The following is a 72,089-nucleotide window of genomic DNA, read 5'->3' on the forward strand; positions in this document are numbered from 1 at the left end:
AACTCTTGGTCTTGAACTATGAGCTCGCAAACTCTAGTCAGTGACACTTGGACTCCTGATGACATTAAGCCTTTGTTGTTGCCATCATTATGGTCAGGTCTCACCAACTTGCAGCCAAACTCAATTCTTAACTAACATAGGGACAATTATATCTTAAGGACTTGTGAGACTTGAAATGAACATGAGCAGAATTTCTGGAATTTCTTTGTGCTAATTATGTTATTTATCCATTCCATCAAAATTTATTAAATGCCTCCTCTGGACCAGGCGCCATTCTTAGTGTTGGAGAATATGACCCTACCCTTATGGGGATTACATTCTACTGAAGCATTACTTCTGTTTGCCCAGAGGTTTCCTGTTTTTATCTCTCTATATTTTTTTGGGTAAATTTTTGGCTTATGAAAAATCTGGATTTAACTACTTTCCATGGCACTTTTTTAGCATTAGATCCATTGACCAAATCAGATTTACATGTATGTGTGTCTGTTGCTATGTAGGTATTGAATATATCTAAACCACACTCTTTATTCTCAAGAATTAATATTTCTACTGGGAGACATAAGACATGAAGGGACAAAAAACAAAGCCAGAAGGGCCAACAGACAATAAGGTTAGTTGCTAACATCCACCAACCTAACTTATGTGCTAGATATTTTTCAAGCATGTCACATGAAGTATCTCATTTATTCCTCACATCAATCTCTAGAGAGAGTGATTAATATTATCTTCATTTGTAAGTACCTCCAAATCACAGAACTTCTAAGTGGTAGTGCCAGGATTCAAACACACTTAGTTCAATACTGGAGCCCATGCATTCCACTGCTACTCTAAACAGTCTCAAGTAACCAGAGATGCCAAAAAGAGGTAATGACAGCCATCAATGGAAAGTTTATTCAAACACTATTCGTGGAGCTCCTTCTGAATGCCAAACATTGCTTGGGATACAAACAAGTCCATCAGAAAACAAACAAAAATAGAAAAGCAGGAAGGAAAACTGTCCATCACCGGGGTTGTCCCTTACACTATCACGATATCAGTAATCACTGTGAGGAAAGCAAAGATTTTAAGTGGGGAACAAGGGAGATGCTTTCAGTATTGTTTTTAGTATTTTAAATACCTGTAGACAAAAAATTAGACCATGTTTCTCAGTAGTCCACCCAGTTACTGAGAAATCTCACCTCTAGTGACTCTCTCCCCCTGCTCTTCCCAGATCACTTGTGGAAAAGTTAATCTTCTGTTCTCTTTCTTTCCCTCCCTGGAGACCTAAGTGATGACTGATTTTTTAAATCTCCTAACATTTCCTTTCCTCTTCCTCCTTAAAAAAATAGGTGTCAAAATGAGAGTCTGTGAGGGCCTGCCCAAATTTGGTGAGATGTGAGAGGCAGTGACCAGCATGACAAACCAGAATGGTGTTTCGAGGACGGCTCTACTAGGAGGGAATCATTTGCAAAGTGTGTGGTCTCTAGTGAAAGAAGGGCCCACAAACTCATCCATAATAGAAACCCTTAGCCACAGGCTGTGATCATGCTTTTAATCCTGAGGTCTCTTCACTTTCACAAACCCCAGTGAGCCATGTTGAACGACTGTTCGTTTCTCTTTAAGAGTAAAGAATATTCTCAGCTTCACAACTTCACTCTTTAGGAAAGAAAAAAAAAATGAAGCTCTCCATGTTTTTTTGGAAGTAAGAGAGTCTCTTGGGTAAATATGTTGTATCCTTTACAAATAATAGCCACCATTTATGAGGCATTGACTTCTGGCATGTACCTGCCATTGTGCTAGTGTTCTCTGAGCATTTTCTCATTCAGTCTCTCAACGACCTTGTGAGGTGGAGTCTTTTGTACACCCCATTTTACAGATGAGAACAATGAGGCTTATAAACTATGAAATACAATTTAGTGGTTCCTGAGAACATTAAACATAGAGTCACCATATGACCTAGCAATTCCACTCCTGGGTGTATATATACCCAAACGGCTTGAAAACGGGTATTCAAACAAATATGCCTACACAAATGTTTATAGCAGCATTATTCACAATAGCCAAAAGGTGGAACAACCCAAATGTGTGTCAATGGATGAATGAATAAGCAAAGTGGGATGCAGCCATATAACAGAATGTTATTCAGTCACAAAAAGGAACAAAGGACTGATACACATGAATACAATATGAATGAACCTCAAAAACCTGCAGCCTGCAAAAAGGAGACCCCAAACACAGTAAGATAAGCAAAATGAGAAGACAGAAAAACACACAGCAGATGAAGGAGCAAGATAAAAGCCCACCACACCTAACAAATGAAGAGGAAATAGGCAGTCTACCTGAAAAACAAATCAGAATAATAGTAAAGATCATCCAAAATCTTGGAAATAGACAAAATACAAGAAACATTTAAGAAGGACCTAGAAGAACTAAAGATGAAACAAACAACGATAAACTACACAATAAATGAAATTAAAAATACTCTAGGACTTCCGGGAAGATGGCGGAAGAGTAAGACGCGGAGATCACCCTCCTCCACACAGATACACCAGAAGTACATCTACACGTGGAACAACTCCTACAGAACACCCACTGAACACTGGCAGAAGACCTCAGACCTCCCTAAAGGCAAGAAACTCCCCACGTACCTGGGTAGGGAAAAAGAAAAAGAATAAACAGAGACAAAAGGATAGGGACGGGACCTGCAGCAGTGGGAGGGAGCTGTGAAAGAGGAAACGTTTCCACACACTAGAAGCCCCTTCACGGGCGGAGACTGCGGGTGATGGAGGGGGAAGCTTCAGAGCCACGGAGGAGAGCACAGCCACAGGGGTGCGGAGGGCAAAGCGGCGACAGACTCCCGCACAGAGGATCAGGGCCGACCGGCACTTACCAGCCCGAGAGGCTTGTCTGCTCACCCGCCGGGCCGGGTGGGGCTGGGAGTTGAGACTCGGGCTTCGGTCGGAGCGCCGGGAGAGGACTGGGGTTGGCGGCGTGAACACAGCCTGCAGGGGGTTACTGCACCATGGCTGGCTGGGAGGGAGTCCGGGGAAAAGTCTGGAGCTGCCGAAGAGGCAAGAGACTTTTTCTTACCTCTTTGTTCCTGGTGCGCGAGGAGAGGGGATTAAGAGCGCTGCTTAAAGGAGCCCCAGAGACAGGCGCGAGCTGCGGCTAAAAGCGCGGACCACAGACACAGGCATGAGACGCTAAGGCTGCTGCTGCCGCCACCAAGAACCCTGTGTGTGAGCACAGGTCACTATCCACACCCCTCTTCTGGGGAACCTGTGCAGCCCGCCACTGCCAGGGTCCCAGGATCCAGGGACAACTTACCCAGAAGAACGTACGGCACACCTCAGGCTGGTGCAATGTCACGCCGGCCTCTGCCGCCGCAGGCCCGCCCCGCACTTCGTGCCCCTCCCTCCCCTCCGGCCTGAGTGCGTCAGAGCCTCCGAAATCAGCGGCTCCTTTAACCCCATCCTGTTTGAGCGAAGAACAGACGCCCTCCAGCGACCTACACACAGAGGCGGGGCCAAATCCAAAGCTGAGCCTTTGGGAGCTGTGAGAACAAAGAGAAAGGGAAATCTCTCCCAGCAGCCTCAGAGGCAGCGGATTAAAGCTCCACAATCAACTTGATGAACCTGCATCTGTGGAATACATGAATAGACAACGAATCATCCCAAACTAAGGAGGTGGACTTTGAGAGCAAGATTTGATTTTTTTCCCCTTTTCCTCTTTTTGTGAATGTGTATGTGTATGCTTCTGTGTGAGATTTTGTCTGTATAGCTTTGCTTCCACCATTTGTCCCAGGGTTCTATCCATCCGTTTTTTTTTTGTTTGTTTTTTTCTCTTAATAATTATTTTTTTATTTTAATAACTTTATTATATTTTATCTTACTTTATTTTATTTTTTTTCCTTCCTTCCAGCCTTCTTTCCTTCCTCCCTCCCTCCCTCCCTTCTTCCTTTCTTCCTTTCTTTCTTTCTTTCTTTCTTCTTCTACTAATTCTTTCTTTCTACTTTTTCTCCCATTTCTTCTGAGCCGTGTGGATGAAAGGCTCTTGGTGCTGCAGCCAGGAGTTAGTGCTGTGCCTCTGAGGTGGGAGAGTCAACTTCAGGACACTGGTCTGCAAGAAACCACCCAGCTCCACATAATATCAAATGGCGAAAATCTCCCAGAGATCTCCATCTCAACACCAGCACCCAGCTTCACTCAACGACCAGCAAGCTACAGTGCTGGACATCCTATGCCAAACAACTAGCAAGACAGGAACACAACCCCACCCATTAGCAGAGAGGCTGCCCAAAATCATAGTAAGTCCACAGACACCCCAAAACACACCACCAGACGTGGACCTGCCCACCAGAAAGACAAGATCCAGCCTCATCCACCAGAACACAGGCACTACTCCCCTCCACCAGGAAGCCCCCACTGAACCAACCTTAGCCACTAGGGACAGACACCAAAAACAACGGGAACTACGAACCTGCAGCCTGCAAAAAGGAGACCCCAAACACAGTAGGATAAGCAAAATGAGAAGACAGCAAAACACACAGCAGATGAAGGAGCAAGATAAAAACCCACCAGACCTAACAAATGAAGAGGAAATAGGCAGTCTAACTGAAAAAGAATTCAGAATAATGATACTAAAGATGATCCAAAATCTTGGAAATAGAATAGATAAAATGCAAGAAACATTTAACAAGGACCTAGAAGAACTAGAGATGAAACAAACAATGATGAACAACACAATAAATGAAATGAAAAATACTCTAGATGGGATCAATAGGAGAATAACTGAGGCAGAAGAATGGATAAATGACCTGGAAGATAAAATAGTGGAAATAACTACTGCAGAGCAGAATAAAGAAAAAAGAATGAAAAGAACAGAAGACAGTCTCAGAGACCTCTGGGACAACATTAAACGCACCAACATTCGAATTATAGGGGTTCCAGAAGAAGAAGAGAAAAAGAAAGGGACTAAGAAAATATTTGAAGAGATTATAGTTGAAAACTTCCCTAATATGGGAAAGGAAATAGTTAATCAAGTCCAGGAAGCACAGAGAGTCCCATACAGGATAAATCCAAGGATAAATACGCCAAGACACATATTAATCAAACTTTCAAAAATTAAATACAAAGAAAGCATATTAAAAGCAGCAAGGGAAAAATAACACAAAAGGGAATCCCCATAAGGTTAACAGCTGATCTTTCAGCAGAAACTCTGCAAGCCAGAAGGGACTGGCAGGACATATTTAAAGTGATGAAGGAGAAAAGCCTGCAACCAAGATTCCTCTACCCAGCAAGGATCACATTCAGATTAGATGGAGAAATTAAAACCTTTACAGACAAGCAAAAGCTGAGAGAGTTCGGCACCACCAAACCAGCTCTACAACAACTGCTAAAGGAACTTCTCTAGGCAAGAAACACAAGAGAAGGAAAAGACCTACAATAACGAACCCAAAACAATTAAGAAAATGGGAATAGGAACATACATATACATAATTACCTTAAATGTAAATGGAATAAATGCTCCCACCAAAAGACACAGATTGGCTGAATGGATAAAAACACAAGACCCATATATTTGCTGTCTACAAGAGACCCACTTCAGACCTAGAGACACATACAGACTGAAAGTAAGGGATGGAAAAAGATATTCCATGCAAATGGAAACCAAAAGAAAGCTGGAGTAGCAAGTCTCATATCAGACAAAATAGATTTTAAAACAAAGACTATTAGAAGAGACAAAGAAGGACACTACATAATGATCAAGGGATCGATCCAAGAAGAAGATATAACAATTGTAAATATTTATGCACCAACATAGGAGCACCTCAATACATAAGGCAAATACTAACAGCCATAAAAGGGGAAATCGAGAGTAACACATTCATAGTAGAGGACTTAAACACTCCACTTTCACCCATGGACAGATCATCCAAAATGAAAATAAATAAGGAAACACAAGCTGTAAATGATACATTAAATAAGATGGACTTAATTGATATTTATAGAACATTCCATCCAAAAACAACAGACTACACATTTTTCTCAAGTGTTCATGGAACATTCTCCAGGATAGATCATATCTTGGGTCACAAATAAAGCCTTGGTAAACTTAAGAAAATTGAAATTGTATCAAGTATCTTTTCTGACCACAATGCTATGAGACTAGATATCAATTACAAGAAAATATCTGTAAAAAATACAAACACATGGAGGCTAAACAATACACTAGTTAATAACAAAGTAACCACTGAAGAAATCAAAGAGGAAATAAAAAAATACCTAGAAACAAATGACAATGGAGACGCAATGACTCAAAACCCATGGGATGCAGCAAAAGCAGTTCCAAGAGGGAAGTTTAGAGCAATACAATCCTACCTTAAGAAACAGGAAACATCTCAAATAAACAACCTAACCTTGCACCTAAAGCAATTAGAGAAAGAAGAATAAAAAAAACCCCAAAGTTAGCAGAAGGAAAGAAATCATAAAAATCAGATCAGAAATAAATGAAAAAGAAATGAAGGAAATGATAGCAAAGATCAATAAAACTAAAAGCTGTTTCTTTGAGAAATAAAGAAAATTGATAAACCATTAGCCAGACTCATCAAGAAAAAAAGCGAGAAGACTCAAATCAATAGAATTAGAAATGAAAAAGGAGAAGTGACAACTGACACTGCAGAAATACAAAAGATCATGAGAGATTACGACAAGCAACGATATGCCAATAAAATGGACGACCTGGAAGAAATGGACAAAATCTTAGAAAGGCACAACCTGCCAAGACTGAATCAGGAAGAAATAGAAAATATGAACAGACCAATCACAAGCACTGAAACTGAAACTGTGATTAAAAATATTCCAACAAACAAAAGCCAGGACCAGATGGCTTCACAGGCGAATTCTATCAAACATTTAGAGAAGAGCTAACAACTATCCTTCTCAAACTCTTCCAAAATATAGCAGAGGGAGGAACACTCCCAAACTCATTCTACGAGGCCACCATCACCCTGATACCAAAACCACAGAAGGATGTCACAAAGAAAGAAAACTACAGGCCAATATCACTGATGAACATGAATCCTAAAGATGCTACCAGAAAACTACTAGAGCTAATCAATGAATTTGGTAAAGTAGCAGGATACAAAATTTATGCACAGAAATCTCTGGCATTCCTATACACTAATGATGAAAAATCTGAAAGTGAAATTAAGAAAACACTCCCATTTACCACTGAAACAAAAAGAATAAAATATCTAGGAATAAACCTACCTAAGGAGACAAAAGACCTGTATGCAGAAAATTATAAGACACTGAAGAAAGAAATTAAAGATGATACAAATAGGTGGAGAGATATACCATGTTCTTGGATTGGAAGAATCAACATTGTGAAAATGACTCTACTACTCAAAGCAATCTACAGATTCAATGCAATCCCTATCAAACTACCACTGGCATTTTTCACAGAACTAGAACAAAAAATTTCACAATTTGTATGGAAACACAAAATACCCTGAATAGCCAAAGCAATCCTGAGAACGAAAAATGGAGCTGGAGGAATCAGGCTCCCTGACTTCAGACTATACTACAAATCTACAATAATCAAGACAGTATGGTACTGGCACAAAAACAGAAAGATAGATCAATGGAACAGGATAGAAAGCCCAGAGATAAACCCACACACATATGGTCACCTTATCTTTGATAAAGAAGGCAGGAATGTACAGTGGAGAAAGGACAGCCTCTTCAATAAGTGGTGCTGTGAAAACTGGACAGGTACATGTAAAAGTATGAGATTAGATCACTCCCTAACACCAAACACAAAAATAAGCTCAAAATGGATTAAAGACCTAAATGTAAGGCCAGAAACTATGAAACTCTTAGAGGAAAACATAGGCAGAACACTCTTTGACATAAATCACAGCAAGATCCTTTTTGACCCACCTCCTAGATAAATGGAAATAAAAATAAACAAATGGGACCTAATGAAACTGCAAAGCTTTTGCACAGCAAAGGAAACCATAAACAAGACCAAAAGACAACCTTAAGAATGGGAGAAAATATTTGCAAATGAAGCAACTGACAAAGGATTAATCTCCAAAATTTACGAGCAGCTCATGCAGCTCAATAACAAAAAACAAACAACCCCATCCAAAAATGGGCAGAAGACCTAAATAGACATTTCTCCAAAGAAGATATACAGAATGCCAACAAATACATGAAAGAATGCTCAACATCATTAATCATTAGAGAAATGCAAATCAAAACTACAATGAGATATCATCTCACACCAGTCAGAATGGCCATCATCAAAAAATCTAGAAACAATAAATGCTGGAGAGGGTGTGGAGAAAAGGGAACACTCTTGCACTGCTGGTGGGAATGTGAATCGGTACAGCCACTATGGAGAACAGTATGGAGGTTCCTTAAAAAACTACAAATAGAACTACCATATGACCCAGCAATCCCAGTCCTGGGCATGTACCCTTAGAAAACCATAATTCAAAAAGAGTCATGTACGAAAATGTTCATTGTAGCTCTCTTTACAATAGCCAGAACATGGAAGCAACCTAAGTGTCCATCATCGGATGAATGGATAAAGAAGATGTGGCACATATATACAATGGAATATTACTCAGCCATAAAAAGAAACGAAATTGAGCTATTTGTAATGAGGTGGATGGACCTAGAGTCTGTCATACAGAGTGAAGTAAGTCAGAAAGGGAAAGACAAATACCGTATGCAACACATATATATGGAATTTAAGAAAAAAAAATGTCATGAAGAACCTAGGGGTAAGAGAGGAATAAAGACACAGACCTAGTAGAGAATGGACTTGAGGATATGGGGAGGGGAAAGGGCAAGCTGTGACAAAGTGAGAGAGTGGCATGGACATATATACACTACCAAACGTAAAACAGATAGCTAGTGGGAAGCAGCCGCATAGCACAGGGAGATCAGCTCGGTGCTTTGTGACCACCTAGAGAGGTGGGATAGGGAGGGTGGGAGGTAGGGAGACGCAAGAGGGAAGGGATATGGGAACATATGTATATGTATAACTGATTCACTTTGTTATAAAGCAGAAACTAATACACCATTGTAAAACAATCCTACTCCAATAAAGATGTAAAAAAATAACCAAAAAACATTGTGCTAAGTGAAAGAAACCAGGTACAAACATCACATATTTTATTATAACATTTATATGAAATGTCTATCATAAGTAAATCCATAACAATAGAAAGTACATCAGTGGTTGCCAGGGTGTGGGGGAGGGGGAAATGGGGAATAACTGCTTAATAGGTACAAGGTTTCCTTTGTGGGTGATAATAGTGTTTTGGAACTAGGTAGTGTTGATGGTTGTATGCAAGTTGTGCACGTAATAAATGCCTCTGAAGTATATAATTTTAAATGGTTAATTTCATGTTATGTGAATTTCACCTCCATTTTAAAAATAATAAAAGTTTTTAAATGAGACAGAGTCTGTGGTGGCCGCGGAGGTACTCCACTCAGCTCTTGCTCTAAGAGGACTTGCTGCAAGGGAGGTGGTTGGCTGACAGCCTCCAGTTACCACAGTATTTATGCCCCAACTCCATGCTCTCTGTGGGTTGTTCCCAGTCAATGATGAGACACAGCAGGGGTACTGGAGCTGCACCAGTCCTGCCCAATTCAGGACCCCCCTCACAGGCGAACTTTGCTTACAACTGAGCTGCAAGCTGAGGTTCCTTCCACTCACTTCTACTTCCCTCTCTTCGTTTTATTTATTTTTTGGGGGGGGGGTACGCGGGCCTCTCACTGTTGTGGCCTCTCCCGTTGCAGAGAACAGGCTCCGGACGCACAGGCTTAGCGGCCATGGTTCACGGGCCCAGCCACTCCACGGCATGTGGGATCTTCCCGGGCCGGGGCACGAACCCGTGTCCCCTACATCGGCAGGCGGACTCTCAACCACTGCGCCACCAGGGAAGCCCTTCTCTCTGTTCTTTAACACATCAGATGTGTCCTTCGCTCCTCCACCTACTCCTGCTCCTCATCGCTTATCCATCACAGACACTTCCCCCCAATAAATCTTTGGCACATCTAATCCCATTTGCTATTTGCTTCTTAGAGAGCCCAAACTGACACAGCCAATAAATTGCCCATAGTTACACAGGTAGATGGTGGCAAAACCAAGACACTGTATCTACACAACGAATCTTCATCAACTGAACAAAAATAGAAAATAAGATGTATTGGATGATCAGAGCTACCTCAGAAGCATTTTCATGTATTTCTGGTGGAATGGTTCTGATTCTCTCATTAAACAGCTGTGATTTTGAGCAAACCACTTACCTTTCTGTATCTCTGTGTTTTAAAACGGAAAATGAAAGGTCACCCGCTTACAACTTGTAAACCACTTCTCTCTCAGGTGTCCATGGTTGAGCTCATTAATCCATCTCAGCCCTTTCTCACACTGAGGCTCCAGGCAGCTATTCTAATTAATTAGAGTTGGGCATGTATATATATGATGAAACACTTGCCTCAGATGGGTTGGGTGTACTATAGCTAGTACAGCCCAATGTGACTAAATCATCACATGTTTTTGACCTTGGCACTACCCAGAGCAGTGAGTTCTCCAAGCAAGACCTCCACTCCTTCCTGCCCAGCATCCTCACTGCCCAAATCGGCCTAAACCAGGACATCTGGATGAACTGATCTTACCCTGCATCCATATTTATGTCAGTCCACACCAGATGCCCCATCTCCCAGATCATCTTTCACCACCCTATAATTCTGCATATCTTCTATGTGACTCTATCTACCACTCCTCCCCATGAGCCTTCTAGAATTCATGGCCCATTGTCAGCAAACCCTTCCTTTTATCTGCATTCCCTTCCTCTTCTCTTACTTACGCTAACTGAAATCTTGCTTTTTGCTGAGGACCCCGGCTCCCTCATAGCACTCTTTTTTTTTTTTTTTTGTGGTACGCAGGCCTCTCACTGTTGTGGCCTCTCCCTTTGCAGAGCACAGGCTCCGGACGCGCAGGCTCAGCAGCCATGGCTCAAGGGCCCAGCCGCTCCGCAGCGTGTGGGATCTTCCTGGACCGCAGCATGAACCCGCGTCCCCTGCATTGGCAGGCGGACTCTCAACCACTGCGCCACCAGGGAAGCCTCCTCATAGCACTCTTCAGTACTTGTTCCTTTCTCTCCCATACTCCTTATACCATTGAACCTAGGGGCAGGCTGCTGTTTTTGCACCTCCTAGCCATTTCTAGATCATTGTCTCTTCCTCTCACTGAAATTCCCAGGCTTGAACTTAGCTCAGTTGGACAATGCTACCACTGCCAACCTCCTTCTCAATCACTAGCCCTTAGTCACTCCTCATTTCTTAACAATTTCAGTACCTGACTCATGATTAGTCTCCAGTATTCTTCCTGTCATGACTCTTGGTGACTTTCCATATCCATTTAGACAGTTCTTTTATTACTCTAGCCTCTTGGTTAGATGCTTTTTGACCTCCCCTCTCCATGCTATTGTGTACTCAACTTCAGCCATCCAACCTTCAGGCTATTTCCTGAACTTAGTCATCACCATAGTTTCCATTTCAAGTATCCTCTTCTCATACCACACATTCTCTCTGTGCAGCTTACTCACTCTTATGTCATGACTCAAATAATTAACAAACCCCACAGGAACCAGTAGACCGTCCATCCCAGCACTCATTCTTCTTTTGTCCTCATTTCCCCACTGTCCCCCAACTTAAATTCCATGGTTCTTTGCAAACAAGCTCAAGTCCCTTTCCCTATTTTCCTCCATCATGATTCCAGGGCCAAGCCCCAATCTTGAATAAATGTAATCCCCCACTTTCTCTGTGCCTACACCAGGGTAATTGAACTTAGCTGGAGAAAAACATACACAAATGCTCACTCATGTCACTTACAATCATCACCATGGCTCTCAAGAGGGTCCTTAAATCTGCCTGACAGGTCCCAATTCGGTTTTCTCTCCCATGATTCTAGGTGACAATTTTATACCTTCTCTTTAAAGTTTCAACGCCTCCTTCCTCATCTTTACTCCCCACGATGATGTCACTTCCAAGTGCACTGAGAAAATAGAAGCAATCAGAAGGGAACTTCTTATGCTCCTACTATCACATTTACTCTCTCTTCACTCCTTTGCTCTTACTCCCATGTTGTCCCACCAAGGACCTGATTATTACAGAATGATTATTTATGTCATCATTTCTTTATTGCTTTGTCATCCACTTTCTCCTGTAGAATCTAATTCCCAAGATAGTAGAGATTTGTCTTTGTTCACTGCTATATCCTGAGCACCAGAGTAATGCCTGGTATATAGTAGTATTCAATAAATATTTTCTAATTGTGCAGCCATTATGTTGAACTGAATTTATGTATTCAATCACCAAACAACCTTGCTTTGTCTCCCATTGCCCTTTTAAACCCACTCTCATGGTTCTAGCCCTGCCAGGAACCTCTGCAGGATTCATGACTTTTTTTTTTTTTTGGTCATCCTTCAGTTTATAATTAGTTTTTTTTCACCTTAAGTAACAAAACACTCTCTCAGTTCAGTAATTAAAATGTGTAGTTCCATGTATATCTTCAATTAAACAGTATATCTTCAATTAAAATTAAACCTTCTCCCTCACCTCTGCCTCAGACTTTTCCCTTTCGCAGTATTTTTCCCTCTTCCCCAATTTGCCATACAGGGTTTTTGATGGCTTCCCCCCAAATCCAACATTTAGGGACGTAAGAGAAGAAAGTAAAGGGAGAAGGACATTTCTTATTAGCTGACACTATCAACTTGACTTGTCATTGACTCTTTCTTTCTGAAGTTGTCAGCTGTTGACAACTGACTCTCTTATGAAGCTTTCAGGAGTCATTTGGTGTCCTTCCATCACTGAGGATCTCACCTGCAGTTCCATAGATGTGGTGAATGCGCTTCTATTTTGGCTGACTCTTACTCCTTTTCTCAGATCCTAGGAATTCTGTAGCATCTCCAGCTTCTCTCTGCTTAGATCTGCTCACTGCTTTTGGACGAGACTTAAGACAGTTCCTTGCAGATGTCTCTTGTGTGTAGCCACATGGATTCATATAAAATATTAATTCTTCCTTTACCCTCACAAACTTAAGTGCCTGAGGCTCAATGCAGCAAACTTGCCTTTGTTTTACCAAACTGATCATTCAGCCAGCCAATCCATTCTTGCTGGAACTTGACAGCAAACTGGAGTCTCCAAACAACCATGTCATAATAGCTTAATTTGGTACTTAATATATGCCAGCTGCATTTGAAGTGCTTTAAATACATTAATTTATTTAATCCTCTAACAGCCATTAAAGGTATTATTATAATCATTTCTATCTTACAAATGAGGAACTGAGTCATCCCCTTTGTGGCAAGTCCTGCATGGTGGATTCTAGCCCCACTCTTTGGGGCATGATTTCTAGTACCTCTAGCCTTAGCCAAAACAACTCAACTGGTTAACTAATAATTCTAGAGTAGATAATTTCTCAGGTTATTTCCAGTACTTATAATTTAAAAATTTTAGTGATATCATTTTCCCATCTATCCATGGTGAAGAATAGGAATGGGTTTAATTCATGGTGGTGATGATGGTGCTGACAGTAGAAGATTGGAAAAGGATTTTCCTGGCCTAAATCCCTGGAAGTCCCCCCATGTGATTCTGACTATGACTTTGTAGTTCAGCAGAAGACTAGCATAACATAGAAAGTATTACTCATGGAACCATGGAGTTATAACTCTTCCCTGGTCCTATTAACAGATGTTTAATTGACTATTCAAACTTGCACCAAACTGCATGAAGCAAATGAAAGCATAGTGCCAGAGAGACTAGATACGAAGGCCTGCTTTTTAAAACGTATATACATAAAACCAAGCTCCCAACTGTTTATGCATCTCTGCCCCCATACAATTGCAACATTCCTCTATTGCAAAGATTTCAGGAGAGTGGGAACAAAAATTAACTCCATGATAACTAGTTGGAGATTTTCTGATATAGGAAAAAGAGGCAATAAACATGACTTTTATGACAATATTTTGGTACTTGCTGCTGGGGCATCTCCTGCCTGAAAGGGAAGAAACAAGGGAACTTAATTATGCATTCAGAAAGATATTTAATTTGGGTTCCTGAACTTTGGTCTGTGATGATCACAGACTTTATAACTGTGTAGCTGAAGAGCGTCACCATGATGTAGAACTAAGGAAAGCAAAGAAATATTAAAAGTTAGAAAGCTCCTATGCCTCATGTCTTGGATTTTGAAGGCTCTTCAGTGCACCTGGAGAGCAGAGTCCCCTGTCTACCACTATGCAGCTGTAACTGGTGAGGTATCTGGAACTCATAAAAAAAAAAACAAAAGAGAATCCATGAAAATAAGTATGTAATAATAAGGTGGCTGTAGAAAGAAAATGATACCTGGTTCTTTCCTCTCTATCCCCGCTACCATTGTCTTGACATTGCAGTTATTGCCTAACTCTTTTCTCTACTTTCAGCCTTCCCTACTCTTATCCAAACTCAACTTCACAGCCACAGTCATATTTCTAAAATGCAAATCTGATCATGTCACTTCTCCGCTCAGAAACTGTTGCTCCCCACTGCCTACAGGCTAGAGTCCAAACTCATTAAACTGGAAGTCAATGTCTTGAAAAGCTGACATCCCTTTCTGGCCTCATTTCTTTCTTTTTTTTTTTTTTTTTTTTTTGCGGTACGCGGTTGTGGCCTCTCCCGTTGCGGAGCACAGGCTCCGGATGCGCAGGCTCAGCGGCCATGGCTCACGGGCCTGGCCGCTCCGCGGCACGTGGGATCTTCCCAGACCGGGGCACGAACCCGTGTCCCCTGCATCAGCAGGCGGACTCTCAACCACTGCGCCACCAGGGAAGCCCTGGCCTCATTTCTTAATGTAACATTTCCAAACCTATCATGCCCTCTTCTCTGTGAGCCTTTGCACATGTAGCCCTCCTATCTAGAATTCCCGGCAGTTAGGATAAATCATTTGCAAGTAACAGAAAACTCAGCTCAAACAGGCTTCAATAATGAAGCGTATATATCGGCTCACAGAATGGAAAGTCAAGAGGTGGACAGGATTCAAAGTTGGTTTAACCAACGACTCATCGGCATTATCAAGGGTTCACATCTTGCCATCCCTTTTCTCTGCCTTCTACAGCATCTGTTTCAGTATCTGGGAGGTTCATCTTGGGGTTACAGGATGAATATAAGCAGCAACAAGGTCTACATGGGATGGAGCATACATACCTTGAGGAAAGAGTGGTTCCCCAGAGAAAACTCTGGATGTTGAAACGAGAAACAGAGAAATAAACTAAGCGCATCTTTCAAGTCCCAGCGCCTCAGCTGTGGGGAATCCCCCTATCCCCCAGGCGAAGCTAATAGTTTCTGCCTTAATGCTCATCTGATGCATTATACATAGCTCTTTCCTATTTATTAGTACTCCCACAACTCATAAAAGTTTTCATGTTGGCCTATTATGTGCTGACTATTTGATATATGTTAACATATTTAACACTAATAGTAAAACTTTGAAATAGGTATTGGTATCCGTGTTTTATTTATGAGGAAATTGTTCTGAGGCATTAAATAACTCTCCCCAAACTCTAACTTCTGAGTTCATATTCTTTGCTCTATACTATGTAAATGAAAGCACATTACAAAATATTCACTACATAGCAGTCATCAGAAAGGTATGTTGAATGAATCATATCTTATCTTCAATTCAATCATATCTTGAATGAATCACAGCTTACCATATTGTCATATATTTATGTATCTCTCTTCCACACCAACCATAAAATCCTCATAAAAAGGGATTATATTTTATTCCAGTTGAGAGCTCCGAAGTGTCATGATTGAAATTGTGGGCTTTAAATACAAACTTTCTGGGTTAATACCTGAGTTCCTTCACTTCCTATGAGATTTGGGGCAGATTTCTTTTTCTTTTCTTTTTTTTTTTTTTTTGGCCTCATGGCCTGTGGGAACTTAGTTCCCCCAACCAGGGATTGAACCCGCGCCCCCTGCAGTTGAAGCACAGAATGTTTTTGTTTTTTTTTTTCTTTTGCAGTATGCGGGCCTCTCACTGTTGTGGCCTCTCCCGTTGCAGAGCACAGGCTCAGCGGCCATGGTTCACGGGCCCAGCCGCTCCGCGGCATGTGGGATCTTCCCGGACCGGGGCACGAACCCGTGTCCCCTGCATCGGCAGGCGGACTGTCAACCACTGCGCCACCAGGGAAGCCCCTGAAGTGCAGAATCTTAACCACTGGACTGCCTGGGAGGTCCCCCAGGCAAATTTCTTAACCTTCCTATGCCTCATTTGCCTCATGTGTAAAATGGAGATAATAGTAGTACCTATATCATGGAGTCGTTATAAGAACTGAATAAGGTATAGAAAATCCAAACAACTATGCTTGAAACATTGAACAACTTCAGTAAGTATTACCTATAAAGTATTGCTATTTATCTGTTGTCCCCTTAGGATAATGACTGATACAAGGCAAAATAGTCAATGAAGTATGATCAGTCATGGGTAAGATCCTCACCCTGCAGAAAATGTTTAACCTTTCCTCACATTTTTCTTCCGTCTTCTAGTTTCAAGGACACAGAACTATTTTGTTAATCTGTAAAGCAACCAGGACTTGTTCAGCACTGAACAATGACCTTTTGGTGTTCTGGACAACACAACATAGGGGACAAAAAAAATCATGTTATGGTGAGATGGAAATTAAACATTGTCTAAGAATCAGGAGATTTCAGTTCTTAGAGTTGCTTTTTTTATTGGAGTATAATTGCTTTACAATGTTGTGTTAGTTCCTGCTGTACAGTGAAGTGAATCAGCTATATGTATACATATATCCCCTCCCTTTTGGATCTTTCTCCCACATCCACCACTAATCCTACCCATCTAGGTCATCACAGAGCACTGAGCTGAGCTCCTCGTGCTTTACAGCAGGTTCCCACTAGGTATCTATTTTACACACGGTACTGTATATATGTCCATCCTAATCTTCCAGTTCGTCCCACCTTCCCTTTCCCCCCCTGTGTCCCCATGTCCGTTCTCTACATCTGCATCTCTATTCCTGCCCCGGAAGTAGGTTCATCTGTACCATTTTTCTAGATTCCACATATATGCGTTAATATACGATGTTTGTTTTTCTCTTTCTGACTTATTTCACTCTGTATGAGAGACTCTAGGTCCATCCACATCTCTAATTGCTCTTTTTAAAAAACTCTGTGGGACACAGGTGAAATCAATAGAACCAGATGAATGTCTGAATGTTGGGATTGAGAAAGAAAAAGAAAGAATCATTCTCAGTTATTCTGATCTAGTTTGTTTCTATATCTATGAGTGTGTTACTATTATATTCATTCTTTTATTTTTTAGATTCCACATATAAGTAATAATATACAGTATTTGTCTTTCTCTATCCAACTTATTTCACTAAGCAAAATAACCTCTGGGTCTATCCATGTTGTTGCACATGGCAAAATTTCATTCTTTTTTACTGCTGAGTAATATTCCATTGTGTATGTGTGTGTGTGTGTGTGTGTGTATCACATCTTTCTTATCCATTCATCTGTTGTTGGACACTTAGGTTGCTTCCATATCTTGGCTATTGTAAATAATGCTTCTATGAACATTGGGGCTCATGTATCTTTTCCAATTAGTGTTTTTGTTTAACCAAAATCTTATTTAAAATGGAGGCAGGAGGCCATAAAAGAGAGTTGTCACGCCCTACCACTCCACCTCAATTGCAGGAAGAGATATATCTTGCATCTCCAACAAAAATAAGGTTACTACTTAGCAGGAGGAAGGAAGAATTTCTTCTTCCCTAGCAACACCCCAGCCAGTGAGAGACTGTCACAACTTTAGATGAAAAGAACAAGTAGCAATAAAACATGTTATAACTCCATTTGTTTACATTTCAAAACTGAGCAAAACTATAATAGAGCCAATCCTTGGTATCCACTGAGGATTGGTTCCAAGACGTGCCTTGGATATCTAAATCCAGGAATGCTTAAGTCCCACAGTCTGTCCTCCTCTCTCTGTATCTGTTGATTCTGCATCTGAGGGTTCAACCAACCTGGAAGGGATTGTAAGCATAGCACTACACAATTTGTGGTTGATTGAATCTACGAATGTAGAACAGCTAATAGGGAGGGCCAACCTTATAACACAGTTGACCTTTGAACACCATGGATTTAAACTGTGTGAGTCCACGTACACGAGGACAGATTTTGGTAACCATAGCAGGTCCTGGAACCAATACCCTGCCAACACAGAGGGATGACTGTATAATATATTGTAAAGATACATATATATGTGGCAGAACTATAAAGAAAAAAAGGGGATCATTAACAAAATGCAGGATAGAGGTTTACTCGGGAGGCAGGGGCACATGCAATCAACATCTTCAAAGATGTTGGTGATTCCTAAACCTTAAACTGGTTGATGGATACAGGGACGTCGTTTTATTATTATCTTTTAAACAATACATTTAAGTCCTCTAAATTCTTCTATTATATAAAATAGAATGTGTGTATGCTATATTTCACAATAAAAATGAAGAATTAAAAAAGAGTCTATTGTCTTGGTCCAGGTGATGGTGGCTTAGTCCAAGCTGGTGGAGACTAAAATATGGGGTCAGATTGGTAATATATCTTAGAGGCAAAAGAGACAGGACTTTGTGATGGTTTGCATGTTAGTGTTGGGGGTGGGAGTGTCAAAGATGACTCCTGAGGATTTGGAATGAAGACTGGGTATACATGGCATTAGGCATTATTTCTTAAAATGAGAGGACTTGAAGTGAAGCAGAGTTTGGTCCTGAGTAAATTGGGGATGCCTGTGAGATACCTGGGTGGAGATGGCTTTAGGCAACTGAGTATGTAGGTCTTGTTCAGAAGAGAGACTGAGACAGGAGGACTCAGTAGGGAGTCGTCAGCAAGAGGATGACATGTCGTGCTGTGGCAGTGGATGGGATCAGCGGGTACTAAGCACAGAGGAAGGCTGTTTGTTCAGTGGTGAGTGCCTAGGTCTCAGAGTCAAATCCATCCTCTGCCAGAATGACTTGGGAGAGTTACTAAATACTCTCTGGCTTAGTTTCTTCATTACATGAAGACAAAGGCAACTGAGGCACATTGCTGGTGCTTGATTAAAGGTAGCCCTTAACTAATATTATTACTCATTAAGGTCACAGAAAATGTTGACCCAATGAATGAGTAGGGAGACTTGAGAAAGTGTCCCTATTCAATTCTGCCCTTTTCATTCTTGCTGGGGAGAAACATCCACCCTTTTACCAAAACTGTACCTTTTATTCCCAGCCTAAGGCAAGTGGAAAGCTGTGGGGAGAAACCAAGGAAGGAGGAAGGAGGGAGGAAACACTGGCTCACCAGATTATACTGCATTTTAACACAACATAAATCTCACCGAACTTGTTTCCTGCCTATTAGCATTGCATCCTGCTCTCTGAGTAGGCTGCCCAAGTCTGTAAATGTATCTGAACCATGCATAAACTTCATTTTCCCTTCCTCTTTTCTTTACTTTTCATTGAGCTCATCCACCCACATCATTTTCTCTCGATGAAAACCACCATTCTCATCTAGAAAAAACATTAAGCTCTCAGTATTGTCTGTCACTGGGAAACATTTTCAGAAATTTGGTACGAAGATTGCTGAAGAAAAACAAATTCTCTCCAACCTGGCGGAATGACTGTTGCTATACCAAATTTAGTGAAAGATTGCCATCAGGTGTTTAAATGCTTAAGCGACCCAAAGGTCAGAGGATGCCTTTATCTGCTGTTGCAAATTACAGACTCCTAGAATCAAGGGAGGGAGAGTAAACAACAAATACAATTATGAAACTCCTTCTCCTTTGTCTTGTCCATATGTTCATGCAAATTTTCAAAAATATTAATATAAAATATTTTCTATGAAAAATGTGAAATTAAGAGCTCACCTTTTCCATTACTGCAATGTGTTGTTACATCTTCTGAAACTTAAATATTTTCTAAAATTATTATTATTAGGAATGAGCTCTTTAATTGTAAAAGTATTAACCGAAAACATCATTCCTTTTGAGTGAAAGTGAAATGATATAAAATATTAAAGTGGTTTTAACTCTCAGGAAATTACAATGCTATAATTCAGTTTGAAACATAGTAATCCATTCATTTATTCAACCACTATTTAATGAGAACCTACTAGGTGCTAGAGACTGTTCTTGACTCCAGGAAGAAGCAATAGAACTAAATAGATAGGGTCTCTACACACTTAGAGTTTGCATTATAAATGGGGGGCAGGGAGTTGAAGTGGGAGAGGCTGACAATAACTATAAACAAATATACAAACAAAGATTTTGATTTCAGAGCATGAGAAGTGCTTTGAGGAAAAAATAAACAGGGTAGGGACTCAAAGGACCCCGGGAGCAGAGAGTTCAGGAAAGGAAGCAAACCCTCTAGGAGATGGTTTTAATACCAGAAGGATGGGAATAAGCCATTCATGTGATGATGGGAGTGAGGGAAGAGTCTTCCAGGCAGTGAGATTTGGAAATGCAAAGGCTCTGGCTGGGAGAGCACTTGGAATGTTTACAGATCACAAAGTAAGCCAGTGGATGGGGTATTTATGTAAAGAAAGTGACTGTAAAAGTGCATCTGCAAAGCCTCATGGCCAATGAGAGGGTTATATTCAAAATCAATCCATTACCTTTGGACCCAGGATTCTTACTATTGACCTAAAACAATAAAACAGCCAGGTATTTTAACCAGCAAAATGGTTTTATTCAGCAACAGCAAAGAATTGCAATTCGGGACATGCAATCTATGGCGAACCACAGGCAAGTCTGGAGAACAAAGGAGAGAAACATTCTTTACGGAGGAGAAAGGGGAGTTGGGAAGGGTTATTATAAGTCCATTGGAGGAAACTGAGAGTTTGAAGTGTAGTGGCTTTCCAATGGCTGAGATGTGACAGTCTCTCATTGGCTGGGTTTTGCCAGACAAGGAAAATTCTTCCTTCCTCCTGCTGAGTAGTAAAGTAGTAACCTTCTTTCTGTTGGAGATGCAAGATACATCTCTACCTGTTGGGTCTGCAAATGAGGTGGAGTGGTAGGGCATGACAGCTCCCCCTTCTGGCCTCCTGCCTACATTTTAAGTAAGGTTTTAGTGAAACAAAGAGACTAATTGGAAAAGACACATACACTACAATGTTCATAGCAGCATTATTTATAATAGCCAAGATATGGAAGCAACCAAAGTGTCCATCAACAGATGAATGGGTAAAGACGATGTGCTATGTACATACAATGGAATAGTACTCAGCCATAAAAAAGAATGAAATTTTGCCACTTGCAATAACATGGATGGAGAGTATTATTCTTAGTAAAGTAAGTCAGACAGAGAAAGACAAATACTGTATGTTATCACTTATATGTGGAATCTAAAAAAATAAAAGAATGAGTATAACAAAATTGAAACTGACTCATAGATATAGAGGACCAACTAGTGGTTACCAGTGAGGAGAGAGAAAAGGGGAAGTAGCTGATTGAGAGGTACAAAATACGATGCATAAAATAAATAAGCTACAAGGATATATTGTACAACTTAGGGAATATAACCAATTTTATAATAACTTTAAAAGGAGAATAATCCATAAAAATATTGAATCACTATGTTGCACACCTGAAACTAATATAATATTGTAAATTATAATATGTATAATATATTGTAAAATGTACTTCAGTTTTTAAAATTGAATCCACAAAAATAAATAAATAAGGTTTCTGTTTCTTAATTTTCACATTACCCACTTGTGATCAATCTGAGGAGAAAACTACTACGAATCTAGCAGCTGTTTTGATTTCTCCTTTTTTGTCAGCTCTGTCTTATGGCTGATCAGGTTTACTTATGCAATGTTTTACAAATCCCACCCAAAGCTCCTGGCCTAATTTAGGTCTTCAACATTTTTCACCTGGACCATTGAAGAAGCCCTGGGCTCTGGCGTCCTGCTGTCACACTCTCCTCCTTCAGCCTAAAGTTTTTCCACTCTGCTGCAAAGTTAGCTTGTTAAGGTACCTCTAACCAGGCTACTCAGCCTCAGACAACCTCAGAAGCTCCCGGCTGCTCAGACTGCTGGGCACACAAATGAAGGGCTCTCACAGTCTAGCCCCAATTTACATTTCCTGCTTCACCTCCTGTATTAGTTTCCTAAGGCGGCCCTAACTACCACAGATGGGGTGGCTTTAACAACAAATTTTATTGTCTCATAGTTCTGGAGGCTAGAAGTCCAAAACCAATGTGTTGACAGAGTTGGTTCCTTTTGAGGGCTGTGGGAGAAGGATCTGTTCCAGACCTCTTTCCTTGACTTATAGATGCCTGTCTTCTCCGTTTCTCTTTACATCACTTTCTCTCTATGTGTATCTGTGTCCTAATCTCCTCTTCTTAGAAGCATACCAGTCATATTGGATTAGGGCCCACCCTAATGACTTTGTTTTAACTTGATTACCTATATAGGGTTCTATCTCCAAGTAAGGTTACTTTCTGAAGAACTGGGGCTTATGACTTCTGCATATAAATTGGGGGGGAAGACACAATTCAACCCATAACACCTCCCATCTCCCATCCAATATTTTCTTATCCTATGCTCTGATCCCATTTAATATTCAGGTCCCCAAATCATCCTATACTCTTTAACACCACCAGGGGTTTCCTCATTCTTTTCTCTCTGCATATAGAATTTCCTTCATGTCTTATTCAATTTGGTGAAATCTTACTCACCAAAAAAGCCAATCTCAAAAGCCATGACCTCTATAAAGTCCCTTATCTCCCCCAGTACACACATATCTACAATTGGAAGAAATGGCCTCACCCACTTGTGTTTTTGTGGCCATTTGTTTATAAGTTGACATGACTTGTAATGCATTATATCAATTAATTTGAGGCACAACCATATCCCCAGATAGAGAGTGGTGAGCTGCTCCATGCTCTGCATGTAGTAAATCCTCAATAAATGCTTGATGGACCACACTGCATGGCACTGATTTTACTCTTACGTTTTTGGTTTTCTTTTTAGAAATATTTTTTTTTGGAGACTTTGACAGTGACAAATGGCATTATCAAAATGATGATGGAGACAATGTGATGGATCATGTTGTCAGACTCTACAGTTTCTTTTATATATGAGGTATTGACCAGCTGTGTGATTGAAGGAAAATAAAAGTATTATCCATTGGATGAGTGGTTGGACTTGACAACCTTTAAGCTCTCTTCCATCCCTACCATGTTATGATAGAACTTTCAGTTGGATTTGAATATGTAGCTGTTTAATTATTAACCAATCCCATAACCCCCATAAACAATACTTTATTACCCAGCTTTTAAACATGCATGGCAGTGAATAATAATCCAAACCATTAGCCAATGAATAAAGGTGTTCCATGGTCAAATGAGTTTCACTAAAGCTAAATTCCAAATCTCCCTCTTGAAGATGAGAATGATGTCAACATATTAAAGACTGTGAAAAATCCAGCAGCAAAGAAGACTTTTTAAATGTATTCCAACATTTCTGCCATGTATTTGATTACATAAAATTTTATATATATATACAAATATAAATAATGCATAAATGTATAAAATGTTTATAAACATTTGTATATAAATTTGTATTTGTATGTAAATACATTGTACAAATACATTTGTATTTGTATGTAAATACATATACATGTATTTACCTATATTATAAAATTCATGTTTTGTATGTAAATGCAGATATAAATGCAGATAGATATATAAATAACAGTATTGCAAACAGACATTTCATCTTAAGAAACTAGTGTTCTGGATTGGTTCAAGATGGTGGAATAGAAGGATGTGCACTCACTCCCTCTTGCAAGAGCATCAGAATCACAACTAACTGCTGAACAATCATTGACAGGAAGACACTGGAATTTACTAAAACAGGTACCCCACATCCAAACACAAAGGAGAAGCCACAGTGAGATGGTAGGACGGGCGCAATCACAATAAAATCAAATCCCATAACCACTGGGTGGGTGACTCACAAACTGGAGAACAATTATACCACAGAAGTCCACCCATTGGAATGAAAGTTCTGAGCTCCACATCAGGCTTCCCAACTTGAGAGGTCCAGCAATGGGAGGAGGAATTCCCAGAGAATCAGACTTTGCAGGCTAGTGGGATTTGATTGCAGGACTTCAACAGGACTGAGGGAAATGGAGACTCCGCTCTTGGATGGCACACAGGACCCAGGGAAAGGAGCAGTGACCCCATAGGAGACTGAACCAGACCCACCTGCTACTGTTGGAGGGTCTCCTGCAGAGGCAGGATGGCTGTGGCTCACCATGGGGACAAGGACACTGGCAAAAGAAGTTCTGGGAAGTACTACTTGGCATGAGCCCTCCTGGAGTCCACCATTAGCCCTACCAAAGAGCCTGTAGCCTCAAGTGCTGGGTGGCCTCGGGCCAAACAATAAACAGGGAGGGAACTCAGTCCCACCCATCAGCAGAAAAGAGGATTAAAGTTTTACTGAAGTCTGCCCAGCAGAGCAACACCCAGCTCTACCCCCCACAAGACCCTCCCATCACGAAGATTGCACAAAACTCTTAGATAGCCTCATCTACCAGATGGCAGACAGCAGAAGTAAGAAGAAGCACAATCCTGCAGCCTGTGGAACGGAAGACCATATTCACAGAAAGACAGACAATATGAAAAGGCAGGACTATGTATCAGGTGAAGGAACAAGATAAAATCCAGAAAGACAATTAAATGCAGTGGAGATAGGTAACCATCCAGAAAAAGAATTCAGAATAATGATAGTGAAGATGATCCAGGACCTCGGAAAAAGAATGGAGGCAGAGATCGAGAAGATGCAAGAAATGTTTAACATAGACCTGGAAGAATTAAAGAACAAACATCTAGAAGAATTAAAGAACAAACAAACAGAGATGAACAATACAATAACTGAAATGAAAAATACACTAGAAGGAATCAATAGCAGAATAACTGAGGCAGAAGAACGGATAAGTGACCTGGAAGACAGAATGGTGGAATTCACTGCCATGGAACAGAATAAAGCAAAAAGAATGAAAAGAAATGAAGAGAGCCTAAGAGACTTCTGGGACAACACTGAATGCACCAACATTCGTATTATAGGGGTCCCAGAAGGAGACGAGAGAGGGAAAGGACTGGGGAACATATTTTAAGAGATTATAGTCGAAAAAATCCCTAACATGGGAAAGGAAATAGCCACCCAAGTCCAGGAAATGCAGAGAGTCCCAGGCAGGATAAGCCCAAGAAGAAACACACTGAGACGAATAGCAATCAAATTGACAAAAATTAAAGACAAAGAAAAATTATTAAAAGCAACAAGGGAAAAATGACAAATAACATATAAGGGAACTCCCAAAAGGTTAACAGAGGATTTCTCAGCAGAAACTCTACAAGCCAGAAGGGAGTGGCATGATATATTTAAAGTGATGAAAGGGAAGAACCTACAACCAAGATTACTCTACCCAGCAAGGATCTCATTCAGATTCGACAGAGAAATCAAAAGCCTTACGGACAAAAAAAAGCTGTGAGAATTCAGCACCACAAAACCAGCTCTACAACAAATGCTAAAGGAACTTCTCTAGGCAAGAAACACAAGAGAAGAAAAAGACCTACAAAAACAAACCCAAAACAATTAAGAAAATAGGAACATACATATTGATAATTACCTGAAATGTGAATGGATTTAATTCTCCAACCAAAAGACACAGGCTCAATGAATGGATACAAAAACAAGACCCACACATATGCTGTCTACAAAAGACCCACTTCAGACCAAGTGACACATACAGACTGAAAATGAGGGGATGTAAAAATATATTCCATGCAAATGGAAATCAAAAGAAAGATGGAGTAGCAACACTCATATCAGATAAAATAGACTTTAAAATAAAGAATGTTACAAGAGACAAGGAAGGACACTACATAATGATCAAGGGATCAATCCAAGAAGAAGATATAACAATTCTAAAAATACATGGACCCAACATAGGAGCACATCAATACATAAGGCAAATGCTAATGGCTATAAAAGAGGAAATGAACAGTAACACAGTAATAGTGGGGGATTTTAACACCTCAGTTATACCAATGGACAGATCATCCAGATAGAAAAACTAATAAGGAAATACAAGCTTTAAATGACACAATAGACCAGATAGATTTAATTGACATTTATAGGACATTCCATCTGAAAACACCAAACTACACTTTCTTCTCAAGTGCAAACGGAACTGTCTCCAAGATAGATCAAATCTTGGGTCACAAATCAAGCCTTGGTAAATTTGAGAAAATTGAAATCATATCAAGCATCTTTTCTAACCACAATGCTATGAGATTAGAAATCAATTACAGAGAAATAAATGTAGAAAACACAAGTACATGGAGGTTAAACAATATTTTACTAAATAACTAAGCGATCAATGAAGAAATCAAAGAGGAAATCAAAAAATACCTAGAGACAAATGACAACAAAAACATGACGATCCAAAACCTATGGGATGCAGCAAAAGCAGTTCTGAGAGAGAAGTTTATAACAGTACAATCCTACTTCAAGAAACAAGAGAAATCTCAAATAAACAATCTAACCTTACACCTAAAGGAACTAGAGAAAAAAGAAAAAAAAAAAACCAAAGTTAGTAGAAGGAAAGAAATCATAAAGATCAGAGCAGAAGTAAATGAAATAGAAACAAAGAAAAAAATAGCAAAGATCAATAAAAGTAAAAACTGGTTCTTCGAGAAAATAAACAAAATTGTAAACCTTTAGCCAGACTCATCAAGAAAAAGATGGAGAGGATTCAAATAAATAAAATTAGAAATGAAAAAGAAGTTACAACAGACACCACAGAAATACAAAGCATCAGAAAAGACTAATACAAGCAACTCTATGCCAATAAAATGGACAACCTGGAAGAAACAGACAGATTCTTAGGAAGGTTTAACCTTCCAAGACTGAACCAAGAAGAAATATAAAATATGAACAGACCAATAACAAGTAATGAAGTTGAAACTGTGATTAAAAATATTCCAACAAAAACAGTCCAGGACCAGATGGCTTCACAGGTGAATTCTATCAAACATTTAGACAAGAGCTAACACCCATCCTTCTCAAACTCTTCCAAAAAATTGCAGAGGAAGGAACACTCCCAAACTCATTCTACAAGGCCACCATCACCCTGGTACCAAAACCAGACACAGATACTACAAAAAAAGAAAATTACAGACCAATATTACTGATGAATATGATGCAAAAATCCTCAACAAAATACTAGCAAACAGAATCCAACTACACAATAAAAGGATCATACACCATCATCAAGTGAGATTTATCCCAGGAATGGAAGGATTCTTCAATATACACAAATCAATCAATGTGACACACCACATTAACAGATTGAAAAATAAAAACCATATGATCAGAGACCTTCAAGAGGACAGAGGAGTAAGACGTGGAGATCACCTTCCTCCCCACAAATACATCAGAAATATATATACATGTGGAACAAATCCTATAGAACACCTACTGGATGCTGGCAGAAGACCTCAGACCTCCCAAAAGGCAAGAAACTCCCCACGTACCTGGGTAGGGCAAAAGAAAAGAGAAAAAACAGAGACAAAAGAATAGGGACAGGACTTACACCTCTAGGAGGGAGCTGTGAAGGAGGAAAAGCTTCCACACACTAGGAAGCCCCTTCACTGGCAGAGATGGGATGTGGCGGGGGGGAAGCTTCAGAGCCATGGAGGAGAGTGCAGCAACACGGGTGCAGAGGGCAAAGCGGAGAGATTCCCACACAGAGGACCGGTGCCGACCAGCATTCACCAGCCCAAGAAGCTTGTCTGCTCACCCGCCAGTGGGGGGGTGGTGGGGGCTGGGAGCTGAGGCTCCGGCTTCGCGGGTCAGATCCCAGGGAGAGGATTGGGGTTGGCTGCGTGAACACAGCCTGAAGGGGGCAGGTGTGCCACAGCTAGCTGGGAGGGAGTCCGGGAAAAAGTCTGGACCTGCCTAAGAGGCAAGAGACCATTGTTTCAGGGTGCACAAGGAGAGTGGATTCAGAGCGCCACCTAAACGTGCCCCAGAGACGGGCATGAACTGCGGCTATCAGCATGGACAAAAGAGACAGTCCTGAAATGCTAAGCTGCAGCTGCAGCCACCAAGAAGCCTGTGTGCAAGCACAGGTCACTATCCACACCTCCCCTCCTGAGAGCCTGTGCAGCCCACCACTGCCAGGGTCCTGTGATCCAGGGACAACTTCCCTGGGAGAACACACAGAATGCCTCAGGCTGTTACAACATCACGCCAGCCTCTGTCACTGCAGGCTCACCCATCATTCGTACCCCTTCCTGCCCTCTGGCCCGAGTGAGCTAGAGCCCCCTAATCAGCTGCTACTTTAACCTTGTCCTGTCTGAGCAAAGAACAGACGCCCTCAGGTGACCTACATGCAGAGGCGGGACCAAATCCAAAGCTGAACCCCGGGAGCTGTGTGAACAAAGAAGAGAAAGGGAAATCTCTCCCAGCAGCCTCAAAAGCAGTGGATTAAATCTCCACAACCAACTTGATGTACCCTGCATCTCTGGAATACATGAATAGAAGATGAATTATCCCAAAATTGAGGCCGTTGACTTTGGGAGCAACTGTAGACTTGTGGTTTGCTTTCTGCGTCTAATTTGTTTCTGGTTTTATGTTTATCTTAGTTTAGTATTTAGAGTTTATTATCATTGGTAGATTTGTTTATTGATTTGGTTGCTCTCTTCCCTTTTTTTTTATATAGATAAAATATATTTTTCCTTTATCTCTTTTTGTGAGTGTGTATGTGTATGCTTCTTTGTGTGATTTTGCCTATATAGATTTGCTTTTACCATTTGTCCTAAGGTTCTGTCTGTCCTTTTTCTTTTTTCTTAGTATATTTTTTACTGCTTGTTATTAGTGGATTTGTTCTTTGGTTTGGTAGCTCCCTTCCTTCTTTCTTTTTCTTTTGTATCAATTTTTATTTAAATTTTTTTATTTTAATAACTTTATTTTATTTATATATTTTTTTATTTTGTTCTTTTTTTCTCCCTTTTCTTCTCAGCCCTGTGGCTGACAGAGTCTTGGTGCTCTGGCCAGGTGTCAGACCTGTGCTGCTGAGGAGGGATAGCCAAGTTCAGCATATTGGTCCACCAGAGACCTCCCAGCTCCACATAATACCAAACGGCGAAAGCTCTCCCAGATATCACCGTCTCAAACTAACAACCAGCTATACTGAACGACCAGCAAGCTACAGTGCTGGACACCTTATTCCAAACAATTAGCAAGACAGGAAGACAAACCCACCCATTAGAACACAGGCTGCCTAAAATCATAATAAGGCCACAGACACCCCAAACCACACAACCAGACGCAATCTTGCTCACCAGAAAGACAAGATCCAGCCTCATCCACCAGAACACAGGCACCAGTCCTCTCTAAAAGGTAGCCACCACAACTCACTGAATCAACCTTAGCCACTGGGAGTAGATACTAAAAACAATGGGAACTACACACCTGCAGCCTGTGAAAAGGAGACCCCAAACACATTAAGTTAAGCAAAATGAGAAGACAGAGAAACATACAGCAGGTGAAGGAGCAAGGTAAAAACCCACCAGACCACACAAATGAAGAGGAAATAGGCAGTCTACCTGAAAAAGAATTCAGAGTAATGATAGTAAAGATGATCCAAAATCTGGAAATAGAATGGAGAAAATACAACAGATGTTTAACAAGGACCTAGAAGAAATAAAGAGCAAATGAGCAATGATGAAGAACACAATAAATGAAATTAAAAATTCTCTAGAAGGAATCAATAGCAGAATAACTGAGGCAGAAAAATGGATAAGTGACCTGGAAGATAAAATAGTGCAAATAACTACTGCAGAGCAGAATAAAGAAAAAAGAATGAAAAGAATTGAGGACAGTTTTAGAGACCTCTGGGACAACACTAAACGCACCAATATTCGAATAATAGGGGTCCAAGAAAAAGAAGAGAAAAAGAAAGGGACTGAGAAAATATATGAAGAGTTTATAGTTGAAAACTCCCGTAATATGGGAAAGGAAATAGTTAATCAAGTCCAGGAAGCACAGAGAGTCCCATAAAGGATAAATCCAAGGAGAAACACGCCAAGACACATATTAATCAAACTATCAAAAATTAAATACAAAGAAAAAATATTAAAAGCAGCAAGGGAAAAAACAAATAACATACAAGGGAATCCCCATAAGGTTAACAGCTAATCTTTCCTCAGAAACTCTGCAAGCCAGAAGGGAGTGGCAGAACATATTTAAAGTGATGAAAGGGAAAAACCTACAACCAAGATTACTCTACTCAGCAAGGATCTCATTCAGATTTGACGGAGAAATTAAAACCTTTACAGACAATCAAAACTAACAGAATTCAGCACCACCAAACCAGTTTTACAACAAATGCTAAAGGAACTTCTCAAGGCAGGAAACACAAGAGAGGAAAAGACCTACAATAACAAACCCGAAATAATTAAGAAAATGGTAATAGGAACATACATATGGATAACTACTTTAAATGTTAATGGATTAAATGCTCCAACCAAAAGACATAGACTGGCTGAATGGATACAAAAACAAGACCCATATATATGTGGTCTACAAGAGACCAACTTCAGACCTAGAGACACATACAGACTGAAAGTGAGGGGATGGAAAAAGATATTCCATGCAAATGGAAATCAAAAGAAAGCTGGAGTAGCAATACTCAAATCAGATAAAATAGACTTTAAAATAAAGAATATTACAAGGGACAAAGAAGGACACTACATATATTTATGCACCCAACACAGGAGCATCTCAATACATAAGGTAAATGCTAACAGCCATAAAAGGGAAAATCGATTGTAACACAGTCATATTAGGGAACTTTAACACCCCACTTTAACCAATGGGCAGATCATCCAAAATGAAAATAAATGACACACAAGCTTTAAATGATACATTAATCAAGATGGACTTAATTCATATTTATAGAACATTCCATCCAAATACAACAGAATACGCTTTCTTCTCAAGTGCTCATGGAACATTCTCCAGGATAGATCATACCTTGGGTGACAAATAAAGCTTTGGTAAATTTAAGAAAATTGAAATCATATCAAGTATCTTTTCCAACCGCAACACTGAGAGTAGGTAACAATTACAGGAAAAATATCTGTAAAAAATAAAAACACATGGAGGCTAAACAATACACTACTAAATAACAAAGAGATCACTGAAGAAATCAAAAAGAAATTAAAAAATACCTAGAAACAAATGACAATGAAAACACAAAGACCCAAAACCAATGGGATTCAGCAAAAGCAGTTATAACAGGGAAGAAAAGAGCAGTACAATCTTACCTCAAGAAACAAGAAACATCTCAAATAAACAACCTAACTTTACACCTAAAGCAATCAGAAAAAGAAGAACAAAAAACCCCAATGTTAGCAGAAGGAAAGAAATCATAAGGATCAGATCAGAAATAAATGAAAAAGAAATTAAGGAAATGATAGCAAAGATCAATAAAACTAAAAGCTGGTTCTTTGAGAAGATAAAGTTGATAAAACATTAGTCAGACTCATCCAGGAAAAAAAAAGGGAGAAGACTCAAATCAATAGAATTAGAAATTTAAAAGAAGTAACAAGTGACACTGCAGAAATACAAAGAACTTTGAGAGATTACTACAAGCAACTATATGCCAATAAATTGGACAACCTGGAAGAAATGGACAAATTCTTAGGAAAGCATAAGCTTCCGAGACTGAACCAGGAAGATATAGAAAATATAAACAGACCAATCACAAGCACTGAAATTGAGACTGTGATTAAAAATTTTCCAACAAACAAAAGCCCAGGACCAGATGGCTTCACAGGTGAATTCTATCAAACATTTAGAGAACAGCTAACACCCATCCTTCCAAACTCTTCCAAAATATAGCAGAGGGAAGAACACTCCCAAACTCATTCTACAAGGCCACTATCACCCTAATACCAAACCAGACAAAGATGTCACAAAGAAAGAAAATTATAGGCCAATATCACTAATGAACATAAATGCAAAAGTCCTGAACAAAATACTAGCAAACAGAATCCAATGGCACATTAAAAGGATCATACACCATGATCAAGTGGGGTTTATCCCAGGAATGCAAGGATTCTTCAATATATGCAAATCAATCAGTGTGATAAACCATATTAACAAATTGAAGGAGAAAAACCATATGATCATCTCAATAGATGCAGGAAAAGCCTTCAACAAAACTCAACACCCATTTATGATAAAAACCTCCAGAAAGTAGGAATAGAGGGAACTTACCACTACATACTAAAGGCCATATATGGCAAACCTACAGCCAACACTGTTCTCAATGGTAAAAAATTGAAACCATTTCCTCTAAGATCAGGAACAAGACAAGGTTGTCTGCTCTCACCACCATTATTCAACATAGATTTGGAGGTTTTAGCCACAGCAATCAGAGAAGAAAAAGAAATAAAAGGAATTCATATTGGAAAAGAAGAAGTAAAGCTGTCAATGTTTACAGAGGACATGATACTATACATAAAGACTCCTAAAGATGCTACCAGAAAAATACTAGAGCTAATCAATGAATTTGGTAAAGTAGCAGGATACAAAATTAAAGCACAGAAATCTCTTGCATTCCTACACACTAATGATGAAAAATCTGGAAGAGAATTTACGTAAACACTCCCATTTACCATTGAAATAAAAAGAATAAGATACCTACGAATAAACCTACCTAAGGAGACAAAAACCTGTATGCAGAAAACTATAAGACACTGATGAAAGAAATTAAAGATGATACAAACAGCTGGAGAGATATACCATGTTCTTGGATTAGAAAAATCAACATTGTGGAAAATGACTATGCTACCCAAAGCAATCTACAGATTCAATGCAATACCCATCAAAATACCAATGGCATTTCTCTCAGAAGTAGAACAAAAAATTTCAAAATTTTTATGGAAGCACAAAAGACCCCGAATAGCCAAAGCAATCTTGAGAAAGAAAAATGGAGCTAGAGGACTGAGGCTCCTGGACTTCAGACTATACTACAAACCTACTGTAATCAAGACAGTATGGTACTGGCACAAAAACAGAAATATAGATCAATGGAACAGGACAGAAATCCCAGAGATAAACCCACACACATATGGTCACCGTATTTTTGATAAAGGAGGCAAGAATATACAACAGAGAAAAGACAGCCCCTTCAATAAGTGGTGCTGGGAAAACTAAAGAGCTACATGTAAAAGAATGAAATTAGAACACTCCCTAACACCATACTCAAAAATAAACTCAAAATAGATTAAAGACCTAAATGTAAGGCCAGATACTATAAAACTCTTAGAGAAAAACATAGGCAGAACATTCTATGACATAAAACACAGCAAGATCCTTTTTGACCCACCTCCTAGAGAAATGGAAATAAAAACAAAAATAGACAAATGGGACCTAATGAATCTTAAAAGCTTTCGCATGGCAAAGGAAACCATAAATAAGATGAAAAGACAACCCTCAGAATGGGAGAAAATATTTGCAAATGAAGCAACTGACAAAGGATTTATCTCCAAAATATACAAGCAGCTCATGCAGCTCAATATCAAAAAAAAACAAACAAACCAATCCAGAAATGTGTGGAAGACCTAAATAGACATTTCTGTAAAGACACACAGATGTACAAAAAACACATGAAAAGTTGCTCAACATCACTAATTATTAGAGAAATGAAAATCAAAACTACAATGAGGCATTACCTCACACCAGTCAGAATGGCCAATAACAAAAACTCTGCAAACAGTAAATGCTGGAGAGGGTGTGGATAAAAGGGAACCCAAATGCATTGCTGCTGGGAATGTAAATTGATACAGACACTATGGAGAACAGTATGGAGGTTCCTTAGAAATCTAAATCTAGAACTATCATATGACTCAGCAATCCCACTGCTGGGCATAGCCAGAGAAAACCATAATTCAAAAAAACACATGCTCCCCAATGTTCATTGTAGCACTATTTAAAATAGCCAGGATATGGAAGCAACCTAAAAGTCCATCAACAGAGGAATGGGTAAAGAAGTTTTGGTACATATATACAATGGAATATTACTCAGCCATATAAAGAAACAAAATTGAGTTATTTGTCGTGAGGTGGATGGACCTAGAGTCTGTCTTACAGATTGAAGTAAATCAGAAAGAGAAAATCAAATATCGTATATTAATGCATATATGTGGAATCTAGAGAAATGGTACAGATGAACTGGTTTGCGAGGCAGAAATAGAGACACAAATGTAGGGAACAAACACATGGACACCAAGGGGGCAAACAGGCAGGGATGGTGGTGATGGTGGTGGGATGAATTGGGAGATTGGGATTGAAAAATATACACTAATATGTATAAAATAGATAACTCATAAGAATCTGCTGTATAAAAATAAATAAATAAAATTTGAAAAATTAAAAAAAAAGAAACTAGTGTTCTGGGGAACCAACTTTAGGAAAGGTGGGCCCTGTAACATTCATTGACTCTAATAACAAAATAGTATGTTTTATTAGAAATACCCATTTATATTTCTTTTTTAATATATGCTTATATTTTTCTCCCACTCTACACACATGTGGAATTAAGGGAGTAATATAAAACTCATTTCTCCACCTAATTCCTCCCTAGAGACACACCAGCAAGAGTCCTGAACTTCTGAAGCCAAGGTAAAACTAGTGATTATAATTTCGAGGTAAGATTGTTAGCAATTTATGTAACAGATTCTCATATTTGCTTACCAGTCACTGTGATTTTGGAAGAGCTTTACATTAGATCTCTGACTCATGAGGATTTTGCAAATGATGATTGTGATAGTCAATTTTATGTGTCAGTTTGGCTGGCTCTAACCCAGGGTTATTCAGTCAAATACTAATCTAGGTGTTGCTCTGAGAGTATTTTGTAGACGGGGTAAAAGTCTATAATCAGTTGACTTCAAGTAAGAGACTTTGTTTTAGATAATCTGGGTGGACCTGATTTAATCCATTTAAAGGTCTTAATTGCAGCTGGGGCCTCCCTGATGACACCAGTCTACTTGTGTCATCAGATTCACTTGATCCCATGGATTCCAGCAGGCCCTTCCTGATGGCCCATCCTATGCATTTGAGACTTGCCTAGACAGTCTCCACAGCTTCATAAGCCAATTCTTTGCCATAAATCTTTTAATATGTATCTCCTGCCAGTTCTACTTCTCTGACTAAGCGCTAATTGATACCAAGGTAATGTGTCTTCTGTGGCCACCACCTTACACTTTATTTTGCCTTTTTTGATCAAGAGACTTTGAAGGGCAGGGAGCAAAGCTCATTCAAGTCGGTGATCCCAGTACCTATGGGACTTGGCAGACTCCAGCTTAGTAAATGTACATTGAATGAAATGATTAACCAACATAGGCTGAACCCATGGCAAAGGCACATTTAAATAGGCTTTTCTGTGCCTCTGTGTGGTTTTAAAATAACCCACTGTGGTCATATTTTTTCCGGTTTTGCTGATAAAGGAAAATAATTTTGTTTTTCCCTATCCTTCTATGGAATGAAAGAAAAATATAAAAGCACTATAAACACAAGCATTGGCTAATTTTTAGGGAAATTATATGGAACAAGCACAACAAAATAGTTTCAAGGGTAATAACACTGTGGCATTTTATATAACTATATACTTTTGTAACGGAAAGGTTTCTTTCCAGTCGTATGATAAAATTCCATAAGTTTGTAACTAAGATAACTTTCTTTTAAATCATTTTTATCACACTCTAAAATGCAGGTGTATCATAAGGAAAAAACCCCAGAGTTTCAATGGGGCTGTGTTGGTAAGAAAAGAAAAACAGCATAATTTTCATTGAATGTGTATATGCTAGATGCTGCCCTGGGTCATCTGCATTCCCAGCAAACATGTCCTCCCTCAACAATAGGTCAAGTGATTATGATAAAGTGAAATGGGCTTATGAATGTACAGAAGATGTGTATGTGAGGGGGTGGAAGATAAATAAATGTTACTTGTTCAAGAGAAAAGAAGTGAGGAAAATAATTCAAAGTAGAGTTCTACTATATGCCAGCCTTGGTGATATTGAGAGATAATGAAGTTACACATTTTACATCATTTAATCTTTACAATCCTGTAAGATAGGTTTGTTTGTGATACTTCACAGATGAGGCTCAGATAGGTTGAATAATTGGGTAGATAAATGGTTAGTCAAAGAGGTAAGGTTTGAATTCAAGGCTGACTCCAAGGTTGATGCTCTTTTCATTACATAAATGTTTCCCTTGCATTTTATCACACTTTTTACTGGACAAACTCTTTAATATGTGTTTGGGTTAGGGTTCATAAATAATAACACCTATTTCCCACATCCATTTCTTAAGAAAGGAGAAGAAACATTAGGTAGATGGAGAATAAGTATCTCCTTTATTACAGGTAAAAGTGGAAGAGAGAAGCCAGCTTAAATGGGCCTCCACATGAGGGCTTCCCAATACTGACTCCCCAAATCTGGACCTTGGGAAGACCCACCTGAGGGAGAATGTACACATGCAGATCATAAACTGTTACTCAGAAACTTTGGACCACATGCCTTTTTTCTTACTAGTAGGTAGAGTCAGAACTCCAGCCTACCCTTTAGAAACCAGGCTTAGCCCTGATTCACATGTACTAGTCATATGGAAAACCAAGGCAGAAAACAGCCATGTTGTAGGCAGGCAGATCCAAAGGGAGAAAGCAGAAATGGATTCACCTATGCATGTTTACCCTCTTTCCAATCTCAGCAGTCAAAAGAGTCACACTTCTCCAAGGGAGAGGAGTGAGTGAGTGATGGAGAAATATCAGAAGCATACCTTTTAAAATTTTCCCTCCGGCAAGTGTAGTGGAACCCCACTCCACCAGCATTCCTCACCCTGCTAGTCACAGAAATTTAAGGAGTGAGAATTGAGGCCCTTTCTAATACCTTTCAACAATGTCAATCGGAATGTAGCTACCTTTCTGGCTGCAGATAAAGGAGGAGTGGAAGATTAGCATTTTATTTGGAACAAACTTACTCCACTTTCACGAGATGGTTCCCCTCACCACTGCTTCTTTGGAAGAGCAGGAGGACAGCTGAGTTTTTCCTTAGAGAAGGCTCTGAAATATTTCTTTTTTAATTGATTAAACACCAAAGCCAAGTCCCACCCATGGTTGCAAATTCATTTCTTAGTCTATTTATCATCCAAAATTTTGCCCAGTAAATTATTCTACACGGCTTCCCAGAGCTATACAAAGTGTATTAGTTTCCTAAGGCTGCCAAAACAAATTACCGCAGACTGAGTGACTTAAAACAACAGAAATTTCTTTTCTCAAAGTTTTGAAGGATAGGAGTCTGAAATCAGTTAGAGCCATGCTCCCTCTGAAACCTGTACAGGGAATCCTTATTCTTCTTCCAGCTTCTGGTGTTGCTGGCAATCCCTTAAGTTCCTTGGCTTATAGATGCACCACTTCAATCTCTCTCCCCATTATTAAATGGCTGTCTTCTCCATTTGTGTGTTTGTGTCTTCACATGGTGATCTCTTTTCTGTAGTCCCTTTCTTCTCATTATAAGAACACCAGTCATATTAAGTGCCTACCCTACTGCAGGATGTCCTCTTCTTAACTCAACTAATCACATCTGCAATGACTCTTCCAAATAAGTTCACATTCTGAGTACTGAGAGAACTTCAACACATATTTTGGAAGAACACAATTCAACCCGTAACACAAAGTTATCACATAAATACATAAAGGTACTAAGATGATACAACATCAACAACCTACCCAAAAGAGCTCCAGATTTAAACAAATCTTTCCATTCCTAGAGAAAAATTAAGGCTTCAAGATTAAATGTTCTTGCCTTTCAAGTTAATGTCCAATGATATTACAGTCCAAAAAATCTGGAATTCAGGTCCCAAATTTATCCAGGAGTCCTATAGTACTACCTGGAATGGAGGTGATTCATCCATGAATTAGTTCAATACAAAGAATTAGTTCAATACAGTTTTTTGTGTGTGTGCTTTTTTCTCTCAAAAGTCTGAAGAGTCAATAGGACACACAGATAATCACAATACCCCTCATGTCCACACAATTTAGAGAACAAGACAATCTCCAGTACCAAAGGAAAAGTTACATTCTTCTAATCCAGCAGTGGGTATAATCCTAGTAAAGGAGGAAATATCCAAATAAGTGAAGACATCCAAGTGAAAGAGGAATGTTAGTGGTAAGATGGTTACTACTATGTTTTATGCTTTCCAGCAGGTCCACTCCTAATAACTATGGGGCCCGGAGCAAGAATATATACAAATGGAAGCCCTCATACCATTGTCTAAACATTCAAAAGTTACAGATCAAGTTAACAAACTATGAAATACAATATGTTCTATCCTCCTACTTAGATAAAAACACAACCTGGAAGTCAAATTAGAATTCAGAATTCTCAAACTCTTCTGTGTTCTTCTTCTAATAACACTTTTAAGAGCAATTAGACCCTGTGGCATCCCCCCTTTTCTCCTGTATCATGTGACCACAGAGCTCCTCTCAGCAGCTTCCTCTTTTTTTTTTTTTAACTTTTTGGTTCTACCTCAGTTTCTCTGCTGTTTCCAGTGCTAGACACTTTGCCTGAGTTCTGGTTCTAAGTTCATCTAAAATATCTTCAATTTGGTTTATCTGCTCTCCCAGGTCTTTGCACTCTTCCCATGTTCACCTGATTCCTGAAAGAAGGCATTCCAGATAAAAGCTATCTTTGGTAAATTTGTGGCCTTTGAGTTTGTGATGATCTCATGCAACTTTTTTTCCTCCTTTGTTCATAGAAACCTTTCCAGTGGATCAAGAGCACCACTAATCTCAATCTGTTTATCAATAAAACACACAACTCTTCCATGATTGAAGCCAGTGTCCAGGCTTCTGGAATAAAAAACATTGTCAGAACTTCTATAATTGAAAAGTCTAGAACCAAAGTGGAACAACGTGATGGGGGGGCGTGGGGGGCGAGATAATTAATGACTCTAGGACTCTGTAAACAATCCACATGCAACCAAGACATTGGTCCTTCCAGAATCCTATCACTGACCCTCTTTATTGGTAGTTCACAGAAAAGGGGAAAGAGAGCGAGAGAGAGAGAAAAGAAACAGAATTGGGGCAGCTAATTTATTGCCTTTTATACCTAGCAAAAACAATTTAAAGGCTCAAATATAAAATATAGTTTTTTATGTTCCAGTGGAACTTAGCTACAGAACAAGTCCTGTTCTGAAGTTCTAGGTGAGAACACAATAAAAGCAACAACAATAAAGATATTGTGACAAATACTGATAGATTAAAAGTCAGCATGTTGCAGATCTACTCATTTGAAGCTTTAACAAAAAATAAAAATAGCCTTTCCTTATAATCTAATCACTGTCTCAGTTAAGCCTGAAAGGTCAAAGTCAGCTTTAAAAGTCAGTTCATTCAATCCCCAGTTGACTAGGCTCAGCACAGCCCAAGTGAGTTTCAACAGCAAAAACAACAAGAAGGATACACAATTTTAAAACTTTGCTTGTTCTTCTCTCTGGTCCTTACTATCACAAAAAAAGGGTCAATTCCTTCCAAAGGAATTAAGATAGGTTGAAGGAAGAGTTAACCTTGTCCACTTTCAAGATGACATTGTCTGTCATTTTTTTTTTTTTTTGCGGTATGCGGGCCACTCACTGTTGTGGCCTCTCCCATTGTGGAGCGCAGGCTCAGGGGCCATGGCTCATGGGCCCAGCCGTTCCATGGCATGTGGGATCTTCCCGGACCAGGGCATGAACCCATGTCCCCTGCATCGGCAGGCAGACTCTCAACCACTGCGCCACCAGGGAAGCCCTCTCATGGTTTTACAGGCAAGAAAATCACAAGCCTTTGTATCACAAGCTGAACACACACTGATTATACTGAGGATGAGCAAAGATCTACACTCATACCTTGAGCTATACAAGAACAAATGAAAGACTTTTATTCCTTCAAGAATTATCTTGTGGAAAGAATAGTTCTAAATGATGACCCTTTTTTATTCTGAGAATCTATGATTTTAGGGTTACCGATTTCTATGAACCCAGACCATAAAAAGTAGGTTATGTTGGAAACTTCTTTATGAGTAAGAGAAAATATTCAACTGAAGGAATGGACAAGATATCAGGGAGAAGGAGACATTAGAAATAGGACAGGGTGGATAGAGGTTTACACTCTTTGATGCATGTAACTATCTATAGCTCAACTTAATTTGCTCATGAGCCCTAATTCCTACTGTTTTGGTGCCAAAAGACTCAATCATACCATTTCAAGGTTGTTCCATCAGTTTTTATTGAAACAATTTCTTCCAGTTTAACACTTTCTTTTGGTTTGAACAAACTTCAAGGATGGTCTGTTTTGTTGTTTTCTTTTGTTTTCAGGATCTCTGCCCACCGTTTTACTTTCTTTTTCCCCTTGGACTTGATCTAAAATCCTAGAAAGCCCAACCCTCATGGTATTACCAGAAGGAGCAGTTGTTGGGTCTGTTTTCATCCACAGACTCTCACGTGGTCCAACTGTTCCACCAGGCCATGTGATGTCCTGCCCCAGAATCCACTGAGGTGTAGCTGGATACACCTGAATCCTTTTGAAATGGTACTAACACCACCACTGTGGTCCGTGGTCTCCTTTGTGGCCTACACTCAGAGCGTCCATCCTCATCCGCACCTCAAGCCCCTCCCACTCAACCAGTCTTCTTCACGTTTCCCTACAACCAAAAAGCAAACTTTGATTTTGCCATGTGCTGGAAACTATTTACATAGCATTTACATTTTATTAAGTATTGTAAGTAATCTAGAGATGATTTAAAGTAGATGCGAAGAGGTGCTAGGTTATATGCAAATGCTATGCCATTTTATATAAGGAGCTTGAACGTCCCAGGATTTTGATGTCGGCAGGGGAAACTGGAACCAATCCCCCAGGGATATTAAGAGACAACTGGATGTGATAGCCTGCCTCCTCTACAAGCTGTAGCCTTGATGACCTCTGAGAGACAGCCTTGCCTCTTCATACGTAAAACCCATCTTTGGTAATAGAGCAGAAAATCACTTTCTCTCAGTACAGCCAGGCTCCTGGAAACACTGAGCCTCATTGGTGGCAAGGTAGACCAGGAGAATTATAGTTGTCTGGCTGCTTGGGGCTGTACAGGGGTTAGGAAACTTGGAATTGTGTGGGCTTCCGTGGATGCCTAGCCTAACAGGCTCAGCTGAGGCAAAGACTCATTGTAAGGGACTTTTTCATTCCAATTAAGGCTCCTCTCAAAATGGGCAGAGCTGCTGCTGTATGTTGCCTTTTGAAACACTGTTTTCTTTTCTTTTTTTTTTTCGAATGCCACTTTTATGATGTTTCTTAAACATTACTTGAGGCCCCTACTTTAAGATGCAAAGGGTAGAAAGTGCCACTGGGCTACAAACTACTGGCCTTTGAGGTTTGAGCCTTATTTCAAGGATACAAATATGTAATATTAAGTACTTTCCTTTTTTATATTCTTTTCCATTTGGGTTTATTACAGGATATTGAATATAGTTCCCTGTGCTATACAGTAGAACCTTGTTCTTTATTCATTCTATATATAATAGTTTGCATCTGCTAAACCCAAACTCCCAGTCCATCCCTCCCTCACGCCCCCATCCCCCTTGGCAACCACAAGTCTGTTCTCTATGTCTGTGAGTCTGTTTTTGTTTCGTAGATAAGTTCATTTGTGTCATATTTTAGATTCCACATATAAGGGATATCATATGGTATTTGTCTTTTTCTTTCTGACTTACCTCCCTTAGTATGATAATCTCTAGTCGATTCATGTTACTGCAAATGGCATTATTTCATTCTTTCTTTATGGCTGAGTGGTATTCCATTGTACACATGTACCACATCTTCTTCATCCATTCATCTGTCAACGGACATATAGGTTGTTTCCATGTCTTGGCTACTGTAAATAGCACTGCTATGAACGTAGGGGTGCATGTATCTTTTCAAATTACAGTTATGTCCAGCTATATGCCCAGGAGTGGGATTGCTAGGTCATATGGCAACTCTATTTTCAGTTTTGTTAAGAACCCCCGTGGCTGCACCAATTTACATTCCCGCCAACCGTGTAGGAGGATTCCCTTTTCTCCACACCCTCTCCAGCATTTATTATCTGTGGACTTTTTAATGATAGCATTCTGACTGTTGTGAGGTGGCACCTCATTGCAATTTTGATTTGCATTTCTCTGATAATTAGCGATTTTGAGCATTTTCTCATGTGCCTCGTGGCCATCTGTACGTCTTCTTTGGAGAAATAGACATTTAGGTCTTTCTGCTCATTTTTTGATTGGGTTGCTTGTTTTTTTATTATTGAGTTGTATGAGCTGTTTGTGTATTTTGGAAATTAAGCCCTTGTCAGCCGCATGATTTGCAAGTATTTTCTCCCAGCCCATAGGTTGTCTTTTTGTTTCGTTTATAGTTTCCTTTGCTGTGCAAAAGCTTATAAGTTTGATTAGCTCCCATTTGTTTATTTTTGCTTTATTTCTATGAGGTTTGAGCCTTTAACTGATATTTTTGGGGATAAAGAAGTGGTGTTAAGTTTGCTACCTGAAGTTCTGGAACTTTCCATCTCTTTTGAACCACCTGTATACAGGGCCAATGAAAGGACTGTGGAGGGGCTACCTGCTCTTTCCATGCCATCAATCCACCCCCTTCCTTGTTCCCAATCACCACTGGCTTCAAGTTGGCTCTGACTGGTCTTTCAAAATATCTTCAAGTCAGACTATTAAAGGGCTTACTCTAGGCAGGAAGAATAAAAGTGACAACACTGAGTAAACAGTAGTGGGGTGGAAGGAAGGGACAGCAAGAACTAGAGTTTGACTTCAGTTTAGGTTTAGACCATACTGTTAAGAGCCATGATTACAGAGTTTATTCAATAGACAAGGAGGAACCATTAAAACGTTTAGGTTTGTGAGCAATATAACTAAACCAAGTCTGGAAGAAAAAACTTAATGATCTGAAACAGTCCTCAGTAGGAGCTCAGAATAGATGTGACTTTGGGGAAAAAAATCATAATTTACAGACACATTATATGGACAAAGGGGCACTGCATCCTAGAAAATGTCCTTTTCCCAAAACCTGAACCAATAACTTTTACTGAAAGACCATAGAACTCTCTCTAGTAAAAATAGTTATTTATATCATTAAGGCATAAACATAGCCTTGAGAAATACAAAACGCATCAAGACACTTTTTAAAAGAATATTAAATATAGGTCACTCACAAATCTCCCTGGCCGATCACACCGAATGCATTCAAATTACACTCTGATGACTTACACTGTGCCAGCCTGGCCTGACTTCCGAGTGGCAGCAGCTAAGATGTGCTTTAAAAATAGCTTTTCTTTAATTGGATTCAAAATCAATTAAAATCCCATTAGGAACATAATTGTAGTGATACAAATCATAAAATCATATCTTTTAAAATAAACTAAAAAATGGGGGATGCTGGCATAATTAAGGTTAGGTACCACATAGACAGCATTGTACTTTTCAGTCACCACCTGCTCAGATGCAGGTAGATGCTTCCTTTACTGAAGAAGGAACAATTGGAAGAGCATGTCAAATGCAGGTGTGGACACCAATAAAACGTATAGATTCCCACTGGTTCTCTTCTGAGAGCCAAAAGCCTTATGTATATCCCATCATGGTTCCAGACACATTCTACATCTTTTCTATCAACTGATTAACCAGTTAGAACATACTAAGCAACACCCCCTTCTACTTACTTTATTCAAGATCCAACTCAAATGTTGTTCTTTTGACAAAGCTAAGCCCGCTTCTCTCAGCTGCAGTTACTAGTTGGCTTCTTAGAACAACCATAACACAGTCCTTTGGCATTTATCACTTCAAAATTGCTTCCAGTATAGACTCTGTCCTTGTTCTCAAAGGGTGGTCTTCAAACCAGCAGCATTAGCATCGCCTGGGAATCTGTTAGAAATGCAGAGGCTCAGGACCCACTCAGACCTGCTGAATCAGAATCAGCAGTGTGACTAGATGCTCGGGTAGCTTGCCTAGACATTCAAGTTCGAGAGGCAGTATACTTTGCCTTGTTCTTAGGAGAGTGCCTTGGAAAGAACTAATTCTCAACGTACAATTTTAAATAAATTCTTTTTAAATTTTGATGTATTAGCAAAATTACATTTAAAAATTGAGCCCATTTTTTTTCTATATTGAGGGCATCCTTTGCTTCTGAGTGGTAAGAATTAAGTGAGACAATTACATATAATGTGCTTATACAAGGCAATTAGATTTAAAGCACTTAGAGTGCCTATCATTGAGCTTATTAAATGCTAGTTAATAACATCATTATCTAGACTATTAAACCAATTGGTTTCTTTACCCATACAGGCATGATCTCCCTGTTTTGGTCAATGTATTCCAGTATAACTTGGCTGAATTTTGCTTCCATTTTAAAGCAGAGATATGACACAATATTGTAGAATCATTATTTTAAAAACCAGTGGGAAAGGCAATGGAAATGTGAACTTTTTCTCTTGTAGCAGATGACTGTGAGCCTTAATGTGAGGAATACAATTATTGTGGTCATCGTAGAGTACATTTAAGTAGCCACTGAGTATCTGAGAAAATTCAGAGCCCACAGAAGATGTGTGTTCAATATAGCATAGTGCTACAAAAATGGTTTTTGTGGAAGGCAGAGTGGGAGGAATCTTCCTTCAACCAAAGTAAATTCTAATTTTCAGTCACTGCCTTGTCAATCTTGCCTTTAAAAATCTTTTTAAAAGAAGATATTTAGAAAAAAAAATTTGTGTTAGAAAAGCACATTTCCAGTTTCTGGAATGATCCTCTGAAATGATTCCAGTTTCTGGAATGAGCCTGTATAAAAATGAAGTGCATAGTTTAATTGTCCTTTTATCAGATTGGGGGTGGGTGTGCCTGATAAGATTCCCTTCAGCAGACTATTGACTCTTTCAACCTTGCCTCTTGAAACCTTTCTGAAAACAGGAGCTGATACTGCAGGTTTTATATTTATAATGATTAATTAATTCTGCGTTAAGCAATGTTCTTGACTGCAAGAACAAAATCCACTTTAGAAAGCCTAAATGACAGCTTGCCTAAAATAATTAACACCCATCCGGATAGAATTGAAATGTTCTTACTCTACCCAGGCAGATTTCAGCAATTTAATTACTAGTATTGCTAGTTGTTCTAGAATTATAATAAAAATAAGGAGAGTTTGATAAAGCAATGGTGTAGATGAAAAAAATCAAGCAAGGGATAGGAAATGAAGAAACAACATTTAAACGAGGATGCACTTAAAATTATTACATACAACCCAGGCACAAACAGGTATTTTGGTTGGGTGAACTATAGACATAAAAATGGAGCTGATTATGGTCTAGGTTTGGAGAGAAAGCTCTGAGAACACCATTGTAGCTCTCTGGAACTATTAACTACCCCAGTGAAGTATTATGTAACTGTGGCTTCTGAATGTCAGAAGTTTAGCATTTTATTGAAACTCCTTGGCCCTGTCAACTTTATTATCTAGTTCACTGGGACTTAAAAATCTCCAAATTTAAGAGTTCTGACGTCTGGTTCATGTGACATAAGTAAATAAAAGAGGCAGAAGCATGTGATATTGCCTCTTGCCTTTTCCCATGAATTTCTGAGTATAGTTCATAAAATTACCTTACAAGTGGATGCTTTCAACCAAAGCAAACTCAGTGTAGGGCCTGTCAGATTACGTCTCTATAAAGTGACAGCTTTGCTGATAAAAGACTTTGATGGCATCCTCAGTTTTCATTCTCCCATCTCCCTGTTTCGTATTGCCTAAATATCCGGTAAATGAATTCTAAGTATTTCCTCCTGTTCCACATAAAATCCTCACTACCTTTTTAAAGTTTGCTTTTAAAGAAGTAAAAGCAACCGAGTTCCTATTCTGAATGAACAAATCAGTTCTTTTTCTTAAGAGCAAAATAAGTGAGACTCTTCTTTTCTTTGTAGATTTAGCGAGTGTAGTCCAAAATTTCACTGATAGGATTGATTCATAAAATCTTTGATCACATTTTCCTTTCTGTTAGTTTTACTAGTCATACGGTGACAATCTTGCTGTGGCTACCAACTTCAATCCCTTCCACAGCTTGGAGAATCATCCAAATTTACAGAGCTGCTGTCTAAAGCTACCCTATCCAATGTGGTAGCCACGAGCCACTTGAGGATTTCAATTACTATTTGAAATGTGTCTAGCCACCACTGAGATGTGCTGTAACTATAAAATACATAATGGATATCAAAGACTAAGCACAAGGGGGAAAAACAGAATGCAAACACCTCAGTCATCTCCATATTGATTACGTGTAAAAATATTTCAGATATATTGAGTTCAAGAAAATATATTAAAATTAATTTCACCTCTCTCTTTTTAACTTGTTTTAAGGTGACTACTAGGCAATTTTAAATCACATCTGTGTCCTGTTTTGGGGGCTCACATTCTATTTCCATTGGACAATAGTGGTGTGCAAAGGGCTATGCACTCAACATTTTACAGAATACGCATCTGTATGTTCTTTTTTTAAAATAAATAAATTTATTTATTTATTTTTGGCTGCTTTCGGTTTTCGTTGCTGCACGCGGGCTTTCTCTGGTTGTGGCGAGCAGGGGATACTCTTCGTTGCGGTGCGTGGGCTTCTCATTGCGGTGGCTTCTCTTTGTTGCGGAGCACGGGCTCTAGGCGCACGGGCTTCAGTAGTCGTGGCGCATGGGCTCAGCTGCCCTGTGGCATGTGGGATCCTCCCGGACCAGGGCCTGAACTGGCAGGCGGATTCTTAACCACTGTGCCAGCAGGGAAATCCCTGCATCTGTATGTTCTCAGTATGGAAAGAGAGTAGGCTTTGGGATCAGAATTATGGCTTTAGATCCTCTTTCTGGGATTTTCTATAAATGAAAAGCAGAATGCCTATGTCTCAGAGTTATTGTAAACAATATATGAATAAACTATTAAAGAGTCAAAGATGATGCCTGGCAATGCTGTAGAAGAAAAGGCTTGGAACGTCTTTGAGTACATGTCTCTCCCAGCATCATGGTTGTGGGTCAGGTAACCTCCAAGCATCAATTTTTTTCACGCACAAAGGAAGGGGATGACACAGCCTTGCCACGTCATGGTGGTGACAATGAAGCTCTCAACAAGTACAGACCATTATCAATAGTCTCTATAAACACAATTATATTCCTTTTTCTTTCTACCATTTACGGCTTAGCAGGTGCCAGGCATCGTTTTCAAGAATTCAGATACATTTTACCATTTAATCCTCACCACCACCACCACAATAATAATACAGTAACAGCCAATGTTTGTAGAGATTTGACCGGATCCTGAGCAAAGCGGCTCATCTGTGTCACCTTACAGCATCACAATGGAGTGTGCACTCTGGTAAGGAAAGTGCAGACACCAAGCATTATTAGACACATTTTCTGGATGAGGAAATTGAGGTTCGGAGAGGCTAAGTAACCACCCAAAGTCACACAATTAGTAGGAGACAGAGCTGAGATTCCAGTACATTGGTTTTAAGCCATTCTCTTAATCACCACAGCACTGAGTCTGCCGGCATCCTCTCTCCCTTCTCGACTTTGTTCCCTTCTGCCTCCTTCCCCTTCCTGTCTTTTCCTTTCTCCTTCCCATCCTATTCTTCCTTCCTTTATGTCTCATTTTCTTTTATTCTTTCTTCTCTCCAACCACTTTTAAGATGTCAGTTTACATGTAAATACCATTTTTTCTCTCCCAGTAACGTGTAGTTCAGTGCATCAAATAACTGTTCTTCAACTTTTTTAAGCATCTCTGCCAAAACTGTCTCTGCCTGTGATGCTGGGTTTGTGCTTTTAGTTGTAAATTAAGATCTGGTTACTGCTCTTCTAACATATTAACAGTGGATTCATGCAGCCTCTTGGAGTTGCAGTTGAGGACTGTCAGATGTCCTGGCAAACCAGTCACATAGCACTGCTGCTGGGTTCCAAACTGTCAAGAATATATATGATCTCATAGTATAAATCATAGAATTTAGTACTAATCAGCATCTTGGACGTCATCTAGTTTCTCCATTTTACATCACCATCATCATCATCATCATTTCTATATTTTACAAATAAGGCAATTCTACCCCAGAAAGAGTTTGACTTGATTTTATTTTTCACATAGCTATTTAGTCATTAAGGTCTAGAGCTAATCCTGTGTTCTTTGTATCATACTAGTCTATCTCCAAGCTTATTTATCTTTTAAAAAATAGCTAAAATTGTACTTTTAGATACAAATCTCCATTTCAGAAAAGAAAATTCAGGGAAAGCAAAGCAGTATTAAAATTTTTGTGGCTGAATCCCATTATTACTTTTTTACCTATATTGCTCTATTACTATATTATCTATATTACTACATAATTATCTATATTACTGTTTATCTATATCTCTTGACCCTGTTTTAAACTGTATCCTGTCCCATAGCCAAGCTTTCCTTGGCTCCAAACTTCAGTGCAGAAAAGAGCAAGCAACCTGTCTTTTCCCCAATGCTTGACCTTCTAGCATCCAATGGAAAACCGGTCGCTTGGTTACAGAGCTGCAAATCCACACCTGCCTAGTGTACAAATCAAAACAACAAAGGTATCAAGTTTGGCTAATGTCTCATTTGCACCTGTCTCCTTTCACAGATCTAAACCCTCAGTACATGTTAGGTATTATTGTTATACTTAGGACTGGAGTTTTACCATTTCAAAAACTACTCTGGAGGAGATATGGGGATATACGTATATGTATAGCTGATTCACTTTGTTATAAAGCAGAAACTAACACACTATTGTAAAGCAATTATACTCCAATAAAGATGTTAAAAAAAAAAAAACTACTCTGGGAAAACATGCAAAGCTGAGTGAAACCCTCTAAGCATTTCTGATCCAACTTTACTAACCATTTCTCTGTACACCTCCAATAAAGCTTTTCAAACTCGGGAGCATCACTTCCTGTTTATCTACTCTCAGTAACAGTGAGCCATTGTGCAACACTGTGGGGAGGGGTGATTATTTGAAAACACCTTCACAAGTAGAGTTGTCTCAATCTGAGAGAATATTGACAAACTCGTCGTGGTGGCAGCTTACTCCCTCTGTGTTTCATACAATCCCCCCCTACGACCTCCATGTCTTGTCACCTTCCACAGTCAGTTATTGTGATTATATCTTCTAAGGAAGGTGGCAGAAATGATCGTTTATTGTTCTACATCTTTAATACGCTGATGAGAAATGAACTACAAGTTTATTAACCTTGACCAGACTGTAATAAATTTGATGGAAATAATTTGTAGTGACCATAGTACACGTTGACATCCCTCTAATCTCTGAGGCTGGTTACCAGTCCTTTTGATCCATATCTCTAGCAGGGGAATCTAAATCTTTCATATCTCATGGGGTCATTAGTTCTTAGGAGAGTTAGATATATTTTCCAATTGTGCTTTCTGGTGAGTGAACAGAAACAAGTCACCAGCACCAGTAGCTTTAAATAGCATCAATGGAGTATCCATCTACTCCCAGCAGAGCTCTGGGCATAATATAAAACCAGATAAGTAGAGGCCATCCTGCCCTCTAGGAGCGTAAACACATACCAAGTCTGTGGATACATATAGGCTTCAAGCGTGCACTTCTAGCTCCTATGTGATGGACACAGCACTCAGTTATATAACATAAAAATATTGGGTTTCAACACTTATTACTGTGGTCTCTATTCATAGCAAATTCTGTAGAAGTGTATTAAGTGCTTTCCTAAGAGAGTATGTTCTTAAAACTTGTGTTGACTATCATTTTGCTTCAAGACTGAGCCATAAATTGAACTTGAATTATAACTCGGTGCCGTCTACAGCCTCTTCCTTTCACGTCAATCAAACTCTGGTGCAAAGATGCAGATTTCTGAGCGATGTGGGGTGGACGTCCCAGGGAATAAATACCATACAATACATCATGAATATCCTTTCTATAATACAGAGAGAATTGTTCTATTGTTTCTATAATATAGAGAGAATTAAAAGGAAATAGATCCCTGTTTCTCCCATAACCCCAAACATAACAGACTAAGTGTGAATATGTTCCCTTTGAGAATAATCGTTCTTGGATGCCTGATGACCTGATGTGCATGCAAAAGGTATTTCGATTTCCCTCCTCTAAATTCTCTCTTGGTTATTTCTTGAGGTCTCCCGGGTGTGTAATGTACCCTCTGAAGCGTTTTCTTGCTTCACTCCAGACCATCAGTTGACATCCTATTCTTCTAGAAGCTTCTCCCATTTTCACTTCATCCAGGGTCCTCAGTGGGATCAAAGATGTCCACCTGGGGGTCAGAGTCAGAATGTCCCTCCTCCCCACATTGTGAGCTGAGGGGTCCCAAAACAGCACTGCCACCCTCTCAGGCCTCGCAGAGGTAGAGGCACCAAGTCACGTTTCACACAGACACGAAGAGAAGGATTACCCACCCAGGCTATCCAAGCAAGTGCTGCTGAGACCCCGGCATCTAGAATCCTCTCAAAGTCGACACAAAGTAGTCTAAGAAGCTGAACCTCCCATGCATCCGAGGTTTTCCCCGGCTTCCCTTCACTCCCACCAGACCTCCCCTCCCACACAAAATCAAATTATGAAAACTAGAAGTCTAGCTCCTGAACCCAAATAGAGCCAGGCAGGGGACTCTCAGGAAATAGCAGAAGAACATCTCACCCTTTCTGAGCACCTAATGTAAGCCAGGCATTGCTCCAAGCACCTGGTGGGTTCAAATCCTGACTCTGCCACTTCTGACTGTGCGACTTCAGGCAAATTTCTAAACTCCTCTATGCCTCAGAATCCTCAGCTGTAAAATAAGGATAATAATAACCATAATAACAACAATACCTTTGTCATAGGTTGCCCTGAGAACCAAAGGATTCAGACATAAAAGACTTAGAATAACACCTGACACATAATAAGCAGGATGTTGTTTTTAATTGTTAATCATTCTCACAATAACCCTCCTAGGACTCACATTATTCACAACTTGCAGATGAGGAAACCAAAGTCCAGAGAAGTAATGTCACTTGTCCCGGGTAACCCAACAAGTAGGTGACAGACCTGGGACTCAAAGAGATTCCAGAACCACAGCCCAAGCTTTGAACCCCACCTTCGGGACCTGTTATGTGCAACAAAATTCAAATCTGCAGATTACCTAGCAAGAGTTTTGTAAAATCCCCATTTTAGCCCTTCTGCTTGATTATCTCCAGTTTTTGCATAGTGGTGGCAACAAGGAATAGTAAGCAAAGAGCCCCCGAGCACCAAATACCCTAGCAGTGCCCTCTGCAAAGATGTCTTTTCCTCTCAAACACAGTCAGTATTACATCTTTAACGCCTGGTGCCACATCCCTTCAACACCAGTAATCGCCAACCATTCCTCTCTGATTTTTGTCTTGCGTTGTCCTGTTTTGTTATCCTCCAGTACCAACACTGCCTTCACTCCCTCACTTCTCCATTGCAGCTGGGCATCTGCCCTGAACTTTTCTCTTTTGCACTTTATTCCATCAAATAACCTATAACCAAAGTTCTGAAGCAGAAAACTTGGGCAGTGCAGCCCTCCCCCTAGTGGTGATGCAGGGAATATCCTAAATTTGCCTGCGTTACAAATGAGTTGTTTTGTTAAAACCTACCTCCTTCTTTAAAAGATATTACAAAAAGAAGCAGCAGACGAGTGTGGAATGTCAAATGAGGATGAAACAGGTTTCTGAGGTGCCCTAAAAACATAGGTACTTCAGTCATCTGGAGGCTAAGTGGAATTCATAAGTTGGAGTTGGGGGAGGGTAAGAAAACTCAAATTTACAGGGGAGACCCTTATGGTGAAGGTCCCTGATGCAAAAGGGAGTAAGCTACGTGTGGGCGGGAGGAGGGAATAAAGGAAGGCCAGAGAGGCTGGAATTCACAGAAGAGAGAAAATTAGCAGGGCCAGAACATGCAAGCTCTTCTAGGCAAAGTTTAGGATTGGGGGGTTTTGTCTAAAAGCAATGGGACGCAATTAAAAGTCTTTAATCAAGGAAGGGGCATGATCAGACTAGAATTTTTAGCCAGTCCCTTACATCATATCTATGCCATGTTAGAGCTGGGAGTCTTTCCCAATCCAGTGATTCTGTTATCTCCATTATCTTCATTTCATATTCCTTGACATGGGCGAGACTAAACCAATAGCAGTTGAGACCTGCTCGCTGAACCCAGACTGTAGGAGAGATGCTGTCACCGGGAAGCAAGGGATATTTATAAGTCAGCATTCCCTCCTGGGCAGATGTCAGCTCCATCTGGAAATGGCTAAACTTATTTGTTGGAATAACAAGTGTAATAATTCCTTGGCAATCTTCCCCTCTGTGAAAGGAAAAACTGTTCAATATAAATGCTTCTCTGTGGTTATAATACATTTGCTTATCCGTTTCCTTATCCAAATGACAAGGGAGTCCCAGAGAAGCCTGGAATTTAATATTGCCAAAACTCTACCCATCCTCGAGGCACTTTTCCATGAAACCTTTCCGGCTATGATCTGCCTCTTTCTTCTCTGCTCTCCTGTAGTAACTGGCATCACTCCTTGGAATCGAATAGTCAAACCTCTGTTAGCATAGTCAAAAGAGAAGCTGTGAGATCTCCTCCCTGCCCCCAGCCTGCTAATGCGATATAGAGACAAATGCAGAGATGGGGAGATGCATCTACAAGCCAGGGAACACCAAGGATTGTCAATGAACCACCAGAAGCTAGGGGAGAGGCGTGGACCAGATTCTCCCTCACAGTTCTCAGAAGGGTCCATCCGTACCAGACCTTGATCTCGGACTTCTAGTCTCCAAAACTGTGAGACAATACATTTCTGCTGTTTAAGGCACCTGATTTATAGTACTTTGTTAAGACAGCTCTAGCAAACTCATACAGATTTTTGTCTCAGTCTTCCATGTCTGAGGAAACATCACCCGTATTTCCCAAAAAACCAAGGTCACAAAGTTAAGAGTCATCCTTGATTTGTTCATTTTCTTCAACAACTCCCTGTATTCCAACCACCAATCAATAAGCGGTCTGTCAGTGAGTAACATCGCCCCCTTCCCTCCATTTTCACTGCTATCCGCTAATCTAAGCTTCCATTATTTCTTGTCTGGGCTGTTACAGAAGATTGTCTTATTTTTCTATTTAAAACCTTCCAGTGGCTTCTACTGCATTTCAAGTAAAATCCAAACTCTACCCAGGGGCCTCCTGGGCCTCACATGACCTTGCCTGCCCATCTCTCTGGCCTCCTCTCTTACCCACCTTATACCCCACACTTCAGCACACTCACCTTTTTCTGTTGTTAAAAAATCACAAAGCCTATTCCCATTTCAGGACCTTTGCACTAGCTGTTCATTTCTGAATGGAACGTTCTTCATCCAGGTATTTGCATGGCTGACTTCCTCTTGCCTTTCAGACCTCAGATCTAATGTTGAACTCTTCAGTGAAGTACTCCCTGACTAGCTAATCTGAAATAATCCCTCAATCCCCCTCAATCACATCTTGACTTTGTTCTCTACTTGTTAAATTCTATTACTTGGTAATTTATTTTTGATTAATTGAGAATATTGATTGAACTCTTACTCTGTGCTGAGAACTCTTCCAGGTACTATGGAATACTGTCGTGGACTGATAAAGTCTTTGTTCTCAAGTTTACCTTCCAGTGGGGAAAGACAGATAAGTGACTTATCCCAACCTTATGTTTTTCTGGTTTATTCATTTCTTAACTGTCTGCCCAGCCCACTGCTCCTCCCACTAGAATGTAAACCATAAGACATCAGGGCACTGTTCTACCTTGTTCATCTCTGTATCTCCAAGGCCTTGAAAAGATCCTGGAATATTTTTATTTAGATAAAAGTACGAACAAATAAAAGGGAAAAAAAAGAATGAATGATACAGTACTTGCAACATGGCATTGCAAACTTAAATCCCAACTCTATCATTGAGCATGCCAGTTTGCATAACTGAGTCTCAGTGAACTCACCTGTAAAGATGGGAGGGTTATGTGCATTAACCTTCAGGGTTATGTGCATTAAAGAAGATTCTGGTTTGTAATATTTTGCACAGTGTCTCATACACAGGGCATGCACAGTAAATGCTTAATTAATTAAAATTTATGAAGGTAATTAGGAGCCTTTCTTTGAAACCTAAAAATTATGACTGGGTTCCCAGGTAAATTTTTAGATTTTACTAGTACCTTAATTCTGCAGTCATCTTCCCTTTCTTTTTACTCCTATACAATCTCTTTCTTGCAGAACTGGTGATTTTTTAGTTTAAACCACAGGTAATCAGATACATGCTTCATCTGTAATAAGCAACGCCACTTATTTTTACAAAGAATTACACACAGCCTTGTATTAATTAACAATTCCTGTTGGTTATAGGCCATCTCTTCAACTCCACTGCAATTCTCTTGGGAAATGGAAATGACTCACACCCATCTTTTGGCTGCCTTAGAGCCCACTCATCACTGCCACACAAAACCTCCTTATCTGTTGGGTAGCCCTAAGGAGAGGCCCACATGGCATGGAACTGATGTCTCCCATCAACATCCAGGACGTGAGGCCTCCTCATGGCCACATGAGTGAGCTTGGCAGTGGACATTCTTGAACCTGTCAACAGCCATGTGAACAAACCTGGAAGTGGACCCTTCTCCAGCTGAGCCTGAGATGACTGCAGCCCCCACAGATACCTTCATTTCAGTCTTGTGGGAAACCCTGAATCTGGGGCATCCAGCTAATCCACTCCTAGATTCCTAACCCACAGAAACTCTGAGATAATGAATACGTGTTGTTTTAAGCAATTAAGCTTGGGGATTACCTATTACACAGCAATAGATAACTAATACACTGATGTAGGGCACTTGGTAGTTGCTCAATCAATGTTCTTCAAGTAACCAAATGAATATCTTCTGACTCTTGATTGACAATTAAGACATATTAATTCAGAGATTTATAAAAGCAACTTTTTTTACTTTACTCTGCAATCCGAAACTACACAAATATAAGTATAGAAATCAGAGATTCTTATTCAATTAATAAAATTTTTGAAGGCACTAAGTGTCAGAAAGTGAATACGATACACTCTCTGACTCCAAAATGGACCTTCCAAACTAGAAGGAACACAACAGTCTTCTTATCACTCCATATAGTGGCACCCTTTATAGAATTCTGAGCAAATGAGAACTTACTAAATCTGATAATAATTTTAAAAGAATACTGAACCAGACAAGCCTGTATATAAGTCTTGACTCTCCACTGACTAACAAATATGTCTGGAGGAAGTGAATAAATCTCTCCAAGGCCTCAACTTCTTTATTTCTTTCATTGTAAAATAGGTATCATGATATCTACCTTGTTAAAGATTTATATGGTCCAAACCCCAGGTTCAGAATTTCTAATCCAAAGAAACAAAACAAAACAAAAAAGATTTATGGCCTCCTTTGCCATAAATAAAAACAGTATCGTCAAGTAGGAAAAATACAGAGAGGGTCAACTACGAGGATCCCATAGAAAAGCAAGTGACTCATGTTGGGAGATCGAAAACCTATAGGCAGGAATTTCTGAGCAAGCATGACTATAACTAAACCTTTAAAACGAACTGGGGTGCACTTAGATCTCAGACTTTTCTCCACATCCTCCAAGCCCATATGGAAGCATGAGTCACTTATTTTGAGAAAAATAAACTTTAAAAATGACTGTGTAAAATAGGTAGTAAACATAAGAAACCAGTAAACCTGAGAAATGGTATGGGATGAAATGGAAATGCAGAAATATAGAACTGAAAGGGGATTTGAAAACCCAGAGCTTATCTGAAAATCTTAGAAAAAGAGAAGAAAAGTCCAGTAAAAGACAGAATAAGTGTCACAATGTTTATTCATGAAAATTTGTCACTTTTAGTTTCTTGGTGCCTGTTTAGCTTTTGTTTACACACAATTCTAACAAATATGGAAATGTAATTTTTCAGTCCTCTCTAGATTAGGCTCAGTTGCATAGTCAAACAAGCTAGAAGCACTGGGAAGCACTAGTCTGACAGAAAGAACACAAATGACAAAAAATCAGACAAAACCTGAAAAACAATAATAAGAGCACTCCGAGGCCATTTAATGAAGAGGAAGGAAGTCCTACTTAACACATAACATCAGTGCATCCCTATTTTATAGAAGTACGTAAGTATTCTGATTAAACTGAATCTTTCCAAAGATGAAAAAACTTATGTTTTGCATTTCCTCTCTCTAAACGTGAAAGTGTGCCATAACTTTTAAAAATTTTTTATTGTTATTTTGCATTAAAAATTATATACAATGTCGCATTTCAGTCACCATCCATTGAATTCAAATATAAATCTCCCTAACTTTGTGACAGCAGGTAAATAAAATATTAAATATATGCATTAAAAAAAAGATCTCAGACATCTAATGAATCACTGAGGGATGCTAGGCTGCATGAAGTAGCCACTAATGTTTGATTTTGACATCCAGAAAGATGGGCACATCTATGTTTCACATGTCCCTTGGGACGATCAGACAGAGGGTTCTGCAGGTGAGAAAGAAGTTTCAAACTATGGTGCCTGGATTTTTCTTTCTATGTGCAGTGATGGGAAATACAGAGGCACACCATGGATGACTCTTTTACAATATCACACTGTACTTTCCTGGTATAGACAGGGTCCTTCAATCAATTTGCCCTGTATTGTCAATTGTCCCATTTGCAAGTCATTTAACCAAGAAGTACTTTCCTACCTAACATTTTTCTCCCCGGTGGTTCTTCAAGGATCTCCTATGGCATGAAAACATTCTGTGCTGGATATTCTCCACTTGCTCCTACGGATCTCTCCCCACTCTGCTCTGGGCCCCAAAAGGCTGACCTCTAAGCCCTGCCTCACAGAACTCCTGGTCCCCTGGCTTCTGGGTAGCTACTCTACCTATGAGAGATGATGGGAGGGGAGGAAGATTGTATTTTATCCCCCCAGTTTCCTTTCTGCTGGACCTATCATTAAATGTGGCTTCCTTCCTTCCTTCCTTCAATCCTTCCTTCCTTTCTCACTCTCTCTCCTCTCACTTTTTTCTTTTTTCTCTCTCTGTCTCTCCCTGTCTCTCGCTTTCTTTTTATCAACTTCATTTGCCTGTTATGAAACCCCTTTCACTTGTACTGTTCAATGCGTCTTACCAAATGTGTAACCACCACCTGTGTAACCACCACCGCAATCAAGAAAGAAAGGCTTCCATCACCACGAAATGTTATGTAGTCTCCCCTTGCAGTCAGTCCCTGCCTTCCCGGGTGCTGGTGACTATGCATCTGACTTCTGTCAGTATAGATTAGTTTTACCTTGATTAGAATTTAATGGAAATGGAATCACAGAGTACAAACTCTTTTGTTCAATATAATTATTTTGAGATTTATCTACGCTGTTGAGTCTATCAGTAGTTCATTACAGGTTATTGCATTGTAGTATTCCATTTCAGACCTATCACGACAAAGACCGACATTGGCTACTTTCATATAGGTTCTCCTACGACTGGTATTTTCCCTGGTTCCACCACCCTTTTTGGTTTCCCTTAAGTCTTCTGCCATCTTTTTAAAGAGCCACTTTATGAAATTCTTGTCAATGATCCCTTGTGGCTATGCCCTCTGTCTCCTGCTGGGCCTCTAACTGACCCACCATCACGTAGGAAACACAATATGAAAAGAGCATATACAACGTTCATAGCAGCACTGTTTATAATAGCCAAGACATGGAAGCAACATAAGTGTCCATCAACAGATGAATGGATAGAGACAACGTGGTACATATACACAAAGGAATATTAATCAGCCATAAAAAGAATGAAATAATGTCATTTACAGCAACATGGATGGACCTAGAGACTATCATACAAAGTGAAGTCAGAGAAAGACAAATATCATATGATATCACTTATATGTTGAATCCAAAAAAAAAATGATACAAATGAACTTATTTACAAATAAGAAACAGAGTCACAGACATAGAAAACAATCTTATGGTTACCAAAGGGGAAGGCATGGGGAAGGGATAAATTAGCAGTTTGAGATGAACATATACACATTACTATATATAAAAGAGATAAACAAGGACTTACTATATAGCACAGGGAACTATATTCAATATCTTGTAATAACCTATAATAGAAAAGAATCTGAAACATATATATATATATATATATATCTGAATCACTTTTTTGTATACCTGACACTAACAGAATATTGTAACTCAACTATATTTCAATTTTTTTTAAAGTGAAGAGAAAAGAGTACATAAACTTTTGTTCTCTAAAGTTGTGAATGTTTCAATAGACATCATTTGATCATCCTTCATTGTGTCCCACTATGGCAAAGAAAAGTAGATATCAGCCTTTTTTAACTGCAAAGGGAAGAGAAATGTAGAGATATCCAGCTCCTTGCCTGTGGTAGGTCAAGAAATAGTAGGTAGAAAAGGGTGAGGGCAGAAGAGCCTGAAGCCCTTGAATTTCTAAACCTTGTGCCCCTTTAATTATTTAAAAATAGCCTATTTCTTCAGCTAATAGAGATATGGATGTCAAATAAATATTTGAAAAATGTGGGAAAATATAAAGAAGTAAAATTTAAAAATTCATAATCCCACTTTCCTAAAATAAACATAGCTTATTTCTTTCCAGCCGTTTTTTTTCCAGGTGTTCCATATGCAGCTGTTTTAAAGAAAGAGGGTAGTTGGTTTTCTGCCTTTTTGCACCTAACTATATATTTCAGCATTTTCATTATCATTAAATATTATTTGTAGAGATTTTTTTTAATGGCCATATAAATCTTATATTGTATAGCGCAAGGGTTCATCTTCTTCCCTATTGTGATCCTTGGCTTCTAGCAGGGAGCTACACTTTGCAGAAAGCAAACCAAGTTTCAATCCACTCATTGGCCATTGTGATGGTGTTCTTTGACATTTAGGGCCAGCCTCAATCCTAAACAGAATTTAAAATCAAGGGACTTAAGAACTGAGAGAAAGGTGCTTGACAGCTAGTGGAGGCATTTGGGGAATATTCACTGGGTCTAACAAGAAAACTGGTGGGGTTCTCAGTCTCCACCTCCAGATAACTTTGAAAGCCTGCCCTGCTGAGGTTCAGTTAAGGTGAGAATGATCAGGTAACTTCACAGGAAGACCATAATTCCTGCAATAACAAATGCCAAATTCTGCCATTTTAGCAGTTCTGAGTGACTGCCTTGTTATTTCTAAGGGTTTTAAGGGTAGTATTTGTCAGTGGTAGTCACACTGACTTTTCAAAGTAATTAACTTTGTATCCAAAAATAAACCTAATTGTTTAACCACTGATGTGTTAGGCACCAAGGGAGGGATGTACCACTTTCTTTGGAATTAAATCTGATTCCTTCAGCCTCTTGATTTCTTTCTCCGGGAACCATGTTATTGTCTTGTAAAATGGGCCACCCCTCCCATTATCTCCTAAGTAGCAGTTAGGCTGGGGAGAAAACAGTTATACTGATATATGAAGTTGGAGGCAGATGCCAAGCTAAGTGATTAATTGAGTACCTTAAATGGGAGAAAATACTTCCAAGAATCAATAGAGGTGCTAATTCGGCTAATTGTTGGACAGTGTTCCTTTTTTAAGTGAGTGATTTTCCCAATTATTGTTTATCATGTTGATTTTTTGTTTTTTACCCTGAGTTTATCAGTTTTGACTTTACTAAACCTTCTATGATATTGGTTTCCAATGTGTCTTGGTCCCAAAGTTTTTATCTCCAACCTAATGACAGGTAGTTTTCCTGGATGTGCTGCTCTTACAGTGCAAAAACCAGGCTTGGTCTTTTACCAAAATGACTCCAGCAGGGACAAGTTCCTTCTAATGGCATCTAAAACAAAAACAAAAGTCCCTGTCTCACTAGAGTGGATGGACCAGGAAATAAATGTTGAAGCACATTACTTAAATTTACAAAGGTAACCAATAGACAAACTGAAGATTAATATCTTACTAATTAAAAACAGGGAAGAGAAATACAGAGGGAATGGATAATAAACCAATGTCTTACCTCTCTAAAGGTGTTGGGAAGGGGGTTTCAATAGATTTTGCTCAATATTGGTAGTTCAAGACTTTGGTCAACAATGGATACAAGGAGTAGACATAGGGAATGGAGTGACGGGACAAGAAGAGAGAATTTTCTCTCTTTTATTTAACCTTTCTATGTAATAACGTAAAATTAATAATAACATGACCGCAAATGTGTTAAAAGTCTGGAAAGAATAGTGAGCAGATAAGAAGGGAAGAGGAAACCTGGAATCCTAGAATGTCAGTGAAAGAAAGCAGGACCTTTTGGTCCTCACCCTCCACGTCCTCTGCCTACCTTTTGTCTGTGGAAAAACTTTAGCCAAAGAATAAGTTTAATCAGAGAAGTGAGAAAATGCAGAAGCAAAACAAAGCAGTCAAACAGGACAAAATAATAGTAGTTTAGTCAGTAAGCAAAGTAAAGGACATTTAGTTCCTTCTCAAGGGCTGTAGATAATATTCTGAGCCATATCCTATTAACTTGTGAACTAATAGATACTGAAACCCCCATCAAGTGGAAGAAGTTAACTACATGATCATCAGACTGTAGCCATGACCTAAGCTGCCACAATTCTGAGAATTGGCCTCAAGGAAATGGGAACAAACTGACCCTGGAACCGAAGATTAACTGTACTTACAACAATCAAGACAACGCTGGTCAGACCACCGCATGACCAATTTCAAGATGGCTGTCAGAGCTGACTGTGCTGGTTCTGCATGTAGCCCCCTCCCTCCATCTATAAAAGCTCTTGCCCACCGGTTGTCAGTGAGGGGGAGTGAGTCTTTGAACAGGATTCTGCCCTCAGCCCACCCCCTGTGGTCGGCATCCAATAGAAAGCAAACTTTCCTTTCCACCAACTTGCCTCTTTAATGGCTTGGGCAGCAAGGACCCCACTTTCGGTTACATCAGGACTAAAAGAGACCCAGGAGAACAGTCTTTTCCCACTTACCTCCTTTACAAATGACAGACTGAGGGAAAGATGGTTGACTAACAGAGATTATTACAAACTTTGAGATGCAAAAATAACAAAGCAGAGTATAGTCTACTGATATGTGTGATATTTTCTTGGAATAATACTTGGAAAATTCTCCTTGCTAATCCCCACTCCCAAGCCTGCTCACTAATGCCTGAAATTCTTTTAAGACAGGACTAAGCCTTTCATTCCAAAATGAGGGATACCCTAGGGAGAAATTTACACATTAACTCAGGGTTCTGCCTGAGTGATTCTGACCTAATTTGAAACAAAGGTTTAATGTCTGCTATTAGAAGAGTACAAAACTCTGAATGCAGAGACAGAGGAGGCCCTATCAATATGAGCTCAAAAATGTATGACCAGAGGCATCGGATACAAATATTTTACATCATAACTGTTTCCTTCTGTCAGCTCTTTCTCCAGCCTCCTTCTTTCTTTCTGTGCAATGGCCCATGACGTTGGAGTTGTTTTTTATGGCGAAAATCAGCATTAGAACTGGAATTTCAAAGAGTTACTGTCAGAGTCTGGTTGGCATCTTTTGGCAGACCTCCCTGCTGGAGTGTTCACTGTCATATCAGGGTGGTAATGATAAACTGGAACCAACATATAAGCTGGTGGCTAACCTGGAACAGAGAAGAATTTTTCAAGGCCTTTCTCAGGGAAATTGGGGTTCACTGATTAAAAGAATTCACACGAACATCAAGGCACCACCACACCACCACCAAGTGTCTCCCTGCAAGTAATGTGGAGACATCATCACCATCATCACCATCATCATCAACACTGCACTTGGGTTGCCATGTGACCTAGAACTTATTTCACTTCTCTGAGATCAGCCCGCTCATCTATAAAATGGAGATGTTGAACATGGCCCTGCCCACCTTGTAAAGAGACATAAATGTGGATAAATAAATGAGGCAAAGATGCGTAAGAAAGCCATGAGAAAGCACTAAGCAAATATGAAAAGAATCAGAAATGACTCCAAGGTCATGAGCTGTTTGAGGTCGGAGATACCAAAGAGCATTGCATGGAGTGTTGCACATTGTAGATATTCAAATGTGCTTTATGCACATGTAACAGAGAAAACAGGGCAAAAATAGACAGGAATGTAAATGATAATATAACTGATTCTATAAGGTGGCATACGATTAGTGAGGGGTATGAATAGTCAGTGCTATAATTTTAGAGGATACTGAGTCCTCCAGAAGGATTCTGGAGTGAAATTATGGAAGAGAAACTTCAGCTGAGCTTTGAAGGACAGATCAGGTTTAGCTAGCTATTGAAGAAAAGAAAAGATGACCAAAGGTAGGGGCAACATATAACTGGCAAATTAATCCAGTTCTTATAATACATCCAGATATGGTTACATATCACAAATTCATTTATTGGATTTGCTAACTCCTCTTGGGAATGAAATTGAAGTTGGAGGCAGGGACAGAGGTGAAGAATGGGTTGGACAGTGTTCTGAACTAGATGGACAAGCACAGATGGGTTAGCACAATAGTGAGGGAGATGGCATCAGGCGGAGCAGCTAGATAGAGTCGGGTGTGTGAGATTCTGAGTGTGAGACACTCTAAAAGGAAGCAAGGAGGGGACCAGTGAGCACACGCTTCCACTTCTCATTATTTTGTCTTTGAAAGAAGGACCACTGTACATAGCTGTCTGGGAAGTGGCCATTGCAGTCAGTAGGAATTACGCAACGTGACCGCCCTCTCCCTGAAAGCCTAGTTAACTCTCCAGTTTGGGCCTACAAACTCTGCAGTCTCCTCTTCAATATCTTCGGCTGGGATTTGCCCATCCCGGTCTCTGCTTCTAAACCATCCCATGGAGCCAGTGCCCATCAAGTCAAAGGAATGTCTAGGCCTGGAGATTGCCTGAAGCTGCCTAGCATCAAGGTTCAAAGCTTCTTTGTGGGTTTATGTTTTATCACGGAAATTCAGAGACTCGGGTGAATTTTGTGTTACACTCTATAATGAACCTATGCCTATGAGTGCAACAAAAAAATAACATAAAATTAACATTTTAAGAATAATAGTTAATCTGTATGCAACACTGACCATGAGCCAGGCTCTGATCTATGCCCTTTACTTTCATTGTCTGTTTTAATCCTCACAGTATGAAACAGCATGATTATTATTGTCATCATCCTCCTTTTACAGGTGGAAAAACGAAGGCTTGGAAAGAATAATTACTTTACCCAAGCACACTCAGCCAATCAGTGCTGGAGACAAGATTAAAACCCAAGCTGGCTCACTCCAGAGCTCAGGTGGATCCTGCAAGGCCCAAGCAAAGTTTCTCCTCCTCCACAGATCTCTCCACATCCCATGTACTGAGCTCAGTGTCCTCTGAAGTCACTGCATTTATCATCCATCCCCTTCTGTAATCATATACCCCTTATAGTATTAGGTATATTGTCGTTCACACTTTTATGTCAACCTGCCTACTCCAGGGCCTCTAGAACTCCCAATCCCAAGACCTCAAGTTTGAGAAGGACAGAGCTACATGACTAGGCCTGCCAGGGAAAGTCTTAACATTGTCTGAGCTACATGACTAGGCCTGCCAGGGAAAGTCTTAACATTGTCTGAGCTAAGCAGTAAGCTTCAGCACGTGTCACAGCCTGAAGGCCTCCAATGTGGGGGAACAAGATAAAAGAGGGCAAAAGAAAGTGGTGGTGAGGGGAACAAAATTAAAAGATTTAAAAAATGTAATAGAGGGAAAGGAAGATGGGATAGAAAGAAAAATAAATACAAGTAGTGTATTAGCCTGGGTGTGTTAGAGCGAAAACAAGAATGAGAAAGGTATCTGCTACCATGCATATCCCATGGGTTACCCAACTCACAGGGGCTGGCCCAAGCTCAAGGCTAGTCATTAGAAAACAAGAGCTCTGACCCTACATTCACTACTAATTAGTCAGAAAATCTTTAGCGATTCAACCAATTTCCAATCAACCTACCTCACTTAATCTCAGTCTCTTCTACTCCATTACCTCTCCTGACTACTGCATTAGATGACTGGAAGACCCAAATGGAATTATGCAATGTATGAAACGTTGTGTGAAAACATTTTTGGGGGAAAAAAAGCGTTCAGCGGAATATTCCATTGCACTGCTAGAAAGTAATGTACATCAGCCATGCTCCATGCCGAGTGTTAGAGATCCAGAGATGGGCAAGACCTCATCTCCACCTTCAAAGGATCCACAAGGCAGGGATGGAGACAAGATGGATTAACAAGTGTATTACAAAACATTATGACAGGTGTAATAAGAAAACACATTCCAAGAGTAGGGAATGGTTAACTCTATCAGAGGATGGCAGGGAAAACATCATAGAAGAAAACACAGGCATCAGTATTTGTTTTACGGGGAAAAAAAAAAAGGAAGGTGATGAAAGAAAAGACAAGAAGTAAATAAAAATGTCCAGCTTTAAACCCACCTGATTCGGTATCAGAGTTAACAATGTATTTATTAATGTCCAACTTCTTTCCTCTGCAATTTTAATCAAGTCCTAAAAGACACTTGTGAGATTAAATCACCACCCACAAGACCTTGATTTATCCAGGGAAAATGGACTATTTCAGCCTCCATTCCCTGAGCAGAACAGACAAGCCAATTTTGCCTTAAAAAAATCAACAGGTAGGGGTATAACAAAGGTCGTATATTATGAGGCTGCAGATGGAAATTCAGCCCCAGCAGTTACATCGACACAGTTATTACTGTTATTACAGCTAACCCTCCTCATTCCACTGACATTATTAACCAAGACAAACGTGGCCCTGCAGCTTTATTTCATGGGGCAGATCACCTGTTAAACCAAGAACAATATCACTGTCTTTTGTAGCATTTCCAAAACTGCTTCCCGTCTCTAAGAGATTTCCTGGGCTTTTTTCCCCTTCCCCTCAAAATAGACACCATCTATCTTGTACACGTTGTTTTATGGCCAGAATCTGTTTTGCACACCCCCGTATATCCCCGTGATATTCAGTCAGGTAAAAGATGTGCAATTGTTGGGATCATTTGTGAAACTATTAACATGCTCTCTGGTAATATTATTTAGGTGCTTACCGAGTGAATCCACCCCTTAAAAAGCTCAAAATTTATCAGGGTATTTTTTTCTCCTCTAACCAAAAATGCACATTTCAGAATCCATGAGAGAAATTCACCCCGGAATTTGAGAGTGCTACGTTCATCTAGAGGAAGAAACCATGTCCCAGACAGTATAAATGATTTGACCAGAGCTACACAGCTGTATGTGGCTGAACAGGGACTAAAAATGAGGCCATATAAAATGATTTTTGCCTATTTAATCTAGGAAAATTGGCTACTCTTTTGAAACAGGAACACAAATCCTTATTTGCTATGTGGGTGATAACTAAAATTCAAACCACCTTTATTTGGCTGGTAGGGTGGGCTAATTTTTGCATGGAAATATCTCTCATTTAATTATACTTTTTTCACCTTAATTAATGTATCGAGTAAATCATTCCCACACTCCATGTCATGTGCCTCAGATTTGCTTCAATTTGAGCACGGTCCCTTCTTGTCAAAGGGGGAAAAAAATCCCCTCCGAGCATTGATGATCCTGGAACTGACAATATTGACTATTTTTGATGTAGCCCTAGGTGCCCTGTATAATTGTAAATAAAAACCCAGAGAGAAATAATTACAGTAGTCACTCAATAGTATCCTTGGTTTTCTTATGAATGGTACCCTCAAGAGGCAGAGTCCAGCAAGACGTTTATGACAATGTGATCCTTAAAAAAGGGGAAATATCTTCTTGGTTTTGTGAAACTCCAAATGACCAAAGGTTTCCCAGGAGGTCTGCCATATGGCTTGGGCTTTTGCATGTCTTTTCTTGAATTTTCTTCTCGAATAAAACACACCAACATGTTGCTGTTGAACGACAACAAAATAGCAGGACTTGATATTCCAGCCGCGTCAAGGTCGGAAGCCTGAACTGCGAGGACCTCTGCCTTGGCCTCCACTCTCCCTGCCACGCTGGCTGCCGGCAGACCAGCGGGATGAGTGAGGGCAGAGCCTGTCGCCTCGCTGGCTCCTCTGGTCTGTGTGCAGCCGGACTGATCCAGGGCCAGACCTGGCTCCCCAGCTCTCTGCCTTTTGGCAACCAGCCACCTGGAGTCTGTTCAAATGAACAAGCTGCCTTTTCTTCCTACATATTGGTTTCTCCTCCATTTGAAAACAAAACTCTTCCCCATCTGCTTGCTTCTGGGATCGCCATAATTGCATGGAGGATAATTGGCGGCAACTCAATCTGAGGAAAACCCCGTTGATTCAAAGCACAGTCTCCATAAACGTTTGTGTTTCATCGTTTTGCTAAATGGAGCCTGTGTCCCAGCCAGCTTTGCTAACGCAGGAGAAGAAATTAATGGGAGGCATATAAAGAGGAGGGAGAGCATTGAGCGATAGTCTACCATGATCTCTTTGTTTCTAAGAATTCTCAACTGTCAGGGGATCCGTTGATTTGTCTGGAACGTGCCCCGCCTCCAACCCCAATCCATAAAGCACCAAAGTAAATGACATCAGAACGGAGCCCTAAAAACAATGGCACTGCCAAGAATAGGGCTATTTTCCTGACTCCACGTCCTAAACTGTGGCCCTGGATATAAGTACTGAGCCAGTCAACTTCCATTAAAAAAATAATAATAATTGCCTTAATACCTAACATTTGCTTTCTGAAATAGTCCTTGATGCCGTGAAATAAGCCTCTCAAGTCTGTGCATAGTCCAAGCGGGGAGGACAAGAGAATAAACTTGTCATTCACGAACCTGGGTTTGAGTCTTGACACTCACCAGCTGTGTGACCTTGAGCATGTCCTTTAACCTCAGCCTCAGGGTCTCATCTCTAACACGGGGGTGAAGAATCATTTCAAACTCACTGGGTTGCTGTGAATGGGATCGTTCATGTAAGGATTACATCAGTCTCTGATGCATAGTAAGCTCTGTAACACTGGGTTATTATTGCTTATTACATTTGGTGTTCATTCAACAAACCTGTACTGAGCATTTCCTACCTATCAGGCACTCCTTTATGTTCTGGAAATACAGCATAGAAAAAGATAGACAAGGGTTGGCAATCATGAACCTTAGAGACTTGGAAGGGAGGCAGGCAATAAAGCAAGGAAATAAATTAGTAAACAAGATTGTTTGAAATAGTAACAATTTCTATGATGAAAATAAAACAACCTAAATGTCCACTGACAGATGAATGGATAAAGAAAATGTGATATACACACACACAATGGAATATTACTCGGCCATAAAAAAGAATGAAATAATGCCATTTGCAGCAATGGATGGATCTAGAGATTATCACAGTAAGTGAAATAGACCAGCCAAAGGCAAATATTATATGATATCACTCATACGTGGAATCTAAAAAAAATTATACAATGAGCTTACATACAAAACAGAAACAGATCCATAGACACAGAAAACAAACCTATGTTTACCAAAGGGGAAAAGATGAGGGAGGGATAAATTAGGAGTTTGGGATGAACATATACACACTACTATATATAAAATAGATAACCAATGAGGACCTACTGTTATAGCACAGGGAACTATACTCAATATTTTGTAATAACCTATAGGGAACAGAATCTGAAAAAGAGTATATATAACTGAATCACTTTGCTGTACACCTGAAACCAACACAACATTGTAAACCAGCTATACTTCAGAAAAAGAAAACAAAGTAGAGGAGTAGAGAAAGACTAAGACAGGGAGACAGGGACTACTAGCTTACATAGAATATTTAGGAAAGGCCTCCCTAAAGAGGAAATATCCGAATTGCAACTTGAATGCTTAGGCATAGGAAAGAGTTATGGTGAAGGTCAGTAGTGGGAATGACCTTGACATGTTCAAGGGGAAAAAGGTAGACCAGTGAGGCTGGAACACAGTGAACAAGGGACGAGAGACATGAGATGAAATCAGAGGATTTGGCAGGACCTTGTAGTTCAAGGTAAGTGTTCTTTTGTAAACTGTGGAAGGCTCTGGGAGGAACTGGTGTTTTGTTATTTTTCATGTTGCATGTTTCATGTTTCACTTGGCTGCTTTTTTTCATGTTTCATGTTTCACTTGGCTGCTTTGAGAACAGGTCATGGACAAGAACAGGAGCACACCAACAGGAGGCTGGTGCTGTGACCTTGTTGGGACATGATGGGCACTTGGACCAGGTGGAAGGAGCAAGATGGAGAGAGGTAGACAGCATTCAAGCCATATTCTAGAACAGCAATCTCTATCAACCTGGCACGTGCTTACTTTCCCTGATCTGATTAAACTCAGGTTCTGAATTTCAGTCATGAGATCACCTGTCCAGCAGCATTCACACAGACATAGAGACGGTTGAAAAGAGGTATATTCAAGGGATTTCTTTTACTATGCCAAGTAGACACCATAGGGTAGAAGAAAATACCCTGGGCTTTTAGTCAAAAGAACCAAGAATGAGTGGGCTGGACTCCACCACCTACCAGCTGTGTCACTTTGATCAAGACAGTCAGCGTCCAGCCTCAGCTGTTACATCATCTGTAATATGAGGGGGTCATACCAAACTCATGGAATTGTGGATGATAATGTATGTGGAAACTGTTCTGTGAACTTTAATGTGGTATTAAAATATAAGAAAGTATTTCCAAACAGAAAGCTGGAACAGATGGTTTCTGCTTTTCTTGATGTTCGGTGCCCAAGTGTAGGGCCAACTGGGCCCCCATCTTGTTTGAGTTTCTATATGTGTTTCCTACGCCTGCAGTAACAAATTAACACAAACTGGGTGGCTAAAGATAAGAGAAATTTATTCTCTCACAGTTCCAGAAGCTAGAAGTCCAAAAACAAGGTACTAGCAGTGCCATGCTCTCTCAAAAGACTCTAGGGAAGGGTCCTTCCTTGCCTCTTTAAACTTCTGGTAGCTCAGGCATTCTACGCTGGTAGAACACCAACTAATGCTGGTAGCTTGGAGCAACATCACTCCAATCTTTGCCTCCGTCTTCACATGACCCTCTCTCCTCGATGTCTGTGTATCTCCGTCTTCACAAGGTGTCCTCCTTGTGTTTCTGTTTTCTCTTCTTATAAGGACACAGTCAGATTAGGGCCCACCTTAACCGAGTATGACCTCATCTTAACTTGATTACTTCTGCAAAGACCCTATTTTCAAAGGGTACCAGGTACCAGGGAGTAGGACTTCAACATATCACTCAAAGGGACACAAAAAAGGAAATATGCAGATTTGGACTATCTTGGTATCTTGCTAAACAAGAGGGCAATTCCCAGTTTTGAGTTGCGGGAGATAGCTTGGCAAGAAGGCAAAATCAAGAATCCAGGGTATAGGGCCATCGGTAGATGGGATAAATGGGATAAGTTTGATGTTAAGGTTAAAAATTAAGCTGGAGCCATCTGGTGGCCCTAAGGAGGGTTGTCAAGTTGGAAGAAAGGAAAAGAGGGACCAGAGAACAAGCCAGCATTGTTATGGGGAAAGGAAGATTTGAACTGGTACAACTGGGGTCTGGGGGCAGTTGCCACACACAGTGGACACTGCCAAGGCATTCCATTTGTCAGGCAAAGAGTATGTTACCCAATAAGAAGCAAAACGATTCAAGGAAAGCAGGTTTCAAGTTCTGCAGTTCATTAACTGAGCACAGGTGGAAGCCCTAAAGAAATCAGACTGTAAGTAACTCTGAATTGTATGTGTGTTAGATGGTGGCTCAGTCTGGCAGGTAGCCCTGTGCCTAGGCAGACAAAATGGAGAATTAAAAAAAAAAAATTGTCCTTTGTTGGTTTCCTTTTTGGTTTTTGTTTTACTAAAACTTCAGTTTAAACCTTTCATGAATATATGCTTAATTTCACTAAACAGAGATAGTAAGCAATAACCCCAACGTATTAACATTTTCCCTTTCTCAGCTGGGGGAGGGCCTCTAATCCTGGAATTAACTAGGTACATTAAAAAAATATTCAGATGGAGCTTCATGTGATATCTTCTGAAAGAAATTAATTCAAGGAATGTCAAAGTTTATGTAGAAAAGAAAGAACTGGAATATTCTCTTTCCACAAGAAATCATAGTGGCTTTCAGGGATCAAACAGTAGGCAAATCATTATCCTAGTGCTCCTGAAATGAAGCGTGCACTTTGAATCCATAAAGTGGGACTGACAATGTTTCTTTCACGGCATCAAGTACTGCCATGTGAATTTCACTATATATAATTTCACCCACATATGTCATATCAAACCACATTAGCAGACATTTAGAAGCACCAACACTGTACCAACCTCTGAGATTCAATAAGCTAGTGTAGTTGTATGGCACTGTTATATATAACATAAATAAATATATGTGTTATATATTTACTCACCTATCTCCCACCGTAGACTGAAAGCCCCCTAAAAGTAGGGGCTGTCTTTCATTTTCATATCCCTGGGCCACTGTTTAATCAAAACACAAAGAATGAATTTACCTGGCATACAAATATCTCACATCCCCCTAACTCTAGGAGAGAAAGCTCCCTCGGGGAAGATAACATCCAAATTGCAGTTTTAAGGAAGAATAAAAGGACATTCCAAGCAGAGAAAATGAAATGAGCAAAGGCATGGAAGGAGGAAATCATGATGTGATGATTAGAAGAATGTAAATTTGATGTTAAGACCAAAAAATTAGCTGGAGACATACAGTGGCCCTATGCAAGTGATCCCAGACTGTCTTCCAGGCTTCAGTATCAGTTGGGGTTCCATCTAGAAACAGAAAACACCCCAGGTGTTTTAGTCGGGGAGGGATTTAACATAGGAAATTGGGAGTTTATAGGATTTTTGGAGCTGCTGGACTGTACCTCCAGGAACATCTGCTGATCTATATAGAATTAGCCACCAGGAAAGCTTGTATATCTGAGGCCCCTGAAGCTATGCCAGAATCAGGAAGCTGGAACTGCCTCTCACGCTCAACTGTGATTTCCTCCAAATGCCCAGGAAGCTGATGGTGGTCAGTGGAAAGCTTCTGCAGAAACACCCACCTATCCAGGCCCTTGTCCAAGAAGGGCAGGAAGATAGCACCTTCCACATATTGCACAAAATCACTCATTGGTAGCACCTAATTCAAACCCAGAGCTCTATCCATAAAGAATTCTCAGAAATGTAGTTTTCAGCTTTTTAACCTCTTCAACTAGAAGGAAGCTGGTGGTTTGAGTGATGGAAACCACAGTATTCAGAAAATCTATTACAGGATTAAAGCGCTGATGATAAAAATGATGGTTTGAGAAATTTTTCCAGGATGAATTAAACAGAGTCTGAAAACAGAGAAACCAACATAAACAAATGAAAAGACTTATTTTACAATGTGAACTAAATATTAATCAGAGATTTTATTGATGACAAAAATCTTTTTTAAAAGAATATCTTTCCTGCTTTGGAGTGTGCGTGTGTGTGTTTTAAGGAAATTGTTTTATGACTGATAAGGGCATTTATCAGTAGGGAACAATGAAATGCTGATAAGGAAAAAGCGTCCCTCAGCTCAGAAGGACTGCCTACTGTTGTCATCTTACGCTGTAGCTCACTGGATCCTGGAACCATCCACGGGATTTCTTGAATACATCTGGCACTTCAAATATCAGCTGCAGTTTTAGGTCAAGCGTTGGCTTAAATTTCTATGGGGTTTGTTCAACGTGGTGTCTCGGGTTTGGGTATTGGCGAACTGTCATTGTAATTGTGCATCTAATTGGATGTGACTTCAGTATGTACCTTTCACTAAAATCTCCTGAGCAGCTTTTAGAATCCCTGATTAGTTTAGGAAAAGAAAAAAGTTTCTCCATTAAAAGAAAGAAATAAAAATGGCCACATGAGTCACGAGGCTTTCAAGATCTGTAGTTGTAAAAGAACGAAGTTTCCATCACTTCACAGCTA

The sequence above is a fragment of the Grampus griseus genome (assembly GCF_964374135.1).
Source record: "Grampus griseus genome assembly, chromosome: 4".
Classification (NCBI taxonomy): domain Eukaryota; kingdom Metazoa; phylum Chordata; class Mammalia; order Artiodactyla; family Delphinidae; genus Grampus; species Grampus griseus.